At 42.5% G+C, this 72,089-nt stretch overlaps 1 protein-coding gene across 2 annotated transcripts; it reads left to right on the top strand.

Moving 5' to 3' along the window:
• Window positions 1-10,908: 10,908 nt before the first annotated feature.
• On the top strand, window positions 10,909-41,776 carry LOC129854466 (ubiquitin carboxyl-terminal hydrolase CYLD-like). 2 transcript variants are annotated; one of them, XM_055921534.1, is made up of 19 exons: window positions 10,909-11,322; window positions 13,976-14,343; window positions 24,441-24,610; window positions 25,944-26,187; window positions 27,119-27,427; window positions 28,696-28,801; window positions 31,172-31,273; window positions 31,814-31,930; window positions 33,432-33,841; window positions 34,107-34,272; window positions 34,436-34,577; window positions 34,737-34,859; window positions 35,032-35,123; window positions 35,233-35,299; window positions 35,476-35,608; window positions 38,224-38,332; window positions 38,491-38,609; window positions 39,451-39,667; window positions 39,956-41,776. In XM_055921534.1, the coding sequence occupies exons 2-19, from the start codon at window positions 14,266-14,268 to the stop codon at window positions 40,138-40,140; spliced, it is 2,889 nt and encodes a 962-aa protein (XP_055777509.1). In that variant the 5' UTR covers window positions 10,909-11,322; window positions 13,976-14,265; the 3' UTR covers window positions 40,141-41,776. The 2 variants fall into 2 exon arrangements, with proteins under 2 accessions (XP_055777509.1, XP_055777510.1); XM_055921535.1 differs by lacking the exon at window positions 31,814-31,930 and having other exon boundaries at window positions 10,910-11,322.
• Window positions 41,777-72,089: the final 30,313 nt, after the last annotated feature.

Consider the following 72,089-nt stretch of genomic DNA (forward strand, 5'->3'; position numbering starts at 1 on the left):
CTGTTTGGCTTTTCGTTTCGATGTCGTCTGTTTCCTGTATGGTAAATACATGCAACGACACAGGAGACAATCACCCACAAACAAACAGTGAGCACGCCCTACCTAAATATGACTCTTAATTAGAGGAAAACGCAAACCACCTGCCTCTAATTAAGAGCCATACCAGGCAACCCAAAACCAACATAGAAACAGATAACATAGACTGCCCACCCAAAACACATGCCCTGACCATAAACACATAAAAAACAACATAAAACAGGTCAGGACCGTTACAGTGAACATTATTCAGTGAGTCAAAAAACATATCTGTGGATTCCTGACAGTACTTAGAGCTACACAATTTCCTGTAAAAATTGCTACAGTATTTAGCGATTCATTTTTGGTAATCTGTAATAACACCATCAATGTTTAATTTATGGATAGTGTTATTTGTCGTGAAATTTCTCAAGTCTAAAGAAATAGGATGAATTCTGTTCTCCCTCCTCAATCTATTTTTTACCAGATCTAATAACGTCTCCTTCTGCTTTTAATCTATATATATTATCCATTTGATTTAATCTATATATATTATCCAGTTTATTTAATCTATATATATTATCCAGTTTATTTTGTAACTCAATCAGTTCCATCTTGTCCTCCCCCGAGAGGCCTGCTGGGGACCTCTGAGAAAGGGAAGTTATCTTAATGATCACCTTTTCCTCCTCAGCTCTTCTGGTCTTAGCAAGATTACTACTATATTTTTTAAGCTATTTGGACACCTCAAATGTAAAGAGCTCCCATTTCTTGTAATACGATTTTTCTTCACAAGCCCTTTCCCAAACATGTGAGAGCAGATATTTAACCTCAAACTTAACTATGTCATTATTTAATAACGAGCTATTTAGCTTCCAGTAGGATGCTCTACCAAAGTTAGTGTCAGGGGTAAATATTTTGATATGAATGTAAATGGCACTATGGTCTGTGAGGGGAGTAGTACAAATATTTGTAGTAACACACTCACTATCAATACATTTGGATATAAGCCAAAAATCTATTCTGGACTGTCTGGAACCTGTTTTGTTACTCCAAGTGAACGATCTGTCGGCCGGAAACCTTTCTCTCCATATATCAGTAAGGTCAAACTTTTCCATAAAAGTATTAAACCCAAATTCTGACTGGTTGTCGTACCTGTGGGCCATCTATCAGATTAATTATCTATAGTAATGTTAAAGTCCCCTTCTATCAATAATAATCTAATTGGAAATTTTGAAAACCAATGAAGTATATGTTTCTCTATAGATTCAAGCAACTCATCATTCTCATGTTTGGTGTTGTACCCATAGAAGTTTACAGTAATGAGCCTAATGTCATTGTAACTGATCACAAGACAGATAAAGTGACCAAAGGGGTCACATTCTGAGTGTAGAATATTACCACCAAAGGTATTTTTCATTGTAGTGACACCAGCGGAGTTTTCAGATCCATGGGAAAGCCAAATATCGTTGCCCCACTGTGACCTCCAGAAGTTGGCATCAGAAAGAGAGTGAGACTCTTGAAAAAAGCAAAAATCTGTTCAAAATTGTTTAGCAAATAAAAATAAGGCCTTGCGCTTCACATTGTTTTGTAACCCCCTAGCATTAAGAGAAACTATAGACAAAGACAAAACAACAAAGATTATATAGAAGTATAAACTGTAGGATGAGTAAAAAACGTAGGAGCAGTGAACGTAAGCGATAAGGAACCGAGATCTGCACCATTTAGGTCAACTTAAAGTGAAAATAGCTTATACCATGAGCTAGTTGTTATCCGGCTTTTAAAATTCAACTAAACAGAAAATGATGTTCAAGACCAAACCAGGTTCTCTTTAGTGAGAGACTAAAAACCCTCTTTAGGGTAATCAGGAACTATTCTGAGAAATAAAATACAAAATAATAATTTAAATTAAAGGGTACCTACTATTTTAAGTGCAAATGAAAATGAAAAAAAAGAATAAAAAATGTTTTACATGTACACGTTCCTAAGACCTTTTCACTTTGAAATAAGTATTAATAACCAAATACAACAATAACCGTGTAAAGTCAGAGCAGACCTGTATGCCCCTTTAAAACGGTATTTTAGTTACTGTATGCATAAAAAATAAACACAACTTTCAGTCTTCTTCTTAAATTTGTAAACAAAATAGGCCTTCTGGTCTGGTCATACAAGAACAAACTAATACATTGAGGTACCTGAGTATTCTGAACAATAGTCACCTGATGCTTGTTAGGTAACATTAATCAGTACAAGGAATTTTATTTTTTTATTTAACCTTTATTTAAGTAGGCAAGTCAGTTCTCATTCTTATTTACAATGACGGCCTAGGAACAGTGGGTTAACTGCCTTGTTCAGGGGCAGAACGACAGATTTTTACCTTGTCAGCTCAGGGATTCGATCTAGCAACCTTTCGGTCTAACCACTAGGCTACCTGCCACCCCAAAATGAGAATGAGAATACCATGGCTGAAACCATCAATCTGTTCCTTCTGTTGAGATTCTAGGGAGGAATATGGATTCCCGAACCGTTGATGATGCCTCTTCCTCCGACGAAGTAAGCAACCTTTCCCTCATTTTGTGCATTCTTGATCGTTGGCCACAACTTCTTCCTTCTTTCTATGTCCTCCGGGCTGAGATGCTGGGCGAAACGCAGACCATGGCTCTGAAGTAAGGTGTTCTTCCTAGCAGCTTTCCAGACAGCATCCCTGTAGAATCTGGCAGTGAAGAGGATGATGATACCCCTTGGTCTTAAATCGTTATACTGTTGCTTCTTGCCGAGGCGATGCACAACGTCGATGGCATCACCAACTTTGTTCTTCTCTGCAGGCATAACGTCTTGGCAGATGTGGATAGCCTCTCATCGCACATCCTCATTTTCCACCTCTGGCATGCCGTAGAGTCTCAGGTTCCATCTTCTTGTGTATTGTTCCAGATCAGATCAGACTATGGTAGACATTGTTATTCTTTCCCACACTTTTTTCAACTTTTGACACTCTCATTTTCACATCCTTAATTTCACCACATACAAACTCCACAGTCTTTTTCAAGCCTTCGATAACCATGGTGTTCGCGCCTACCATTTTCTCAATGGCGTCAGACCTGGAGTTGATGAGTAAGGAGAGGGTTGCCACAATGTCAGAGTTCATGTTGGTTTTTTTGGAGGGTAGAGGTTTGCGCGGAGTAACCGGTAAAGAGGGGAATTCGTCATCTTCAACAGCATTCGAAAGCATGATATTATCCATAGGGCAAGCGTAGTTATGGCAGTTGTCTATAAGCACGTTTCTCTCTTGTTGATTAGCAATAGAACGGCTAGCTTTTTCCTTTCTTTTTGTGTCACGACTTCGCATGGACATGCCGAAATAAATGATCCAATTATTTTTCCAGTCACAGGAAAGTTCTTATATCTTGAACAAATAAAAACAGTAATAGTAATGACTGTAAACTTGTTTTTTCACAATCTTTGTGAAGTTTGGTGCGGAGCTCGGTAAAAAAGCGTCTGTTCAAGCCGCCATCTTGGCCTCTCAGGACTAATACTCTCGACCACTGCTACTCTAACTTCCGCGATGCATACAAAGCCTTCCCTTTGGCAAATCCGACCACGACTCCATCTTGCTCGTCCCGGCTTATAGGCAGAAACTCAAACAGGATGTATCAGTGATGAGAACCATTCAACGCTGGTCGGACCAATCGGAAGGCATGCTCCAAGATTGTTTTGATCACGTGGACTAGAATATGTTCCGGTCAGCCTCAGAGAACAACATTGACCTATACGCTGACTGTGCATTAGAGATGTCGTACCCACTGTGACTATTAAAACCTACCCTAACCAGAAACTGTGGATGGATGGCGGCATTCGCGCAAAACTGAAAGCGCGTTCCACCACATTGAACCATGGAAAGAAGTCTGGAAATATGGCTGAATATAAACAGTGTAGTTATTCCCTCTACAATGCAATCAAACAAGCAAAATGCCATACAGGGTCAAGATGGAGTCGCAATTCTAAGCTCAGACACGAGACATATGTGGCAGGGTCTACAGGAAAGCACGGACTACAAAAACAAAAACAGCCACGTTGCAGATACCGACGTCACGCTTCCAGACAAACTAAACACCGCTTTGAGGATAATACAGTTCCACCGTCGCGGCTCGCTAACAAAGACTGCGCCCCCCCCTCTCCTTCTCAGTGGCTGACGTGAGTAAAACATTTAAACTTGTTAACCCTCGTAAGGCTGCTGGCCCAGACGGCATACCTAGCCGAATCCTCAGAGCATGCGCAGACCAGCTGGCTGGTGTGTTTATGGACATATTTAATCTCTCCCTATCCCAGTCTGCTGTCCCCACTTGCTTGAAGATGCCACCATTGTTCCTGTACCCAAGAAAGCAAAGGTAACTGAACTAAATGATAATCGCCCCGTAGCGCTCACTTCTGTTATCATGAAGTGCTTTGAGAGACTAGTCAAGGATCATATCACCTCTACCTTACCTGACACCCTAGACCCACTTCAGTTTGCATACCGCCCCAACAGGTCCACAGATGATGCAATCGCCATCACACTGCACACTGCCCTATCCCATCTGGACAAAAATAATACCTATGTAAGGATGCTGTTCATTGACTACAGCTCAACATTCAACACCATAGTACCCTCCAAGCTCATCATCAAGCTGGAGGCCCTGGGTCTCAACCCCTCCCTGTGCAACTGGGTCCAGGACTTTCTGACGGGCCGCTCCCAGGCGGTGAAGGTAGGAAACAACATCTCCACTTCACTGACCCTCAACACTGGGGCCCCACAAGGGTGTGTGCTCAGCCCTCTCCTGTACTCCCTGTTCACCCACGACTTGCGCGCCCATGCACGCCTCCAACTCAATCATCAAGTTTGCAGACAACACAACAGTAGTGGGCTTGATCACCAACAACGACGAGACAGCCAACAGGGAGGAGGTGAGGGCATTCGGAGTGTGGTGTCAGGAAAATAACCTCTAACTTAACATCAACAAAACAAAGGAGATGATCGTGGACTTCAGGAAACACCCCCCTATCCACATCGAAGGGACATCAGTGGAGAAGGTGGAATGTTTTAAGTTCCTGGGCATATATATCACAGACAAACTGAAATGATCCACCCACACAGACAGTGTGATGAAGAAGGCGCAACAGCGCCTCTTCAACCTCAGGAGGCTGAAGAATTTGGCTTGTCACCCAAAACCCTGACAAACTTCTATAGATGCACAATCGAGAGTATCCTGTCGGGCTGTATCACCGCCTGGTTTGGCAACTGTAACGCCCTCAACCGCAAGGCTCTCCAGAGGGTGGTGCGGTCTGCATAACGCATCACCGGGGGCAAACTGCCTGCCGTCCATGACACCTACAGCACCCAATGTCACAGGAAGGCCATAAAGATCATCAAGGACAACAACCACCCGAGCCACTGCCTGTTCACACAGCTATCATCCAGAAGGCGAGATCAGTACAGGTGCATCAAAGCTAGGACCGAGAGACTGAGAAACAGCTTCTATCTGAAAGGCCATCAGACTGCTAAACAGCCATCGCTCATCCATATACTTATATGTACAGTACATATTCTCATTCACCACTCTAGATTTGTGTGTATTAGGTCGTTGTTGGGGATTTGTTAGATTACTTGTTAGATATTACTGCACTGTTGGAACTAGAATCACAAGCATTTCGCTACACTCGTATTAACATCTGCAAACCATGTGTATGTGACCAATAAAATTTGATTTGATACGACTCTGATTGCACTGAACGCAAGAGAAGTGATACAATTTCCCTAGTTAATATTGCCTGCTAACATGAATTTCTTTTAACCTGTTAGGCGGGCTGTCCCGATATCGGTACACTTATGACAACATCCAGCTCTATTGCAGGGCGCGAAATTCAAAATCTATTTTTTTTAAATATTTAACTTTCACACATTAACAAGTCCAATACAGCATTTGAAAGATAAACATCTTGTCAATCCAGCCAACATGTCCGATTTTTTAAATGTTTTACAGAGAAAACACCACATATATTTATGTTAGCTCACCACCAAATAAAAAAGTAGACAGACATGTAGCAGCAGCACAAGTATGATTCAAGTAGCATGCACAAGCCAACCTAACTAACCTAGAACCAACCTAAACAACCTAGAAAAAACTACCTCAGATGACAGTCCTATAACATGTTACACAATAAATCTATGTTTTGTTCATAAAATGTGCATATTTTAGCTATAAATCAGTTTTACATTACTGCTCCCATCATAGCTACATCATAGCTACAGTCTGAAATCGCACGGGAGTAGCCAGAGAAAATACAGACACCAAAGTCAACTACTAATTACACCTCATAAAACATTTCAGAAAAACATATGGTGGATAGCTAATGAAAGACAAAGATCGTGTGAATAGAGCCAATATTTCCGATTTTTGAAGTGTTTTACAGCGAACACACAATATATCGTTATATTAGCTTACAACATTAGCTAGCATACGGCAGCATTGATTCTAGTCAAACGCTAGCATAGCACAGTTCGACAGATATATGAAAAGCATCCCAAATTGGGTCCTTATCTTTGTTGATATTCCATCAGAATGTTGTAAAGGGGTCCATTGTCCAGTACAGTCTTTAGTTGGGTTCCAGAACGAACTATTTCCCTCTTGGGTTAGCAAGCACAATGGCCGTGCGGCGCTAATCTCTCTTTCTTCAAAAAATTCTTCCAAAGCATCACGTCTAAAGTCCAGAATAAATTGCAATAATATAATTAAAGTATATTGAAAAAACATACTTTAGGATGATTTTGTGACATGTATCAAATAATAGCGTAGCCAGAGGTCATATTCACCTTTAACGAGCGTATTCCAGGAGCCGAGTCCAGGTTCTACCTCGCGCCCAGAAAAAAAATTAAAGTGCGCAGGTCTCACTACAAGATGTTGTGTTCAGCCCCTGGAAGAGATATTCAACTGCTTTTTTCTCTCACTTCCGCATTACACCCAGATGAAGGCGTATGACGTGTTTCTACGGTCCTAAGTGACATGACCTTTTATAGACAAGGTCTTAAAGAGAGACATCGCATTTGGAAATCTCAATTCTGGATAGGAAATGGGCTGTAAAAATAGTTCTGTTCAACTTAGAGAAATAATTCAAACGTTTTTAGAAACTATAGACTGTTTTCTATCCAATAGTAGTAAATATATGCATATTGTAAGATCAAAAATTTCTTAAGAGGCCGTTTGAAAATGTGCGCATATTTTCCAGTTTTTTCAATATTCACCCTGCAGCCAGAAGAGGTTTTAACTTAATATGCAAGTTTAAAAATATATACTTTTGTGTATTGATTTTAAGAAAGGCATTGATGTTTATGTTTAGGTACATTTGTGCAACGATTGTGCTTTTTTCGCGAATGTGCTTTTGTTAAATCATCACCCGTTTGGCAAAATTGAAGTAGGCTGTGATTCAATGAGAAATTAACAGGCACCGCATTGATTATATGTAACGCAGGACAAGCTAGGTAACCTAGTAATATCATCAACCATGTGTAGTTAACTAGTGATTATGTGAAGATTGATTGTTTTTTTATAAGATAAGTTTAATGCTAGCTAGAAACTTACCTTGGCTCCTTCTTCTTCTTCGGTGGGGTTTATCGGTGGTTGGCATCCAACGTTATGGTGCATTACCGCCACCTACTGTACTGGAGTGTTGGCCAGAGACAGGGAGAAACTAAATCCTACCTGCCAGCCCCGTTGCTCTTAAAAAAGATTACAATATATTTGAGACTATATCTAATGACTTTCTACTCAATATACTCTTTAAACTAATTTCCTGTATCCCCTTCTCCCTCATACTAGATCTCATCCTCTCTCTTTCCCTCCAATAATGTCCACACTGTATCAATACATGCTCCACGGTCTCTGTTTCCTGGCAATACTCACATTTTCCTGTTGGATGCTTTCCTATCACATGTAAAGTCTTATTCAACTGGCTGTGACCCACCCTTAATCTTGTAAATATAGCCTCCTCTCTTCTGTCCCTTCCTGCCGTCCTCCCCTCCCGACTTTCCTTTGTACTTGAAATAAATGCCTGCCCTTAGTATCTCTATTTCACTGCTCCTGCCATTTCTCCACCATCACTGTCCATATCATGCTTTCTGCCTCTGCCTTGCTCATTTAAACTACCACATCAACATCTGCACTACTTAGTGCTTGTTTAGCCAGTACATCAACTGCCTCGTTCCCCTCCACTCCCACATGAGTTGGGACCCATGTAAATATTATCTGTATACCCATTTGTTTACTCCTGCCATGGGTTTGTAGCACCTCATAAAGCAGGTCTTGTCTGCTACGTGATATAATGGACTGGAGACTCCTTAACACTGCACATGAATCAGAGCAAATAACTACTCTTTCTTGTTTAACTTCCTCCACCCACTGCAAGGCCAACAGTATGGCCATCATCTCCGCCGTATATACAGCCTGATGATCTGTAATATGTTTCCTGACTCTCACCCCACATTCCTGCACTACAAATGCTGACCCAGTATGTCCTGTCCTTGGATCTTTTGAACCATCTGTGTATATGGACACACAATTATGATACACGGTATCCAGACGTCTCTTAAACAAATCAGAAGGATCAACACCTTCCCTATCTTTCCCTAGTCTCTCCAATACTCCTAGATCTACTACTGGACGTGGGAGTAGTCATGGTGGATTCACAGGGATAGCTACCGTTGGACTAAATTCCCTTCCATACAGTCCCATCTCCTTCACCTGGGTATTACCCATCCACCCAAAGCTCGTGTTCTGTCTTTGCTCATGTTCCCAGCATGCCTGTAAAATCCTTTTCGCAGGATGAGATAGCCCATGTCCCTGTAGGCTGACCCAATAATTAATTGCCAGCTGTCGTCTCCTAATCACCTTGGCTCCTTGCAGCCACAAGGTCCTTTTGATGCTGCACTCACGTAACAGGAGGTCAGCCTGCCATGCAGTCTCCACGTGGATTGCAGTGTAATCGGCCATAATCGGCGGTTACTGATTGTTATGAAAACTTGAAATAGGTCCTAATTAATCGGCCATGTCGGTCGACCTCTACTTTGAAGCCACCAGTCAGTCATATTTTCACTCCCCAGAAGGAGCAGTCCTCCATAGGAATGTGGAATTCTACAGTATTTCAATTAAACTTTTCAAGGACAAAATTACATATATTTAAGCATTTTGTTGTTGTAGTGGTGACAGTATTATTAGTAATCTCTAAGGTGATACTTATAGGAAATGGTTTCTATATTTTTTAAATTTTTTATTTTTTGTGTTTAGCTCACAATATAATTTAAACGTATGCATGAAGGTGATTGTATTAAAATAAATGTGGCGAAAATGAATGTAGGTCACAATGGTGGGGGAGTACCAAAATCAGGCCAAGATTTCTTTTTTAAATATATATATATATTTTTTTCTTGCAGAAAAAACAGTATACATACAAGAAGTATACAAACAAACAACGATAACATAGGCTAGGGGTTACAACAAATTCCAGATTATGCAAAGACCTTAAAAGATGCACACATATTGATTGTTTTAACACCTTTCTTATTAGAAGAATGTAGAATGTTCTTAATGTACTGCTCTAATTCCTTAAACGCGAATCCGACCATCACCCCTGGTGAGACAAAACCACGACTCGTCAGTGAAGAGCACTTTTTGCCAGTCCTGTCTGGTCCAGTGACGGTGGGTTTGTGCCCATAGGCGACGTTGTTGCCGGTGATGTCTGATGAGGACATGCCTTACAACAGGCCTACAGGCCTTCAGTCCAGCCTCTCTCAGCCTATTGCGGACATTCTGAGCACTGATGGAGGGATTGTGCGTTCCTGGTATAACTCGGGCAGTTGTTGTTGCCATCCTGTACCTGTCCCGCAGGTGTCATGTTCTGATGTACCGATCCTGTGCAGGTGTTATTACACGTGGTCTGCCACTGCGAGGACGATCAGCTGTCTGTCCTGTCTCCCTGTATCGCTGTCTTAGGCATCTCACAGTACCAATATTGCAATTTATTGTCCTGGCCACATCAGCAGTCCTCATGCCTCCTTGCAGCATGCCTAGGGCACGTTCACGCAGATGAGCAGGGACCCTGGGCATCTTTCTTTTGTTGTTTATCAGAGTCAGTAGAAAGGCCTCTTTAGTGTCCTAAGTTTTCATAACTGTGACCTTAATTGCCTACCGTCTGTAAGCTGATAGTGTCTAAATGACCGTTCCACAGGTGCATGTTCATTAATTGTTTATGGTTCATTGAACAAACATGGGAAACCGTGTTTAAACCCTGTACAATGAAGATATGTGAAGTTATTTGTATTTTTACAAATTATCTTTGAAAGACAGGGTCCTGAAAAAGGGACGTTTCTTTTTTTGCTGAGTATATGTTACTTTTTCCTGACTGGAATATTGCATATAGATCAGGCCAAGATGGAGGCACGATGGCTTCAACACAGCGCCCCCTATTTGTCATTTAGTGTGCAGGGTCTACAAGGGTTATAACTAGTTACCACAGCCACAACGTCAAAATGGGCCATATCGTAAAAATTCACGGGGGGAAAATGTGCCTTTTGGTCTTATTTTAAGGTTAGGGTTAGGCATACGGTTAGCAGTGTGGTTACGGTTATGTCTAGGTTTAAATTAAAACGTTAAGAAGATACATTGTAGAAATAGGCGGGCTTTGTGGTTGGAGTAACTAGTGAAGACCGTCTGCCAGGAAGAATAGTAGCAGGTTTAGAAACTGCTACTAGAGAACCACTCATTCGCAGATTCTTCAATACCCGTCAACCAAACTCGTGGGAAAACCCCGGGGGGTGGGACTTACTGATTAACCTGAAATCCAGCCTATTGGCACTTGTGATGGATGCAGATTGGCCAATGGGTTATGATTTGGCATATTTTCAGGAGACACACATTTCGGGGTCTATTAGTTTTCTAAATTATCTTTATTCCTCTTGCTATAAGGCCTGACTTATTTTGTCTGTCACGTAATATATGTTTTGTGTGTCAGTATTTAATAGTATAGTCTAAGAGTCGTTCAGAAAAATATTTATCTACATTAAATGCCGTAGATAACATGCTCTGTTGCATGGGACAGCTAGCTTGCCATACTAGCTACTTTGGCTAGCTAATTTCGAGGCTGTCATATCGATTATCAGCTGGTTTGCGATCAACAAGCTAGCCAGTTAATTGTACAAACGTATCAAAACCTCAACTACTAAAGGACAGCATTGGAATGAGCAGGTGACACGACACTGCAGCACCAAACTGACCTTTGAATAAGGTAAGAAAACGAGCTAGCTAACGACGTTATGTCATAATGATGGCTATATTTCATGTTTGCTTCCTCGTCATACGTCAGATTTTGATATGGATGCACCTGATCAAATAGTGCATGGTTTGCTATACTGGCTAGCTAGCCCTACAACAAACACGTCCTAGTATGTGTGCTGTTTTACACTAATTGACATGTTCCATGGGTGTTTTTTCAATGAGAGTCCTTCCTCATCCCATGATTGAGCAAGGCTTGGCAGTGACACATTCTTCCTTCTTCTCTCACGCATCATCATCACCACTCGCTGCTGCTGACTGGCTTTATTCAGTGACATCACTGGAACATACAAGACCACTGCTGCAATGATGATACAATTACTCTGCTGTTAATAATATTTAATCTGTTGGGGCTTTTGAATGTTGTGATGGTGTGTTTAAATAGTCAGTGTTACATCCCAGTCATTTTATATTGAGGATGTCAGCACCATCCGTATGTGGCTATATTGTACTTCACACATTCACACTGTTAAAAGGCAAAGCAAAAGGGACAAGTGGGTTACTTTCAGAAGTAGTTGTCATGTCAGATAATGCCTATGTAAACACTGCGGTGATGCATGTTGTTGACCAAGGGTCATTCAATTATGTGTATTTTGAAAGGGCAGTAGGCCTTTTGCCCTCACTCCTTCCTTATGGTAGACTGTTAGAACAACATCACAACACAGTAATTGTCTGTCATGTTATTTTGCTCACTCCATGCTCCCTCAAGCTCAAATAGGGGCATGGTAAACAACAAGTCCTCTATGTGAAAATTTGAACTGTGAAAATTGATGTTATGCACAGATACGCAGCCTAAGAGGAGTTGCAATGCAAACCAAGGCTAACACAGCGGCACCCTGTCATAGATTTTTTATTTTGTATTTATTTAACCTTTATTTAACTAGGGAAGTTATTAGTTAAGAACAAATTCCGGCCAAACTCTAACATTGACGACACTGGGGCAATTGTGCGCTGCCGTATGGGACTCCCAATCACGGCCGGTTGTGACAGCCTGGAATCGAACCAGGGTCTGTAGTGATGCCTCTATCACTGAGATGCAGTGCCTTAGACCGCTGCGCCAATCGGGATCCCCAACTTGCTTGATTGATGCTTGATGCACAGACATGAGGTGTGAATAGCCTAGATGTGAGAGTGGCCAGAGAACCATAAAGAGGAGTCATGTCAGAGGTGCTTGGATCCCCCCTTCATATTGTGTTTGTCAAAACAGGTCGACCCTGTATTAAAGTGGCGGTGACTCTGTTTGTCAGGAAGAGGCGTTTGACTGCTTTAGTCTGTGAATTCCCCCTCACAGCTCCCTTAATACACTCTGGCCATATCTGATCATCACACAGCTAGGGGAAATCCAAAATGTCTCAAATTCTGAGTCAGGCCCGAGTGAGTTTTGAATAACGTGTTTATAACGGTGTGTTTGAATAACGACTGGCTTAGAATCTATTTGTGTTAATATTGACTGTAGTACCAAGGCCTATGCGGCATCACCCATTTATCATCTTAGAGGAGAGTATCAACAGGTTTTGAGCATATTGTCTGCCTGCTTCAAAATTGCCTTCAGGGTAAAGCCATTTGAATTCAGTCTGTTTTTGGACAGCATCCCTGTCAACTTTCTATGCATGTTTGCCCATGGAAGAAGTGTTAAGAAGGTGACTTTTTGGACCTGAATGCCAAAACATTCAGGAGGTAAAAGTGCTCAAAGTGTACCTATTTTGAATACCCCACCATACCATGAGACATCCGTGTCTTCATCACTGGAAAAGATAAGCGGTTCAGCTTGATATCATGTCAAACTATTTTATTATTTCTTGAAATGAAGCGTTTTAATATAATTGTCCGTTTCTTTTTCCAGAAACTATTAAGTAGTTTGACAACCCTGTTTCTAAGCTTTTAAATTATATCAATCCCAAACTCTTTATTTTTTCCAGTGATGAAGACATTGATGTTTCATGGTATGGTGGGGTATGCAAAATAAGTCAACTTTGAGCACCTTTATCTCCAGAATGTTTTGTCATTCAGCTACAAAGTCACTTTCTGAGCACTTCTACACTGGGCAAATATGTATGAAAGGTTCGTTCAAATCAAAAGGGAGCTGTCAAAAAGTGATTGAATTCAAATCAATTTGACCCTTATTTCAAATAGGTTTGTCAGGAATCAGAATACAGGTAGTAACTTTTTTTGGCCTATTTGATTGCAAGATACCGGTAGTACACAAGGTTAGGCCTAATCATGTTTGTGCTCAACTGGTTTTCACCGTCAGTGTTATGAGGTACAGTAGCAGCCTGTAGCTAATGGTGCAATCAGGCTTCACTCAGATAATAGCACTACATTCTAATGAGCCTACATCCTGTTTGTTTAGATACCAGTTTTAATCTTTGAATTCCATTTATTCAGAGCTTATCCCAGATTTGTGTTGTTTAAATGTTTTGTTGTTTTCCCAAAAGGCTCAATGCTTATTTGGGTTAATATAGCCTAGCCATAGGCCAGTTTTTGAAGGGAGCAATTGAGATGAGATTTATGATAAGTCAGTGATTTAATAGAATTAACCTGGAGGCATTCCATGACCTTTTAACAACATTGTCATAATAACAGCATGCCTTTCTTTTCATACACAGGTCCTTCGAAGTACATTGGGGCATGCAGGCAGACAGTTGAGACCATTATGAGGGCACCCCAGGCCAGCAGGAGCCTGTGAACGACCATAACACCCTCTCTGTCTACTCTCTAACCAGACAACCTTCCCCTCAGGTGTTAGGCCTAGTTTCTCTCTCACCCTTGTTATGCCCCTGTCACTGCTTTGGGGATAGAGGAACGTCCATAAAGGGAAGAGAGAAGGGCTTCATATTGGGTTAGTTAGACAGGCGGACCTTGTATATCCCCCTGCTATGCCCCAGCCCCTACAGCCATGAGCTCTGCCCTGTGGAGCCAGGAGAAGCCCAGTGGGGGCTTCAGGGAGGACTGGCGCTTCTACATGGTGGTCAAGGTAAATATACATATGTTTATTTTCTGTTGCCCAGATTTCAGTCTTGTACAGTGGTTGCCCCACTAAAACTTTTGTGATTATGCTGCGGTTCTTAGAAGTATTTTGTGGTTTAGTACGGTACGGGGGGGGGGTCACTCACCCCGCCACACTGGGTAGCACAGAGCAACACTTTAAGGGGCATTGCACTAATAATGGCGCTGACTAGGGAAACGTTCCCACTGTTCTTGGTGCCAGTCTGCACATTCAAACTAAAACAATGTAACTAATAATGGCATATTTATGCTTATGCTAATACAATAATGATAAAAATACTCTTTCAAAATGCCGACGTTTATTTAGTTATGGCTCCATAACGAATTACTATGGGAATAAATATCACAGAAATATTGGAACAAAGTTGTCTCATAAAGGTAAACAAATTGTTGCTTACTGGAAAATACTCTTTCAAACACACACGGTCACGTTGTACAGCGCCATTATGGCTGTTAGCAGGTAGCTGGACAATAGACTTGTCTAAAAGGAGGGTAGGGGGAGAATTCTAAGTTAGGTTGGCTGTATCACAACCGGCCGTGATCGGTTGTAATTTTCAGTTTGAGGCGGCTTTTGGTTTTAATTTAGAATCCTTCAATCCTCTATATGTATTTATTGGCTGAGAGTCACGTCATATTTTTCAATATATTCTAGGCCTACCGTAGGTGACCTGAGTCTCACTGGTGTTGAGTAATCTGCTGTTAAAAGTGGTGTAGGTCTTATTTATTTAAAGAGCATATTGAAGTTCCATCCTAATGGAAACCCAGAGGGTTTTTTGTTTTTCTTGGAATAGAAACACCATAATATTAATCAAATTAGTTTAGCAAGTACCAGTGAAAAGTTTGGACACATCTACTCATTTCAGGGTTTTTCTTTATTTGTACTATTTTCTATGTTGCAGAATAATAGTGAAGACGTCACAACTATGAAATAACACACATGGAATCAGTTAATAACAAATTCTTATTTACAGTTGAAGTCGGAAGTTTACATGCACTTAGTCATTAACTCATTTTTCAACAACTCCACAAATTTCTTGTTAACCTGTTTGGGCTGCAAGGGGCAGTATTGAGTAGCCAGATAAAATGTGCCCATTTCAAACGGCCTCGTACTCAATTCTTGCTCGTACAATATGCATATTATTATTACTATTGGATAGAAAACACTCTCTAGTTTCTAAAACCGTTTGAATTATTTCTGAGTGAAACGGAACTCATTCTGCAGCACATTTCCTGACCCGGAAGTGGAAAGTCTGAAATCGATGCTCTGCTTTTCTTCCTGCCTATACATGAAACGTAAGAGTCTACGTTCACTTCATAGACCTTCCCCTGGGTGTCAAGAGACTGTGAGAGAAGAAATTTCGTGTTTATCTTGGTCTGACGTTGAATACAGGCTCTTTGTATGACGTGTCCCTCATTTCCGGTACTCTGAGGAGCGCGCGCTGGACAGTGGGATTGCCTTCTGTTTAGCTGCCGTTATGGACGACCAATATCTCCGTCTTTGATTTTATTTGATACTTTACGATGACATGGTCACATGTATGTTTTTTCAATATAGTTTAATCAGATTATTTAAATTTTTTCGGGAGTTTTGCCGTGTTCCGTTCTCTTCCGTTTGTTGACATGGAGAGATCCGTACCACCCGGCTAGCGCGCGTGCTAAATGAAGAGGCAAAGTGTCCGTTCTGAATCCAAACAACGACTGTTCTGGACAAAGGACACCTTGTCCAACATTCTGATGAAAGATCAGCAAAAGTAAGACCCAATTTATGATGTTATTTCATATATCTGTCGTAGTCGCCGGCGCCCAAGTGTTTCTGGCTATTGTGCTAAGCTAATATAACGCTATATTGTGTTTTCGCTGTAAAACACTTGATAAATCGGAAATATTGTCTGGAATCACAAGATGCCTGTCTTTCAATTGCTGTACACTATGTATTTTTCAGAAATGTTTTATGATGATTATTTAGTTATTTGGCGTTGGTGTCTGTAATTTTTCTGTCTGCTTTCGGTGCAATTTCTGACTGTAGCTGCAATGTAAACTATGATTTATACCTGAAATATGCAAATCTTTCTAACAAAACATATGCTAAACAATAAATATGTTATCAGACTGTCATCTGATGAAGTTGTTTCTTGGTTAGTGACTATTTATATCTTTATTTGGTCGAATTTGTGATAGCTACTGATGGAGTAAAAAACTGATGGAGTAAAAATAGTGGTGTCTTTTTCTAACGTGGTTAGCTAATAGATTTATATATCTTGTCCTCCCTGTAAAACATTAAAAAAATCGGACATGTTGGATGGATTCACAAGAATTATACCTTTTCATATGCTGTATTGGACTTGTTAATGTGTGAAAGTTAAATATTTAAAAAATATATATTTTGAATTTCGCGCCCTCCACTTGAGCTGGCTGTTGTCATAAGTGTACCGACGTTGGGCTGCAGCCATAAGAAGTTAACAAACTATAGTTTTGTCAAGTCGGTTAGGAAATCTACTTTGTGCATGACACATACTTTTTCCAACAATTGTTTACAGACAGATTATTTCACTTATAATTCACTGTATCACAATTCCAGTGGGTCAGAAGATTACATACACTAAGTTGACTATGTCTTTAACTTCACTAGGGTAGGGGGCAGCATTGGGAATTTTGGATGAAATGCGTGTCAAAATTGAACTGCCTGCTACTCAGCCATAAAAGCTAGAATATGCATATAATTAGTAGATTTGGATATAAAACATTCTGAAGTTTCTAAAACTGTTTGAATGATGTCTGTGAGTATAACAGAACTCATATGGCAGGCAAAAACCTGAGAAAAAATCCAACCAGGAAGTGGGAAATCTGAGGTTTGTAATTTTTCAACTCATGGCCTATCGAATACACAGTGTCTATGGGGTCTTATTGCACTTCTTAAGGCTTGCACTAGATGTCAACAGTCTTTAGAACCTTGTTTGAGGCTTCTACTGTTAAGTGGGGGCGAATGAGAGGGGAATGAGTCAGAGGTCTGCCAGAGAGCCACGAACTGGCCATGCGCGTTCACGTGATAGTTAGCTTGCGTTCCATTGCAATTCTGCAGACAAAGGAATTCTCCGGTTGGGACATTATTGAAAATGTATGTTAAAAACATCCTAAAGATTGATTCTATACATTGTTTGACATGTTTCTACGGACTGTAACGGAACTTTTTGACTTTTCGTCTGCACCTAGTGATCGCGCCACATGAATTTTGATTACTGGGCTAAATGCGTGAACAAAAAGGAGGTATTTGGACATTATCGAATAAACAAACATTTATTGTGGAACTGGGATTCCTGGGAGTGCATTCTGATGAAGATCATCAAAGGTAAGTGAATATTTATAATGCTTTTTCTGACTTCTGTTGACTACACAACATGGCGGATATCTGTTTGGGTCGTTTTGGTCTCTGAGCGCTGTACTCAGATTATTGCATGGTGTGCTTTTTCCGTAAAGCTTTTTTGAAATCTGACACGGTGGTTGCATTAAGGAAAAGAGGATCTAAAATACCATGCATAACAGTTGTATCATTTAGCAATGTTTATTATGAGTATTACTGTAAATTGATGTGGCTCTCTGCAAAATCACAGAATGTTTTGGAACTACTGAAAATAACGCGCCAATGTAAACTCTGATTTTTGGATATAAATATTAACTTTACTGAACAAAACATACATGTATTGTGTAACATGAAGTCCTATGAGTGTCATCTGATGAAGATCATCAAAGGTTAGTGATTAATTTTATCTCTATTTCTGCTTTTTGTAACTTCTCTCTTTGGCTGGAAAAATGGCTGTGTTTTTCTGTGACTAGGCGCTGACCTAACAATCAGATGGTGTGCTTTCGTCGTAAAGCCTTTTTTAAATCGGACACTGGCGGGATTTACAACAAGTTTATCTTTAAAATGGTGTATAATACTTGTATGTTTGAGGAATTCTAATTATGGTATTTCTGTTTTGAATTTGGCGCCCTGCATTTTCACTGGCTGTTGACGAGGTGGGACGCTACCGTCCCACATACCCTAGTGAGGTTGCCTTTAACCTCTCTGGGATATGTGGGACGGTAGCGTCCCTCCTGGCCAACATCCAGTGAAAATGCAGAGCGCCAAATTCAAATAAATTACTATAAAATTAAACTTTCATGATATCACACATTCAATATACCAAATTAAAGCTACACTTGTTGTGAATCCAGCCAACGTGTCAGATTTCAAAAATGCTTTACGGCGAAAGCAAACAATGCTATTATCTGAGGATAACACCCCAGCTAACAATCACAGACCATCATATTGCAACCCTCCCGGCGCGACACAAAACGCAGAAATAAAGATATAATTCATGACTTACCTTTGACGAGCTTCTTCTGTTGGCACTCCAATATGGCACTCCAATATGTCCCATAAACATCACAAATGGTCCTTTTGTTCGATTAATTCCGTCGATATATATCCAAAATGTCAATTTATTTGGCGCGTTTGATCCAGAAAAACACCTGTTCCAACTTGCACAACGTGACTACAAAAAATCTCAAAAGTTACCTGTAAGCTTTGTCCAAACATTTAAAACTACTTTTGTAATACAACTTTAGGTATTTTTTTACGTAAATAATCGATAAAATTGAAGACGGGATGATCTGTGTTCAATACCGGAGGAAAACAATGTGTAGCATGCTTTCCGGTCACGCGCCTCTAACAAACAGTACACTTCACTGGAGCCTCATTCTGAACATGGCTACTTCTTCATTTCTCAAAGGAAAAGCCTCAACCAATTTCTAAAGACTGTTGACATCCAGTGGAAGCGATAGGAATTGCAGGAAGGTCCCTCTAAAAATCTGGATTCCCAATGAAAACCCATTGAAAAGAGTGACCTCAAATAGAAAATCTAAATGGTTTTTCCTCTGGGTTTTGCCTGCCAAATAAGTTATGTTATAGTCACAGACATGATTCAAACAGTTTTAGAATCTTCAGAGTGTTTTCTATCCAATACTAATAATAGTATGCATATATTAGCATCTGGGACTGAGTAGGAGGCAGTTTACTCTGGGCACGCTTTTCATCCAAATGTGAAAATGCTGCGCCCTATCCTAGAGAAGTTAAACAGCTTGGAAAATTCCAGAAAATTATGGCATGGCTTTAGAAGCTTCTGATAGGCTAACTGGCATAATTTGAGTCAATTGGAGGTGTACCTGTGGAATAGAGGTCGACCGATTAATTGGAATGGCCGATTTCAAGTTTTCATAACAATTGGTAATCGGCATTTTTGGACACTGATTGTGGCCGATTAAAAAAAAAAAAAAAAAAAAAAAAAAATATATATATATATATATATATATATATATATATATATATATATATATATATATATATATATAACTGCCTTGTTCAGGGGCAGAACGACAGATTTTTACCTTGTCAGCTCAGGGATTCGATCTTGCAACCTTCCGGTTACTAGTCCAACGCTCTAACCACCTGCCTTACATTGCACTCCACGAGGAGCCTGCATGGCAGGCTGACTACCTTTTACGCGAGTGCAGCAAGAAGCCAAGGTAAGTTGCTAGCGAGCATTAAAAACAATAAACCTTAACATAGTCACTAGTTAACTACACATGGTTGATTATATTACTAGTTTATCTGGCGTGTCCTGCGTTGCATATAATCGATGCGGTGCCTGTTCATTTCTCATCGAATCACAGCCTACTTCTCCAAACGGGTGATGATTTAACAAGCGCATTCGCGAAAAAGCACTGTCGTTGCACCAATGTGTACCTAACCATAAACATCAATGCCTTTCTTTAAAATCAATACACAAGTATTTATTTTTAAACCTGCATATTTAGTTAATATTGCCTGCTAACATGACTTTCTTTTAACTAGAGAAATTATGTCACTTCTCTTGCGTTCCGTGCAAGCAGTCAGGGTATATGCAGCAGTTTGGGCCGCCTGGCTCGTTTGCGAACTGTGTGAAGACCATTTATTCCTAACAAAGACCGTAATTCATTTTCCAGAATTGTACATAATTATGACATAACATTGAAGGTTGTACAATGTAACAGCAATATTTAGACTTAGGGATGCCACCCGTTAGATAAAATACGGAATGGTTCCGTATTTCACTGAAAGAATAAACGTTTTGTTTTCAAAATGATAGTTTCCGGATTTGACCATATTAATGACCTAAGGCTCGTATTTCTGTGTGTTATGTTGTAATTAAGTCTATGATATTTGATAGAGCAGTCTGACTGAGCGGTGGAAGGCAGCAGCAGGCTTGTAAGAATTCATTAAATCAGCACTTTCGTGCATTTGCCAGCAGCTTCGTTGTGCTTCAAGCATTGAGCTGTTTATGACTTCAAGCCTATCCACACCCAAGATTAGGCTGGTGTAACCGATGTGAAATGGCTAGCTAGTTAGCGGGGTGCGCGCTAATAGCGTTTCAATCGGTGACGGCACTCGCTCTGAGACATTGAAGTAGTTGTTCCCCTTGCTCTGCAAGGGCCGCGGCATTTGTGGTGCAATGGATAACTAATTCTGGCAAATTAGTTCAAACGAGCCAGGCGGCCCAAACTGTTGCATATACCCTGACTCTTGCAAGAGAAGTGACACAATTTCACCTGGTTAATATTGCCTGCTAACCTGGATTTATTTTAGCTAAATATGCAGGTTTAAAAATCTATACTTCTGTGTATTGATTTTAAGAAAGGCATTGATGTTTATGGTTAGGTACACGTTGGAGCAACGACAGTCCTTTTTTGCGAATGCGCACTCCATCGATTATATGCAACGCAGAACACGCTAGATAAACTAGTAATATCATCAACCATGTGTAGTTATAACTAGTGATTATTATTGATTGATTGTTTTTCATAAGATAAGTTTTTAATATTAGCTAGCAACTTACCTTGGTGAGGCACCTCGTGAGGCAGGTGGTTAGAGCATTGGACTAGTTAACCGTAAGGTTGCAAGATTAAATCCCTGAGCTGACAAGGTACAATTCTGTCGTTCTGCCCCTGAACAAGGCAGTTAACCCACCGTTCCTAGGCCGTCATTGAAAATAAGTGTTCTTAACTGACTTGCCTAGTTAAATAAAGGTGTAAAAAATAAATAAATAAAAAAATCGGCGTCCAAAATTACCAATTTTCGATTGTTATGAAAACTTGAAATCGGCCCTAATTAATCGGCCATTCTGATTAATCGGTCGACCTCTAATAAGAACATTCAATAGTCAAAGGTATATGAAATACAAATGGTATAGAGATAAATAGTCCTGTAATTCCTATAATAACTACAACCTAAAACTTCTTATCTGGGAATATTGAAAACTCATGTTAAAAGGAACTGAGCAAGGAACTTAAACGTACGCTTTTTTACATGGCACATATTGCATTTTTACTTTCTTCTCCAACACTTTGTTTTTGCATTATTTAAACCAAATTGAACATGTTTCATTATTTATTTGAGGCTAAATTTATTTTATTGATGTATTATATTAAGTTAAAATAAGTGTTCATTCAGTATTGTTGTAATTGTCATTATTATAAATAAAGAAATCCTCTGATTTAATCGGTATCGGCTTTTTTTGATCCTCCAATAATCGGTATCGGCATTGAAAAATCATAGTTGGTCGACCTCTACTGTGGAAGTATTTCAAGGCCAACCTTCAAACTCAGTTCCTCTTTGCTTGACATCATGGGAAAATCAAAAGAAATCCAAGACCTCAGAAGATAATTGTAGACCTCCACAAGTCTGGTTCATCCTTGGGAGCAATTTCCAAATGCCTGAATGGTACCACGTTCATCTGTACAAACAATAGTACACAAGTATAAACATCATGGGACCACGTAGCTGTCATACCACTCAGGAGGAGACGTGTTCTGTTTCCTAGAGATGAATGTACTTTGGTTCGAAAAGTGCTAATCAATCCCAAAACAACAGCAAAGGACCCTGTGAAGATGCTGGAGGAAACGGGTACAAAAGTATCTATATCCACAGTAAAATGAGTTCTATATCGACATAACCTGAAAGGCCGCTCAGCAAGGAAGAAGCCACTGTTCCAAAACCGCCATTAAGAAATCCAGACTACGGTTTGCAACTGCACATGGGTACAAAGATTGTACTTTTTAGAGAAATGTCCTCTCGTCTGATGAAACAAAAATAGAACTGTTTGGGCATAATGACCATCGATATGTTTGGAGGTAAAAGGGTAAGGTTTGCAAGCTGAAGAACACCATCCCAAACGTGAATACGGGGGTGGCAGCATCATAATGTTGGGCTGCTTTGCTGCAGGAGGGACTGGTGCACTTCACAAATAGATGGCACCATGAGGGAGGAAAATTATGTGGATATATTGAAGCAACATCTCAAGACATCAGTCAGGAAGTTAAAGCTTGGTCACAAATGGGTCTTCCAAATGGTCAATGACCCCAAGCATACTTCCAAAGTTGTGGCAAAATGGCTTAAGGACAACAAAGTTAAGGTATTGGAGTGGCCATCACAAAGCCCTGACCTCAATCCTATAGAACATTTGTGGACAGAACTGAAAAAGCATGTGTGAGCAAGGAGGCCTACAAACCTGACTGTTACACCAGCTCTGTCAGGAGGAATAGGCCAGAATTCACCCAACATATTGTGGGAAGCTTGTGGAAGGCTACCTGAAGTGTTTGACCCAAGTTTAACAATTTAAAGGCAATGCTACCAAATACTAATTGAGTGTATGTAAACTTCTGACCCACTGGGAATGTGATGATAGAAATAAAAGCAGAAAAATAATTCTCTCTACAATGTTTGACATTTCACATTCTTAAAATAAACCCAGGTCTCTCACGTGCTCGCACGACACTGCGATTCTTTAGCTAAATAGCCCAGCACTGTAGCCTACTCCCGACCATCACGTTGTACAGCGCCATATTTTCCATTCCATCCTAATGGAAACCGAGTGTTTTTTGTTTTTCTTGGAAAAGAAAGACCATAAAATTAATCAAATTAATTGAGCAACATTTCTTAAAATCTGTTCTTACAAAAAAGTTTTTAAATTCTCTAGTACAGCCACTATTGAAGGCTATCAAATGCTTCTCAAAGATTCCCTCTGGTGGTCAAACTGGTGGTCAAGCTAGTACTAACTAGCATTAATGGTACCAAATGGATGGCATTTAAATAACGTGCCATAGGATTTTGCAGCACCACGCAAGCTGTGCTGCAGTACGCTGCAACTTTTAAAGGACGAACCACTGTTGGTGTGTTTCCTGACCGATTCCGTGTTTGGTTAATGATTCTTGTCTCCCATGAGACACTGTAGACATGGAAGCCTATTTTACTTCCTCAAAATCCCCAGAATTGAACTGAGATATCTGTAATTCATTTTGAAGTTTTTGCCATGGATGTTTTTATTACATTTTTTACATCTAACTAAAGTGTTTGGTGCAGTATTTCTCAAGTAAAAAAATGTGTGGCATGTCTTATTTAAACAGTCTCACTGTCTATGCTATTGGATAGAGAGTAATCACTGCAGCTGTTCACCCCATGTTAATGTACTAATGGACATCGTCAAATCAAAACCCTATCTTCATTTATCCATTGTGATGCACAGATGTTCCAAACTCGGTTTAGACTGACTTAATGACCAAATTATCCTATTTACACTTTGTAGTCTATTGACACTAGAATAACTGTTTCTGGCTCATATTGATGCCAAATATCAATTTTCAAAGGGATTCGTTGCTTTTTTTAAAGCAGTTGCTCTTTATGAGATTCCTGAATTTCGCTAGGGTTATTCAAGATTTTATTTATTTATCAAGGCCTGTTTATCGAAAAAGGTTTATTTTGTGTTTCATATTTTGTTGTTTTGGCTATTGTGTTTTTTGAGAATAAACTCAAGAAGATAAGTCCTGATGTACTAATGGGTATCTTCGATTATGTTTGGATTGGCTGTTTATTCCCTATATAATGCACTATATCTGCTCAATGGGCCCTGGTCAAAATCAGTGTACTAAATAGGAAATAGGGTGCCATTTCTAACTAGACTGAGACCCTTAATAACTCTACTCAATTCTACTAAGGAGTGTATAGTGGAGAAGCCCCCCCAGAAGACCCTGAGGATCCCCCGGGGCAGCCTGGGACAGGCCTGCCAGGAGAGAAACAGCCTGGGGCGCACGCTACCCCTCAGCAAGGGCAAGAGGAGCCTACGCGTCCTGGACCAGACCAACGTGGTGCTGAGCCTGGATGAGCGGTTGGTCTAATTAATGGATAGTGACACTCATGCTATATTGCAATTTTATATAAAGACAATACAAAACAACAACTACTCACATTTGACATACACCACATGACTAAAAGTTTGTGGACACCTGCTCATCAAACATCTCATTCTAAAATCATGGGCATTAATATGGAGTTGTTCCCCCTTTTGCTTCTATAACAGCATCCACTCTTCTGGGAAAAATTTCCACTTGATGTTGGATCATTGCTGCAGGGACTTGCTTCCATTCAGCAACAAAAGCATTAGTGAGGTCGGGCACTGATGTTTGGCGATTATGCCTGGCTCACGGTCGGCGTTCCAAATCATCCCAAAGGTGTTTGTTGGGGTTGATGTCAGGGCTCTGTGCAGGCCACTCCTAATTGCTCCTAATTGCACTGGGGCATTGTCATGCTGAAACAGGAAAGGTTGAGACAAAGTTGGAAGCACAGAATCGTCTAGAATGTAATTGTATACTGTAGCGTTAAGATTTCCCTTCACTGGAACTAAGAGGCCTAGCCCGAACCATGAAAAACATCCCCAGACCTTTATTCCTCCTACACCAAACTTTACACTCGGCACTATGCATTGGGGCAGGTAGCGTTCTCCTAGCATCCGCCAAACTCAGGTTTGTCTGTCGGACTGCCAGATGGTGAAGTGCGAATCATCATAACGTTTCCACTGCTCCATAGTCCAATGGCAGTGAGCTTTACACCACTCCAGCCGACCCTTGGCATTGCGCATGGTTATCTTAGGCTTGTGTGCGGCTGCTCGGCCATGGAAACCCATTTCATGACACTCCCGACGAACAGTTCTTGTGCAGATGTTGCTTTCAGAGGCAGTTTGGAACTTGGTAGTGAGTGTTGCAACCGAGAACAGACGATTTTTATGCCCTTCAGTACTCGCGGTCCCGTTCTGTGAGTTTGTGTGGCCTACCACTTCGTGGCTGCGCTGTTGTTGCTCCTAGACGTTTCCACTTCACAATAACAGCACTTACAGTTGATCGGAGCAGGACAGAAATTTGACTGACTTGTTGGGAAGGTGGCATCCTATGACGGTGCCACATTGAAAGTCACTGAGCTCTTCAGTAAGGCCATTCTGCTGCCAATGTTTGTCTATGAGGAGTATATGGCTCTGTGCTCGATTTTATACACCTGTCAGCAACGGGTTTGGCTGAAATAGCCTAATCCACTAATTTGAAGGGGTGTCCACATACTTTTGTACAAATAGTGTTTGATATATTGACATTTTTTGTAACTTTTTAATATTTTCTTGTGTTTTCCTCTGGGATTCAAATGTACATCTTGTTGTTGGACGTCCAATTCAGGGACGTCCTGGAGCTGGATGAGAAGCTAGCTGAGCTGCTGTTCCCCATCACCAACTGTGAGGAGCGCTATGCCCTGCTGTACAACAAGCCCCGGCTGGAGCGGGCCAGAGACATCGATTGTGGCTCCAAGGTGCGCGTGCAGCTGCGTTCGGGGGATGAACCTTTGCCCGGGGTAGTCCGATTTAAAGGATCTCTCCTCCCAGACAGGGCTCTCTCCGGGGTCTGGTTTGGAGTGGAGCTGCTGGTGAGAAACCTCATCTTTACTGTTCTTTTAAAATGCACTTTGTAAGCAGTTGACCCTCAGTTACGTATATAGAATAACTTTATTTGTCCCAGAGGGAACTTCAGTTATGTGTGATATTTCATAACAGCTAAGCTAGTAAATGGACTCTCACTTGCCGTAGCCTACGTTCTGTAAAGATGCAGTAAAGTAGCGGGCTACAAAGGCTTGTTTATTGGAGCACAATGTTGTGTTTATTCCTCCGTGTCCAGTTGTAGGCTGGGTGAGTGGGTGAAGGAGCCGGACGAGAGGAAAGGCTGATCCTTGCTCACTATAAAGGGTTTAGCACATTCTTGGGTTTCAGATCAGCGTCTTGATTGAATGCCAGACTTGTATCACGATTCAGAATACTTACCAAACATTTACAGTCAACAATGTTTACTTCTGATCTCGATCATACAAACATAAATTGAGCAATGCCAATACTGAAAAGCCCTACATGGCACTCAAGAAGTGCAGTGTATAGGATCATGTAACTATATTTTCTAACTGTCCATTATCCCTGTGTAAGAGCAAAGATTATTCAGTTCGGTGCCTGCCGGCTACTCTCTGCAATGAAACATTTTGAGTATGCTGTTATGCCCTCCGCATCCCAGATGTATGATGTTCACTTCCCTGTTCCCTCCCCTGTAGAATGCTGAATAGGCAGGTTACTGTAGCTGAGCTCACCTCACTGTAATGACAGCTCATGCCTCTTGTATCAGCTCAGCCCAGTGCTAGGCTTTTCCTGTGATGGTAAGGGTTAGGGAAGAGGTTATGGGTCAGAGAAGTTCTTTGGCATTACTGTGTGACAGATTAGGGGAAGGGTTAGCGTGACTGAGTAAGCCACATGCGACTGTCACTCGCAGGTTATCCCACATTTAACATACTGTATGTAACCTATGCCTCTACTTAGGAGGAGGGCAGAGGCCAGGGCTTCACAGAGGGCTCCTACCAGGGCCGACAGCTGTTCCGCTGTGAGGATGAGTGCGGGGTGTTTGTTGCCCTGGACAAGCTGGAGCTGTGGGATGACGAGGAAGAGGAGCTGGGAGAGCTAGAGGTGGATCACGTCATCCTGGTGGAGGAGGAGATGGATTTCCATCCGCTGGAGATCAACTCCAGGGTCCTGGTCCAGACCAGAGAGGGGCCGGAGAGAGGAACCATCATCTTCTGTGACCTGCTGCCTGGGAACGAGAGCCTGGGGTACTATGTGGGAGTAGACATGGTAAGGCTTGAGACGCTGGTCCCATACTGGGGCCTTACTGACTGGGACCTCTACAACCTGCTCCTGTCTGCTGTAGAATGGCAGACCGGCAATGTAAATACTGTCAGATTGGAGATTACCTTCTCCTCTGCTGTTAACACTAGGTAAAGGTGAAATGTACACCCCACATATATAATAATGCTATATTTATAGAACATGGCTAACAACTTGTAAATTACATCTCAAGTTAGGCAAGAGCCTAGTTCAAGTAGCCCCTGTAAGGTTGTTTGTATGATTTGATTGTCTATCCAGAAAATAAAATATAATTCCTAATGTTTATATAGCAGTCTAACAACCAGCTGCTGGTGTTGATGTTTCCTGTTGCCAATATAATCAGATGGCATAGCAGTTAAGAAAAGGGAACATGCATAATGACAGAGGCATTTGACTGCAGGTTGTTAGTAGCAGCAGCAGTGAGCCTACTCGGTCTACTCTGGCCTGGGACACACACAAAGGGCAGTAGTCATGCGGGGAGCTGGGGAGTGAGGTAAAGTTGCAGCCTGCGTCCCCAATGGCACCCTATTCCCTATGTAGTGAACTACTTTTGACTAGAGCCCAATGGGCACAAATGTAGTGCACTAAATAGGCAATAGGGTGCCATAGGGGACGCAGCTACAGCACTGGGCTGTATGACCAGTAGCATGGCACAGGGCCAGCGGGTTGGCCAGGCAGCCAAGGAAAGGAGAGGAGAGTCCACTGCTCCGTCCACTCTGCTCCAGCCTCGCCCAGCATACAGAGAACATCAACAACACTCTGACACGCCACATACAAAACAGCTTAGTATTAGGTGATATTTGTGTAACGTTTTTGTTTATTTGGATCTATTTTTGCCCACAATGGGGCCAACCTTCCAAAAGTACATAGATTAGTGTGGTGGAGTAGAGCAACCAGTACTGGAGAACTTTGACACTGCTTCCTGGGGATTGGAATAAGCACCCCTCTGTTTTGAGATGCGGGGAGGTACATTTTGAGAAATGAGAGAGGGAAGGTTAAGAGGGAGTTAAAGTTTAAGTGCAGACAGAGAACCATTGCTGGGTGGAGGGGGTAGTTGACTGGAGAGAGAAGAGCAGACAGAGGACCATTACTGGGTGGAGGAGGTAGTTGACTGGATAGAGAAGCGCTATCGGAGTGATGACAGGACTGTTGTTGAGACTGGGACTGTAAGTACAGGTTGTAGGAGATGAGGAACGCCCGCAGCAGTAATCGGTTGCTGTCTCCGCCTCTTCCAGGACAATCCTATTGGGGACTGGGATGGTGTTATTGACGGGAAGGTGCTGTGTAATTTCGCCAGTCTGGAACACACCCGTCTAGTCCCCATCTGTGACGTAATGCCAGGTGAGTCCAGCGGTCCGGTAGTCTATTCTCTCCTTTTTTTCCTCACATCAAATGTATATTGTTATTTCAATTTATTACAATTTCATCAAGTGCAAATCTATATATTTTTGAAATATTCTCTCCCTAATTTGGATCCTATAAATGATAACTGAAGAAGCTTCAGGTATTGCCTATTAGCCATATAGGCAGGCAGTTATATGAGTGTAGTATTTGTGGTGGGGGGGGTGTGAACACAGCACCACTAAGTGGAGTGTTGTGTGTTTTACTAGCAGCCGTAGCAGCAATAGCAGTAGCAGCAGAAATAGTCGTAGCAGCAGTAGCAGCAGCGGCAGTAACAGCAGCAGCAGTAACAGAGGCGCTTTTGCTTGATGGCTCTGTTTGTTTTTGAAAGTCAAGTGAGATGCTGCATAACAGTAGCAGCAGGAACAGTAGCAGCAGGAACAGTAGCAGCAGGAACAGTAGCAGCAGGAACAGTAGCAGCAGGAACAGTAGCAGCAGGAACAGCAGCAGCAGGAACAGCAGCAGCAGTAACAGAGGCTCTTTTGTTTGATGGCTCTGCTTGTTTTTGAAAGTCAAGTGAGATTCTGCTCCTCTCAGCCTCTTTGTTCTCGCCATTGGTTTTATTGATTTGTTTGTGTGTGCTGTCTGACTCTGAACCCCAAAAATGGTTCAGATGCTTTGACGTTCATGGACTTCTTGGACATACTTGAAGCGTGCGTGTGTGTGTGTGTGTGTGCACATGGGTGGGTACATTTCGTTAATGCATTTTCTCTTTGAAAAGCTTTTTGCTCTCTGAAACCTAAGACTGATAATATTCACCTGTACTTGAAGTCTATGGTAATGAGTGAAAGTATGCTTTTCACTTTGCATCAGTCTTTTTGATTAATTGTATTTTGCACAATTATATAGCCCTTCCCACTGCTTTACCAGGCTCCACAACCACCAATCATTATTAGGCCTATTTCCTATTGTAGCAGGCCTATACTTTGTAATGGTGCTATGATGAGGGGTATACAGTTGAAGTCGGATGTTTACATACACTTAGGTTGGAGTCATTAAAACTAATTTTTCAACCACTCCACAAATTTCTTGTTAACAAACTATAGTTTTGGCAAGTCGGTAACCCTAACCCTACTTTGTGCATGACACAAAATTTTTTTCCAACAATTGTTTACAGACAGATTATTTCACTTATTATTCACTGAATCACAATTCCAGTGGGTCAGAAGTTTACATACGCTAAGTTGACTATGCCTTTAAACAGTTTGGAAAATTCCAGAAAATTGTCATGGCTCTGATAAGCTAATTTACATAATTTGAGTCAATTGGAGGTGTACCTTTGGATGTACAGTGGGGCAAAAAAGTATTTAGTCAGCCACCAATTGTGCAAGTTCTCCCACTTAAAAAGATGAGAGAGGCCTGTAATTTTCATCATAGGTACACTTCAACTATGACAGACAAAATGAGAAAAGAAAATCCAGAAAATCACATTGTAGGATTTTTAATGAATTTATTTGCAAGTTATGGTGGAAAATTTGTATTTATTTATAAAGGGGAGGCTTGCAAGCCAAAGAAAACCATCCCAACCGTGAAGCACGGGGGTGACAGCATCATGTTGTGGGTTTGCTTTGCTGCAGGAGGGACTGGTGCACTTCACAAAATAGATGGCATCATGAAGCAGGAAAATTATGTGGCTATATTGAAGCAACATCTCAAGACATCAGTCAGGAAGTTGAAGCTTGGTCGCAAATGGGTCTTCCAAATGGTCAATGACCCCAAGCATACTTCCAAAGTTGTGGCAAAATGGCTTAAGGACAAGAAAAGCCCTGACCTCTATCTTATAGAAACTTTGTGGGCAGAACTGAAAAAGCGTGTGCGAGCAAGGAGGCCTACAAACCTGACTCAGTTACACCAGCTCTGTCAGGAGGAATGGGCCAACATTCACCCAACTTATTGTGGGAAGCTTGTGGAAGGCTACCCGAAGCGTTTAACAATTTAAAAGCAATGCTACCAAATACTAATTGAGTGTATGTAAACTTCTGACCCACTGGGAATGTGATGAAAGAAATAAAAGCTGAAATTAATCATATTCTCTACAATTATTCAGACATTTTATATTCTTAAAATAAAGTGGTGATCCTAACTGACCTAAAACAGGGAATTTTTACTGGGATTAAATGTCAGGAATTGTGAAAAACTGAGTTTAAATGTATTTGCCTAAGGTGTATGTAAACTACCGACTGTATATACTGTATACCTGCCAGCAACTGCAACAAGACAGACAGCTGTGCAGTGTAGGGTTTTTGCACAAGGGGATGGGTATATCAGTGTTGTTCCACACTGTTGTTATACTGGACTGTGTGTTTGCAGAATACTCCATGCAGGACCAGAGGCTGCAGAAGCACAGTTTTACCCCCAGAGGCAACAGCAGTGACAAGTCCTCCTCTGGCCAAAGCAAACCAAAGAGCAAAGGTACTGCTGCTGGCTTAAAGTGCATGTACTAGCTAACACTATAACACTTTAACATGGTGTTAGTGTGCTGATGTGATATTGGCTGATGATTCTGTCATTGGGAAATAATATCAATAATGCATGATGACTGAATTTTGGAAAATAGAAGTTTTGCCAGATTCCATTTGTGTGAATGGCCAATTTGGATTCCAGAGCTGATGTGAATGGTGTGGAGTGGTGAGAGTTACCGAACCATTGTGTTCCTTGCATGGCTACTGACCTGCTCAGTGTGCTGACAATCTGCCTCCGTTCCCTCTCTCTATGCCTTTCTCTTTCCCTCCTCTCCCCACCTATCCCACGGTCATTAAAGAACGCCTCATAATAATGGCTGCATTGGCGTAAATGGAATGGTATGAAAAACATGGTTTTCATGGGTTTGATACCATTCCATTCACTCCATTCCAGCTATTATTATGAGCTGTTCTCCTCCCAGCAGCCTCCACTGCAGCAAACACATACCTGCTTCTTTTCTGTTTCTCTGTTGAATTGTGTTATCTCCAGGCTTAGGTCTTCAGTGTGGGAGTAGAAGCAAGTCAGAGTTGTATTATACTTTAAATGGCAGCTCTGTTGACCACCCAGTCCAGTCCAAATCCAAAAGCACATGGTACATTGATGAAGGTAAAGCCCCAGCAAGATACAGTACTGAGACTCCCATCTGTCTTGATAGCAGGGTCCTGTTAATGCATGGTTGTTCTACAGTATTCATTTACCAATCAGTGAACAAATAAAGAATGCGTTTGATCTTTAACTTAATTATTGTATTGTTTAGGTAGATAACATTTTAATTTTACTGTGATTTGATTAAAAAAAGCTTGCTATCAAGACTAGGGCTGTGACGATACAAGTATCAACATATTTTTTCCAGTGCAAAAATAAAAACATGAAGCAGATAACTCTTTTGGTCCTTTTTAAAATACCTGCTGTATGTAAAATAGTGTGTTCTATAGCTTGGAAAATAAATAAATGTGACTGGATGACAACACAATGGGGGTTGTTTCCTAAAGAAGTTAAATCCGCTTTGGGTTTTGTTTCCTTGACACTATGCTAACGAGTATCGCAATACTGGTATTGTCCCGGCCCTGATCAAGACCCTTCACTGAGAGTCCTCTATCTATTTATTCCCATTAACTGTGAGGTCCACCTGCATGGTGCAATTGCTGTGGCATGGTCTTCCTCAAATCACAAAGGCTTTTAATAATGCTTTAATAACATGTCTTGCATTTATTCGCTCTCAGAATAATTAAATTAGGTAAAGTACTGTACTTTATTCTTGATGGTTTCCTGTAAGCATTAGTGAAAGCCTTCAGTACTTGGTTTAAGTGAGGACATGTGGATATGTTTCATGGGGGATAGTGTGGGGTAGTGTAGGTAGGTAGCCTACATGGGGTCAAATATCATTTTCCTTACAGCGTGGTGGTGATGAATGGATAATTACACAAGTGAAACCAAGGGATTGAAAATCATTGAGTCATGTAAAGCCTGTGTGTAAAGTTATGGAGCTATCAGTGGACTCTAGGGTGAGGAAGACCTAGGGTGAGGAAGACCCAGTGGAGATGATGACTCTGTCACAGGAATGAGAGAAATCCTGTCACAGCTGTTTCCTCTGTTCTGTTTCATCACATCTGTTTTGTTTTTCATCACTGCCTTCTTACCCATATGTTCAGGTCCATCATATTCATATTTGATGGTGTATTGTATTTTCCATTGGTGACGTGATGATCTTGTGACTCACCCATCTCTTCTGGATTATTCTGTGGCTGTCTCCATGTGGAGGCATTTAGATTTTCTCAAAACTCTGTGACACAAATATTTACGTTTTTCAACTCCCATGGGAGGTAAATTAAAACGTCATTGTGTCACACAAGGTACATTTTATGGTTCTGTTTACAGTGAATGTAAAAAAATGTGTATACACTTTATAGTGAAAGTGTTTATAAGCCAACATTACATTTGGTTTGCTAAAGCTGATATGAAGCTGTGACACCACCTGCACACTCCCTATTCACAACTTTGGCAAAAAAGCCTAATTAATATCTGATGAGTCCACAATGCTAGAAGCTCTCTGTCAGTGTAATGTCTGCTGCAGTGAAAATTGATTGTATTTTGTTTTCCTCTGCAGTCGGGGAAGACCCTGCCAAGTCCCTCACAGACACGCCCCCTGACTTCAATGAAACCACACCTCCTACCAGGGCCCCGCCCTCTGCTTCCTTGTCCAATGACAACAAGTTCCACTCCCTGCCCTTCAGCCTGAGCCGTAAGACGGGGCCCAATGGCAGCATGAGCCATGGACCCCTCTCCCTCTCCGTGCAGTCAGTGATGGGAGAGCAGATGCAGATGCCAGAGCCCCCGTCGCCCACCCCTCCCTCCCCGCTGCCCCCCTCACCCCCCAGTTCTCGTGGGGGTGGGGGAGTGCCTGGTCTGGAAGTGGGGTCCCTAGTGGAGGTGAAGGAGAACCCGCCCCTGTGTGGGGTCATCCGCTGGGTGGGGCTGCCCCCGGGACTACCAGAGCCACTGGCTGGCCTGGAGCTGGTGAGAGATCATTACACTGAATGGAAGGATTGTCTCTTTGTAGCCTCTGAGACCTGGCTGTTTTGTCTTATGTTTTTACCAATAACATTGTCACAGAAAGTGAACTAAGAATTTCAGGAAAACTTCAGAGAAACCAACATTTGGTTAATTGAATGGTAGAATCATCCAAATCCAGTATCATTACTAGCTATATGTTTGGTGTAATAGCATACAGCTAACTGCACTCATAACATCATGATGGCCTTGTCTGGTTCTGCTCTCTCAGGAGGAGGAGTGTGTTGGCTGTACAGACGGCACCTTTCAAGGTACCCGCTACTTCAGCTGCGCGCCCAAGAAGGCCCTGTTTGTGAAGCTGAAATGCTGCCGGCCTGACTCCCGTTTCCCCTCCCTACACCACTCCTCCAACCCCATAGAGAGATGCAATTCTATCGGTGAGTCACTGGTGTCACCTGTCAGTCCTGCGCTGAATTACAAATTGACCCCTAGGTACTCCCTAGGATTGGATAGGTAAAGGCAATACAGGGACATTTCCACCCAGCTAAGCAGTCCTGCCCAGGATTGTCAACTTAAACTTCACCATTTGTGTCTGTCCAGCTTTCGGGGGTTATCTGAGTGAGGTGGTGCATGAGAACACTCCTCCACGCACTGAGAATGACGGTCTAGACATCATGGTGGGCAAGAAGAAAGGTATCCAGGGACACTACAACTCCTGCTACCTGGACTCCACACTCTTCTGGTGAGGACATAGGAGAGAGAGATCTGAGTTTTCACTTCTTCCTTGCGTGTATTATTATAGAGTTCTTAACCTCCTCATTCCTATGTCACTGTAGTGAGTTTTCTTTTAGTCTCTCAACAGGGGGTCATGGTTTTTCTTTCCCTCTTTTCCTGTCTTTAGCCTGTTTTCCTTCAGCTCCGTCCTGGACACGGTTCTGCTGAGGCCGAGGTCCAAGACTGACGTAGAGTATTACCGAGAGACACAGGAGCTGCTACGCACAGAGATTGTCAACCCCCTGCGCATGTAAGTAGGAAACTGCTCCTCGTGTTTTGTTCAGACACATTCATTCAGTATAATGTCATGTGGCAAACCAATGCTTAACATGTCATTTATAAGCACTTTCATTAGTTTTCTAGACACAGCCAAGTATCATAACTGTGAGATCCTCTGATTCTATTTTTATTTGTCTTGGTAGACATGGCTATGTGTGTGCCACTAAAGTGATGAAGCTCAGAAGGATACTGGAGAAGGTAGAAGCTGCCTCAGGGTTCACATCTGAAGAAAAAGGTGTCTAATGCCTTTATCAAAATATTAAAGATTTGGGGTTTTGTTATTAATGTCATAAACTTATTCTAAATGTTTTAAGCGTGTTATAAACGTAATGGTCACCTCACAGATCCTGAGGAGTTCCTCAATATTCTGTTCCATCACATATTGAGGGTGGACCCCTTACTCAAGCTGAGGTCAGTCTACATTAAATGTACTCCTAAACATATCCTCTTGTTATTGCTTATCTAAACTATTTCTACTAATAGTATACACATTTAATAATATTTAGACATGCATCTAAGCTGAGCTCAAATTAGTACGATTTCCAATGAATTACACATGATATCCTGTTTGTGTCTGTCGTGTCTAGGTCGGCAGGTCAGAAGGTTCAGGACTGCTACTTCTACCAGATCTTCATGGATAAGAAGGACAAAGTGGGTGTGCCAACCAGCCAGCAGCTCATAGAGTGGTCCTTCATCAACAGTGACCTCAAGTTTGCTGAGGTGACCTGTCTGTATGTCTGTCAGTGGTTGGGTTGCTCAGAGGTGAATGATTTTCTGATTGCAATCAAGAAGCAATTCATTCTAGGAGCATGAAGGGAGAGTCAACTTGACTATCAATTCTAATGTTTAGCTGAATTAATCAATGACAGGCTGAGTTACTATGGGAAATTGGCAGGATCAGTAGCTTGTAGAATACACATACAGTTCTCTTTTGTGGAATTTAAGTGGGATGTTGTTTGCTCTGCTGTCACCAATCAAGTGCTTTATTTTGTTTGTTATGTAATGGCTGTTCCTCAGTAAGGTAAGATGGTGCCGACAGATATGGCAGCTCTGCTTCTAGGTCCAAAGCAACTTTGCAGTGTTTTGTTTTTTTGTGTGTTATTTCTTACATTATTAGCCCATCATTTTGGGGGTGTTATTACATACAGCTGTAAGAACTTTTGGATATCAGAGCGGTGGTAACTCGCCAGAATTGCGACCAGGAATACGACTTTCTCAAATTGGATCCTTTGTTCGTACCCTCCAGGGCAATTTAACTTATTCCAGAGCCTGCTCCAAAACACCGCTGGCGGAGAAGAGGTATTTAGAGTGGAATTCTAGTCCGACTCAGCAGGCTTGCACACCAGCATTCACGCAAAAATGAAAGCGCGAACCACCGCATTTAACCATGGCAAAGTGACTGGGAATATGGCCGAATACAAACAGTGTAGTTCCCTCCCGTAAGGCAATCAAACAGGAAAAACGTCAGTACAGAGACAAAGTGGAGTCGCAATTCAACGGATCAGACACGAGACGTATGTGTAGTCCGTGATTGTCTGTAGACCCTGCCAAAGGGAACGCCGTCTTGCTTGAAGATGTCCACCATTGTTCCTGTACCCAAGAAAGCAAAGGTAACTGAACTAAATGACTAACGCCCCGTAGCGCTCACTTCTGTCATCATGAAGTGCATTGAGAGACTAGTCAAGGATCATATCACCCTCTACCTTACCTGACACCCTAGACCCACTTCAATTTGCTTACCGCCCCAATAGATCCACAGACAATGCAATCGCCATCGCACTGCACACTGACCTATCCCATCTGGAAAAGAGGAATGCCTATGTAAGAATGCTGTTCATTGACTATAGCTCAGCATTCAACACCATAGTGCCCTCCAAGCTCATCATTAAGCTCGGGGCCCTGGGTCTCAACCCTGGCCTGTGCAACTGGGTCCAGGACTTCCTGATGGGCTGCCCCCAGGTGGTGAAGGTAGGAAACAACACCTCCACTTTGCTGATCCTTAACACTGGGGCCCCACAAGGGTGCGTGCTCAGCCCCTTCCTGTACTCCCTGTTCATCAATGACTGCGTGGCCACGCACGCTTCCAACTCAATCATCAAGTTTGCAGACGACACAACAGTAGTGGGCCTGATTACCATCAATGACAGCCTACAGGGAGGAGGTGAGGGTCCTGGAAGAGTGGTGCCAGGAAAATAAATTCTCATTCAACGTCAACAAAACAAAAGTGCTGATCGTGGACTTCAGGAAACAGCAGAGGCAGCACGCCCCTATCCACATTGTCGGTACCGCAGTGGAGAAGGTGGAAAACTTCCCTTTGGCTTACACATCACTGAAGATCTGAAATGGTCCAACCACAGACAGTGTGGTGAAGAAAGCGCAACAGCGCCTCTTCAACCTTAGGAGGCTGAAGAAATTTGGCTTGGTCCCTAAAACCCAAACAAACTTTCGGATGCACGATTGAGAGCATCCTGTTGGCTGCATCACCGCCTGGTACGGCAACTCCCAACGCATCACCGAGGGCAAACTACCTGCCCTCCAGGACACCTACAGCCCCCGATGTCACAGGAAGGCCAAAAAGATCCTCAAGGACATCAACCACCACTTCACCCCGCTATCACCCGGAAGGCGAGGTCAGTACAGGTGCATTAACGCTGGGATCGAGAGACTGAAAAACAGCCTATATCTCAAGACCATCAGACTTATAGACATCACTAGCAGTCTTCCAGCCGGTTACGCAACCCTGCACCTTAGACCGCTGCGCCACTCAGGAGCCTCTAAGGCACTGCATCTCAGTGCTAGAGGCGTCACTACAGACCCTGGTTCGATTCCAGGCTGTATCACAACCGGCCAGGATTGGGAGTCCCATAGTGCGGCGAACAGTTGGCCCAGCGTCGTCCTGGTTAGGGTTTGGCAGGGGTAGGCCATCATTGTAAATAAGAATTTCTTCTTAACTGGCTTGCCTAGTTAAATAATACAAATAAGAGGCTGCTGCCCTATAGACATACTGTAGACTTGGAATCACTGGCCACTTTAATAATGGAACACTAGTCAATTTAATAATGTTTACATACTACTTTACTCATCTCATATGTATATACTGTATTCTATTCTACATTATTTTAGTCAATCCCACTCCGTCATTGCTCGATCTAATATTTATATATTTCTTAATTCCATTATTTTACTTTTGGATTTGTGTGAGTTGTTAGATACTACTGCACTGTTGGAGCTAGGAACACAAGCATTTCGCTACACCCGAAATAACATCTGCTAAATATGTATATGTGACCAATAAAATTTGATGTGGTGACTTCATGTGTCTTCTCTCTGTTCAGGCTCCTTCCTGCCTTATCATCCAGATGCCTCGCTTTGGGAAGGACTTCAAGATGTTCAACAAGATCTTCCCCTCACTAGAGTTAGACATCACAGACTTACTTGAAGACAGTGCGTAAAAAGTTATTTTATTTGAATGTGGTTGTAGTTGGATTATCATTATTGAATGTGATAACTGTTTTCCATATCAGAAATCTACTGTTCTCCATCGACATGTGGTTGTGTGTGGGTGTGTATAGTCAACCCTCAACCCTGTGCTTCTCGCTCAGCTCCCAGGGAGTGTCGAATCTGCGGGGGTCTGGCTCTGTATGAATGCAGGGAGTGCTACGAGGACGGTGACATCACTGCCGGGAAGATAAAACAGTTCTGTGAAAAGTGCAATACACAGGTAACAGACAGAGGGTGCCATTCCACCAACATATAAACTAAGGGGATCTCATCAGGGACTTGCAGTAGTTGTAAACAGTTCTGTGAAAAGTGCAATACACAGGTAACAGACAGAGGGTGCCATTCCACCAACATATAAACTAAGGGGATCTCATCAGGGACTTGCAGTAGTTGTAAAGCAGTGTAGTTCTAGTACAATCCACTTGGGGGTGACAAGTCCTAAGGAATGACAGTTTCATGTAACTTTCTAAGTTGTATTTTGTACTGGGTGGTTTGAGCCCTGAATGCTGATTGGCTGATACCCGTGGTATAAGGTCTGATATACCACGGCTATGACAAAACATGTATTTTTACTTCTCTAATTACGTTGGTAATCAGTTTATAATAGCAATAAGGCACCTCGGGGGTTTGTGGTATATGACCAATATACCACGGCTAAGGGCTGTATCCAGGCACTCCTCGTTGCGTCGTGCTTAAGAACAGCCATTAGCCATGGTATATTGGCCATATGCCATACCCCCTCGTGCCTTATTGCTTAAATAACTTATAGCTGAAGAAAAAATATTTACCTTGAACTTTGAGGCACATATGTGAATATTTTTGCCAAACTCTGTGAATATATGTGTAGTTGATTTAAAAAATATATTATTATTATTATTATTTTTTTTTTAATTGTGAAACTTGTCATTCTTCAGTTTATTCTTTACGCTGTAGTTGCCATCGATCCGTGAGAACTGTTATTAGACCGATTTTATAACTAGTGCATAGAAATACTTACAAATCCCCCAGAAATAGGTAAATACTTATTTCCAACCATTATGTCTGTGTATGTGTTCCCTCAGGTTCACCTCCACCCGAGGAGGAAGGCCCATCGCCACGGCAAGTTGTCCGTCCCCAAGGAACTGCAGGAGGGTGTGTGGCGGCAGGGTAGCTTCCCTCGCCAGCGGATGGAGCTGTTCGCCGTGCTCTGCATCGAGACCAGTCACTACGTGGCCTTCGTCAAGTACGGCCACCAAGACTCTGCATGGCTCTTCTTCGACAGTATGGCCGACCGCGACGGTAAGGGGGGAGAAATCTTCAGGAGTTATTGGATAACTTTTCGTTTTTTGATGTTGTGGGGGAAGCAGTATTTTGAATCATTTACAAAGTTATTATGAACTGTCAAACCAGCTATTTTTATGATATTGTCTCATTGTTCATAATTATGAGTAGATATTCAGCTCAATAGTAACTATTTTGTATTAATTCACACACAGAAATTATGTTACATAGAAATATAACTAGAACACTTGCCATTGCTTTAATACCACAGATCTGAATGCTCTGTCTGTGTTTGTTGTTCCACAGGAGGGCAGAATGGCTTCAACATCCCCCAGGTGTCTCCATGTCCGGAGGTGGGGGCCTATCTGAAGATGACCCCTGAGGAGCTGCACGCCCTGGACCCCAAGAGCATCCAGGGCCAGGCCCGCCGTCTTCTCTGTGATGCCTACATGTGCATGTACCAGAGCCCCACCATGAGCCTGTACAAGTAGAGCCCCCAGGGCAGGAGAATCCCAGACAGATAGACAGACACAGACAGACAGACGGCAGAGCTGCAGTCCAGAGCTCTCTCCCTGTGTCCCCACCTCCTCCTCAATGCCTGCCCCTGTCTCCTCAGTCTACTCTGCCCAAAGGGAAGAGACCTTAAAAGAGAAAAGCTTATTTGCACTGTGCATTTGTTGAAGTGTTGTTCTTCTTGTTTTCCCTCTGTGGTGAACAACAAAACAAGCTGATCTTGACGTCAGTAGCTTCCCTGTGCCTCGTAGCTGAGTGGTGGGGGACGGCGGTCGATGGAGACTCGAGAAGCCCGCTGAATATTATTCTCTTCCTGTGGAGAGGAAGAGGAGAGAGAGAGGGGGACGGCATGCTCGCCTCGGCTGACCAAACATGCGAAACAAAAACAAGCCATGTTAATGGAAGGACAGAGGCCACCTCATTTACCTAAAGCAGGGGGAGTCCTGCTTTTCTTAATCAGTGTAAGAGATGGGAGCACTCCATAATTCAACTCATAGTGGAAATAATGCCATGTTCAAAACCCTCAACCAACTATGTATACTGTTTAAACAGCGTGTCCTAAGACATCCTTAGTTAGTACCGTGATCCATTGTGTCAGATGTGTACCACCACCAACAGTATATTTGTGTCAACCAAATATAGCATTAGGATCAACCAGAATACTTTGGTTGGCATATTTCCCTATTATACCTTGTAGATTTCATGAAAGTGTGTGTGTTCCAAATGGATATATGGTAAAGGCGGCTGGCTGTATGACAGTTCTCCGTGCAGTCAGAGGACAGGTCAGGTACTCTAAAGCCTGGCAGGTGTTTTTGAATTAACAGTTTGTGGAAATATTCAACTGAAATTTTACATTTAGATTTTTCTTTTTTGTAAGTCTCAAGGCATTGTGTGTCAGCAAACTAAATTATTTTATATCTAAATGTTTAACTGCACTCAAGACATAGTAAACTCCTGCTTGGCATTTGTCATACTCAATACTTATCTATCTGATGAGACAAACAGTATATGCCTTTTGTGTCTTTTTCATACATTTGTGACAGTCAACTCCCCAACCGTGGATCAAAATCAAGTAACTTAAAATACAGTATATACCTAATTATATTTTAATCTGAATATATTTACATTATCGTATGTTCTTTTTTGAAGGAAAAAAAAAAAAAATATATATATATATATATATAACCTCCCATCTCTCACCAGATATTGAAGTGAGTTCTTGTGATTCATGCTGTCCCATTAATACTACTGAATGTTACCACCAGTGGCATGCTGGGTAGTGTAGTTTAATGTCATGATGAAGGCCTGATTGGGAGGTTCAATGCTGGTTTCCAGATGACTACAACCTCCACAAAGCCCCATTGTGATTGTTTTCCCAGGGACCCTCAAAGGGGACATTATTACTGTGTGTGCTTGTTTCTGCACTGCTGAAGTTTAATGCTCGTCACAGACAGACAGGAGGACTTTCTTTACTCCACTGGAGCCTGTGAGTCTCTGATATGGATATCTATGAACATTGACTTTAGCATCTATCTGTAAAGTATATAACAGATGGAAATAAATGTCTGTGCTGTTCTCGTAAATGTTAACTAAATTAAAACCCCTGTTTTGAAAGGTATGAAAGGTGTTTATTTGTGTGTTGGAGATGTTTGCCATGTGCCTGGCAGTTTGCTTTGTTTGGCGCGTCTGAGTATGAGTGCATTGGGGTACGCTTGTCGTGTAGCTTGATGACAACTCTGGTGTCTGTGTCCTCACCTGTCACAGGTGCAGGTCTCATTAGCATGGTGTCTCTGCAGGGGCTCAGCACAGCGGGGATTCTGCTCTGGTCGATGCGTTTGTCAGAGAGATGGGGTGCAGATGAGACTAACCTCCCCGTGGGCTGAGACACAGCAGCTGGACACTGGTCCGACAGGGAGCTCGAGGCCCAGACAGCACATTAACACAAGGTTCTATTTTCTTCTCTTTATCACCTCAAACTACAGTCTACTGGAAAAGGCAGAAGTACTTTACATGTTTTAAACATGTCTCTGATCAATCATTGTTAAAATAGTGAAAAGGGTATGCTTTTTGAGTTAGTCATAACTCACTGGGCACAGACATCAATTTAATGTTTATTCCACGTGGTTCAATGGTATTTCATTGAAATGACGTGGAAACAACGTTGATTCAACCAGTGTGTGCCCAGCGGGTGCATGGCAACATTTCCAGCTTAGTGAGTGACTTGCAGTGCCTGTCTGAGGGCTGCAGCATTTCAAGCTCTTGAGAAAAGTCTCATCTGTGTTTGAGCAGTTGACAATGTGTGAGCAAGTGGGTTTATGCCTTTAGTCATAGGATTATTACAATATGGGCCCCAGTTTAGGCCTCTTTAAAACAACAGTCAATCATCTGCTGTCCAGGAAATAAATACAAATTGGGTGCAATATTCTTAACAATAAAGTATGACAGATCAGTTTTAAGATGGCAGTTTGTTTGACCACTTGTGTGACTGGCTTTTCATTGTTATTATCCCCGTGGCCTATATGTTGGGATTGAGTTCCATATACCCTATGACCCAATTCCTCAGACACTTAGCAACAAATAGATAAATCAACCTATATTATATATACATTTCCCCCACAGGAACCCTCTTACACACCTTACACCCATTTAGTTTTTAGTCAAACTTGAAACCAGCTTAGCAAGCTGACTTCAGAAGTGCCAGATAAGTATTTGTCAACACAACAGCTGGCGCCACAATACCCTCTTGTATCTTAATGCCACAGCATATGCCAGCCGCTCGTAGCTTGTGATAATTTAGCCGGGACTGGTACTTCAGGAGCAGATGGGCTCAAGTATTGTTATTCTCACTCCAGCTCAGAGGCCCTGGGGGAGAATGCTAAATAAAATCAAAGCAGATGGACCTTTCTGGGCTGTGTTTATGATAAACAGCCAATGGCCCTCCAACACCGCTGGTTTGGGGCTGCTGGGAAAGGGGCAGGGTCTACAACCTATAGTCTCCACTGGACAGGAGCAAGTATTACACTGGTGGATTGGGCCTCTGGAAAGACCTAGAACTTACTTAGCCTGGAAATCACACAGAATATTGCTTTTACTACTGTGCTGTTTTAGTGAAGTGAAACAAAGCAATTTTCATTGCGGATCCAAGACTGTATTCTTCTCCAACCACTGTCTACTTATGGTACAGTCACACACAACAGAAGCCCAGACAGACACTCTCAGGATCACTTTCTCACTTTTATTTTGGTGTTGTGTTTGAAGTATTTTTTTTATGTCTGAATTTCCTGTTCTTTCTCACTCATAATAGTCAGTCCCGAGTTAAAATATGGGACTATTTTGTTCTTTTATTTTTTATTTTTTTTATACTTTCCCAAGATTGGCTGATGTTGTTCTTGGTATTCTCCCATCTAATCCATGCACGGGACCTTGAAAAAGACATGGGCGGTATGGTTTTTATTGTAAACAGCCTCCCATCACATCAGGTAGTGATTCTGCTGCCTGTCTACTATACATAGGAATGCAGAATGGTTGGTTCACACTCAGCATTGCACTTGAAATCCAGTCTCATTCCCATGGGAAAGACAGCCAGTAAACAAAGAAATCCTATCAGAGCCTGGAGAGAGAAGGTAAATGTAAAAGCCCATTCAGACAACAGGAAAACAGTGATTTCCGACACTAAAGATGAAAAGGGAGCTGAGAGAGAACAATTTCAAGCCAATCAGTCCTAACTCAATATACCACTTAGGTGCTGTTTTAACTCTATTGTGATAAGGGGTTTTATTTAGTGGCTTTAAAGGTCACAGTCTGATGAAGTCAAAGCAGTGCAATCAAACTAATGTTTAGAACTGAAAGTATTAACTCTGCAGTTCTTCAATCACTTTGAGACCTTTTAAATATCTGTGTTGTAAGATAGTTTCCATTCATTTGCAATCCTGTTCAAATGGCCAGCTGCAGAAGCAGTTATTTTTCATACTTAAATTTAATAACATGTTTTTGACACAGAGAAACTACTCAAATCAAATGTATTTACATAGCCTTTCTTAGATCAGCTGATATCTCAAAGTGCTGTACAGAAACCCAGCTTAAAACCCCAAACGGTAAGCAATGCAGGTGTAGAAGCACGGTGGCTAGGAAGAACTCCCTAGAAAGGCCAAAACCTAGGAAGAAACTTAGAGGAACCAGGCTATGAGGGGTGGCCAGTCCTCTTCTGGCTGGGCCGGGTGGAGATTATAACAGAACATGGCCAAGATGTTAAAATGTTCATAAATGACCAGCATGGTCAAATAATAATAATAATCACAGTAGTTGTCGAGGGTGCAACAGGTCAGCACCTCTACCGCTCCTGCTGTCTCTAGAGTTGAAAACAGCAGGTCTGGGACAGGTAGCACGTCCGGTGAACAGGTCAGGGTTCCATAGCTGCAGGCAGAACAGTTGAAACTGGAGCAGCAGCACGGCCAGGTGGACTGGGGACAGCAAGGAGTCATCATGCCAGGTAGTCCTGAGGCATGGTCCTAGGGCTCAGGTCCTCCAAGAGAGAGAAAGAAAGAGAGAATTAGAGAGCATAGTTAAATTCACACATGACATCGGATAAGACAGGAGAAATACTCCAGATATAACAGACTGACCCTAGCCTCCCGACACATAAACTACTGCAGCATAAATACTGGAGGCTGAGGCAGGAGGAGTCAGGAGATACTGTGGCCCCATCCGATGATACCCCCAGACAGGGCCAAACAGGCAGGATATAACCCCACCCACTTTGCCAAAGCACAGCCCCCACACCACTAGAGGGATATCTTCAACCACCAACTTACCATCCTGAGACAAGGCCGAGTATAGCCCACAAAGATCTCCGCCATTGCACAACCGAGGGGGGGCGCCAACCCAGACAGGAAGACCACATCAGTGACTCAACCCACTCAAGTGACGCACCCCTCCTAGGGATGGCATGGAAGAGCACCAGTAGGCCAGTGATTCAGCTCCTGCAATAGGGTTAGAGGCAGAGAATCCCAGTGGAGAGAGAGGAACCGGCCAGGCAGAGACTGCAATGGCGGATTGTTGCTCCTGTGCCTTTCCATTCACCTTCACACTCCTGGGCCAGACTACACTCAATCATAGGACCTACTGAATAGATGAGTCTTCAATAAAGACTTAAAGGTTGAGACCGAGTCTGCGTCTCTCACATGGGTAGGCAGACCATTCCATAAAAATTGAGCTCTATAGGAGAAAATCCTGCCTCCAGCTGTTTGCTTAGAAATTCTAGGGACAATTAGGAGGCCTGCGTCTTGTGACCGTAGCGTACATGTAGGTATGTACGGCAGGACCAAATCGGATAGATAGGTAGGAGCAAGCCCATGTAATGCTTTGTAGGTTAGCAGTAAAACCTTGAAATCAGTCCTTGCCTTAACAGGAATCCAGTGTAGGGAGGCTAGCACTGGAGTAATATGATCAAATTTTGGGGTTCTTGTCAGGATTCTAGCAGCCGTATTTAGCACTAACTGAAGTTTATTTAGTGCCTTTTCCGGGTAGCTGGAAAGTAGAGCATTGCAGTAGTCTAACCTAGAAGTAACAAAAGCATGGATACATTTTTCTGCATCATTTTTGGACAGAACATTTCTGATTTTTGCAATGTTACGTAGATGGAAAAAAGCTGTCCTTGAAACGGTCTTGATATGTTCGTCAAAAGAGAGATCAGGGTCCAGAGTAACGCCGAGGTCCTTCACAGTTTTATCTGTGACGACTGTACAACCATCAAGATTAATTGTCAGATTCAACAGAAGATCTCTTTGTTTCTTGGGACCTAGAACAAGCATCTCTGTTTTGAGTTTAAAAGTAGAACATTTGCAGCCATCCACTTCCTTATGTCTGAAACACAGGCTTCCAGCGAGGGCAATTTTGAGGCTCCAACTCTAAACTATATTCTGATTCAAATACTATTTCCTGACAAAATGAGTTTGTAATCATACCTCAACATTTTGATGTAGGAATGACGCATGCGTCTTGTAACGGAAAACATTGCTCTATTTGATGCATGAGGGTCAAGTACTACACCTCCCTTCTGCTCTCCACAGATGAACCGGTTCACTCACTTATGTATGTATCTCTTCACACCTGTGTTGCTTACACAACATCTCCCCCCTCTGAAATGATGTTCAGTAGGAGGATGCTAGTGACGGATGAAGAATGAATTGCCTCTAAAGCAACCGTTGCCAGATGTTGTTCCTTCTAACAGCCAGGTGTAGGCAAATTGCATATGCAGGATGTGTGTAAAATATTTTAAGTCGTGTCTTTCACTTAAGGTGTGAAGTGTTTTTATTGCCCATCACTGCTCTGTAGTGTGTGTGTGTGTGTGTGTACGGAGAGGGGGGGCAGGCTGGGCCGGTGGCCCCCTCTGGGGGTCTGTATGGCGCTGGGCCGGTGGCCCCAGCTGGGGATCTGTATGGCGCCTGTAAGGTTAATAGGGCTGGGAGTGACAGCAATGGCAGTGGGATGGGACTGGTGGTGTCTGTGTGTGTGCGTGGAGGCCCACACACCTGTGTACTGCCTATTCCCCTCCTGCTGCTACCTTTAACACTGCATTGTTTACAGGTGCTGACTGGATTGGCATGCAAGCTGCTTTCCAGATTAAATATGAGTGAGTGTTTCAAGTTTTAATGTCACATGCACAAGTACAGTGAAAGGCCTTTCTTCCAAGCTCTAACTCCAACAATGCAGTAACCAATAACAATGTAATAGTAAAAATAACAAGGTAGAACAAAGACACACGAGATATGAAATAAGAAGAACACGATAAAGTAAGTAAGCATACTATATACAGGGTCAGTTCCAGAAGCATTTTTATAATGTGCAGAGAAACTGGATCATTAGGGGTAGATATGTATAGGGGTAAGGTGCCCAGGCATCAGGATGTAGAGTCAGTGTAAAAGTATGCATATTGTATGTGTGTGTGAGCAAATGATGGGAGTGAGTGTTGGTATGTGTGTTGTAGTATCAGTGAGTGTTTCTATGTGTGTTGGAGTATCAGTGAGTGTTTCTATGCGTGTTGGAGTATCAGTGAGTGTTTATATGTGTGTTGGAGTATCAGTGAGTGTTTGTGTGTGTTGGAGTATCAGTGAGTTTGTATGTGTGTTGGAGTATCAGTGAGTGTTTGTGTGTGTTGGAGTATCAGTGAGTTTGTATGTGTGTTGTAGTATCAGTGAGTGTTTATATGTGTTGGAGTATCAGTGAGTGTTTGTGTGTGTTGGAGTATCAGTGAGTGTTTGTGTGTGTGTTGTAGCATCAGTGAGTGTTTGTATGTGTGTTGGAGTATCAGTGTGTGTTAATGTGTGTTGGAGTATCAGTGAGTGTTTGTGTGTGTGTTGGAGTATCAGTGAGTGTTTGTGTGTGTTGGAGTATCAGTGTGTGTTAATGTGTGTTAGAGTATCAGTGAGTGTTTGTATGTGTGTTGGAGTATCAGTGAGTGTTTGTATGTGTGTTGGCGTATCAGTGAGTGTTTGTGTGTGTGTTGGAGTATCAGTGAGTGTTTGTATGTGTGTTGTAGCATCAGTGAGTGTTTGTATGTGTGTTGGAGTATCAGTGAGTGTTTGTATGTGTGTTGGAGTATCAGTGAGTGTTTGTATGTGTGTTGGAGTATCAGTGAGTGTTTGTGTGTGTTGGAGTATCAGTGAGTGTTTGTGTGTGTGTTGGAGTATCAGTGAGTGTTTGTATGTGTGTTGTAGTATCAGTGAGTGTTTGTGTGTGTGTTGGAGTATCAGTGAGTTTGTATGTGTGTTGGAGTATCAGTGAGTGTTTGTGTGTGTTGGAGTATCAGTGAGTTTGTATGTGTGTTGTAGTATCAGTGAGTGTTTATATGTGTTGGAGTATCAGTGAGTGTTTATGTGTTGGAGTATCAGTGAGTGTTTGTGTGTGTGTTGGAGTATCAGTGAGTGTTTGTATGTGTGTTGGAGTATCAGTGTGTGTTAATGTGTGTTGGAGTATCAGTGAGTGTTTGTATGTGTGTTGTAGCATCAGTGAGTGTTTGTATGTGTGTTGGAGTATCAGTGTGTGTTAATGTGTGTTGGAGTATCAGTGAGTGTTTATGTGTGTTGGAGTATCAGTGAGTTTTTATGTGTGTTGTAGTATCAGTGTGTGTTAATGTGTGTTGGAGTATCAGTGAGTGTTTGTATGTGTGTTGGGGTATCAGTGAGTGTTTGTATGTGTGTTGGAGTATCAGTGAGTGTTTGTATGTGTGTTGGAGTATCAGTGAGTGTTTGTATGTGTGTTGGAGTATCAGTGAGTGTTTGTATGTGTTTTGGAGATTCAGTGAGTGTTTGTGTGTGTGTTGGAGTATCAGTGAGTGTTTGTATGTGTGTTGGAGTATCAGTGAGTGTTTGTGTGTGTGTTGGAGTATCAGTGAGTGTTTGTATGTGTGTTGTAGCATCAGTGAGTGTTTGTATGTGTGTTGGAGTATCAGTGAGTGTTTGTATGTGTGTTGGAGTATCAGTGAGTGTTTGTGTGTGTGTTGGAGATTCAGTGAGTGTTTGTGTGTGTGTTGGAGGATCAGTGAGTGTTTGTGTGTGTGTTGTAGTATCAGTGAGTGTTTGTATGTGTGTTGGAGTATCAGTGAGTGTTTGTATGTGTGTTGGAGTATCAGTGAGTGTTTGTTTGTGTTGGAGTATCAGTGAGTGTTTGTATGTGTGTTGGAGTATCAGTGAGTGTTTGTATGTGTGTTGGGGTATCAGTGAGTGTTTGTATGTGTGTTGGAGTATCAGTGAGTGTTTGTATGTGTGTTGGAGTATCAGTGAGTGTTTGTATGTGTGTTGGAGATTCAGTGAGTGTTTGTGTGTGTGTTGGAGTATCAGTGAGTGTTTGTATGTGTGTTGGAGTATCAGTGAGTGTTTGTGTGTGTGTTGGAGCATCAGTGAGTGTTTGTATGTTTTTTGTAGCATCAGTGAGTGTTTGTATGTGTGTTGGAGTATCAGTGAGTGTTTGTATGTGTGTTGGAGTATCAGTGAGTGTTTGTGTGTGTGTTGGAGATTCAGTGAGTGTTTGTGTGTGTGTTGGAGTATCAGTGAGTGTTTGTATGTGTGTTGTAGTATCAGTGAGTGTTTGTATGTGTGTTGGAGTATCAGTGAGTGTTTGTGTGTGTTGGAGTATCAGTGAGTGTTTGTATGTGTGTTGGAGGATCAGTGAGTGTTTGTGTGTGTGTTGTAGTATCAGTGAGTGTTTGTATGTGTGTTGGAGTATCAGTGAGTGTTTGTATGTGTGTTGGAGTATCAGTGAGTGTTTGTATGTGTGTTGGAGTATCAGTGAGTGTTTGTTTGTGTTGGAGTATCAGTGAGTGTTTGTATGTGTGTTGGAGTATCAGTGAGTGTTTGTTTGTGTTGGAGTATCAGTGAGTGTTTGTTTGTGTTGGAGTATCAGTGAGTGTTTGTGTGTGTTGGAGTATCAGTGAGTGTTTGTGTGTGTGTTGGAGTATCAGTGAGTGTTTGTGTGTGTGTTGGAGAATCAGTGAGTGTTTATGTGTGTTGGAGTATCAGTGAGTGTTTCTATGTGTGTTGGAGTATCAGTGAGTGTTTGTGTGTGTGTTGGAGTATCAGTGAGTGTTTATGTGTGTTGTAGCATCAGTGAGTGTTTATGTGTGTTGGAGTATCAGTGAGTGTTTGTATGTGTGTTGGAGTATCAGTGAGTGTTTGTATGTGTGTTGGAGTATCAGTGAGTGTTTGTATGTGTGTTGGAGTATCAGTGAGTGTTTGTGTGTGTTGGAGTATCAGTGAGTGTTTGTATGTGTGTTGGAGTATCAGTGAGTGTTTGTGTGTGTGTTGGAGTATCAGTGAGTGTTTATGTGTGTTGGAGTATCAGTGAGTGTTTGTATGTGTGTTGGAGTATCAGTGAGTGTTTGTATGTGTGTTGGAGTATCAGTGAGTGTTTGTATGTGTGTTGGAGTATCAGTGAGTGTTTGTATGTGTGTTGGAGTATCAGTGAGTGTTTGTATGTGTGTTGGAGTATCAGTGAGTGTTTGTATGTGTGTTGGAGTATCAGTGAGTGTTTGTATGTGTTGTAGTATCAGTGAGTGTTTGTGTGTGTTGTAGTATCAGTGAGTGTTTGTATGTGTGTTGGAGTATCAGTGAGTGTTGGTATGTGTGTTGGAGTATCAGTGAGTGTTTGTATGTGTGTTGGAGATTCAGTGAGTGTTTGTATGTGTGTTGGAGATTCAGTGAGTGTTTGTATGTGTGTTGGAGATTCAGTGAGTGTTTGTATGTGTGTTGGAGTATCAGTGAGTGTTTGTATGTGTGTTGGAGTATCAGTGAGTGTTTGTGTGTGTGTTGTAGTATCAGTGAGTGTTTGTATGTGTTGTAGTATCAGTGAGTGTTTGTATGTGTTGTAGTATCAGTGAGTGTTTGTGTGTGTTGGAGTATCAGTGAGTGTTTGTATGTGTGTTGGAGTATCAGTGAGTGTTTGTATGTGTGTTGGAGTATCAGTGAGTGTTTGTATGTGTGTTGGAGTATCAGTGAGTGTTTGTATGTGTGTTGGAGTATCAGTGAGTGTTTGTATGTGTGTTGGAGTATCAGTGAGTGTTTGTATGTGTGTTGGAGTATCAGTGAGTGTTTGTATGTGTGTTGGAGTATCAGTGAGTGTTTGTGTGTGTGTTGGAGTATCAGTGAGTGTTTGTATGTGTGTTGGAGGATCAGTGAGTGTTTGTATGTGTGTTGGAGGATCAGTGAGTGTTTGTATGTGTGTTGGAGTATCAGTGAGTGTTTTTTTGTGTGTTGGAGTATCAATGAGTAATTATGTGTGTTGTAGTATCAGTGAGTGTTTGTATGTGTGTTGTAGCATCAGTGAGTGTTTATGTGTGTTGGAGTATCAGTGAGTGTTTGTATGTGTGTTGGAGTATCAGTGAGTGTTTGTATGTGTGTTGGAGTATCAGTGAGTGTTTGTATGTGTGTTTGAGTATCAGTGAGTGTTTGTGTGTGTGTTGGAGTATCAGTGAGTGTTTGTATGTGTGTTGGAGTATCAGTGAGTGTTTGTGTGTGTGTTGGAGTATCAGTGAGTGTTTGTATGTGTGTTGTAGTATCAGTGAGTGTTTGTATGTGTGTTGGAGTATCAGTGAGTGTTTGTGTGTGTTGGAGTATCAGTGAGTGTTTGTATGTGTGTTGGAGTATCAGTGAGTGTTTGTGTGTGTTGGAGTATCAGTGTGTGTAGAGAGAGTGCAAAAATAAGAATAAAATACAAAGGGCAACTCAGATAGTCCTTATACCCACACCATTAACTGTGTGTGTGTGTTAGCCCTCAGCCACCCACTTTCTCAGTCTTGTCTTCCTGTTCCTGGAACAATATTGCACCAATACCATCTGTTTGCTATATGGTGTATATTGCATGTTGGATAGGAGAAACTCAGTTTCTCTATACCATTTCTAATATAGCACAGTTGCCCTGATTTTAGTGCTTCCTCCTGTCAAATTCACTTTCCATTCCAAATAACATTGGTCATGATCAATCATTATAAACTGGGTGGTTCGAGCCTTGAATGCTGATTGGCTGAAAGCCGTGGTAAAATTAGACTGTATACCATAGTTATGAAAAACATGTATTTTTACTGCTCTAATTATGTTGGTAACCAGTTTATAATAGCAATAAGCCACCTCAGGGGTTTGTGATATATGGCCAATATACCACGGCTAAGGGCTGTGTCCTAGCACTCCCCATTGTGTTGTGCGTAAGAACAGCCCTTAGCCGCGGTATATTGGCCATATACCACACCTGCTCGGGCCTTATTGCTTAAATATGCTGAGGGTCATGCAAAGGTTAATAATTAAAAACCAAACAATGTTCAGACTGTTTGGTATTCATTCCAGAACCATTTTCAATGGTATCAATATCGTAAGTCGCTCTGGATAAGAGCGTCTGCTAAATGACTTAAATGTAAATGTAATGAGAGCTCTGATTGAAACCCATGACTGGAGTTTATTTTTAATTTTTAAATGTGCTATTTACAGTTGATCCTCTGCAAATACCAAGAGCCAAGACATCAGACATCATAACATCAGCAAAGCACATGCTGAGTGATTGGCCTTTGGTCTTAACTGAAGCAATATGGACACAAAATACCTGTTGTTTGGGTTGTATGGTGGCCTCTGACTATACACATTCCAGGATGATACTTCTAAGAAGTACATGTCATGTGGGGGGTGCGGAGGAGGGCAGGTTAGAACTACTCTGTTTACATCTGATCTCTGAGAGAGCATCTGCCTTTCAGAGCCCATAGTGAGCATGGAGAGACAGAACTGTCTGAGGTTGATGTTTACCAATAACAGTCTCTGAGAACTCAGCCCTGCTCTCAGAGATGTGTGAGAAGAGAAATGAGTGTGATCATTTCAGAAAAGAGAAGCCCTTTTTTCTGTATTAAGATCGGTGTCCACTCCGTGGGACGGTGGAGCTAACGTGCGCTAATGTGATTAGCATGACGTTGTAAGTAGCAAGAACATTTCCCAGGACATAGACATGTCTTGTATGGGCAGAAAGCTTAAATTCTTGTTAATCTAACTCCACTGTCCAATTTACAGTAGATATTACAGTGAAAGAATACCATGCTATTGTTTGAGGAGATTGCACAGTTATGTACTTGAACATGTATAAATAAACCAATTAGGCACATTTGGGCAGACTTGATACAACATTTTGAACAGTAATGCAATAGTTCATTGGATCAGTCTAAAACCGTGCACATACACTGCCATCTAGTGGCCAAAATCATAATTGCACCTAGACTCCTAAGTCATATAATGGCCTTTTCTCTTGCATTTCAAAGATGATGGAACAAAAAATAAATAGAAACCGCATATTGTTTCTTTGTATTATCTTTTACCCGATCTGTGTTATATTCTCCTACATTCATTTCACATTTCCACAAACTTCAAAGTGTTTCCTATGCATATCCTTGCTTCAGGTCCTGAGCTACAGGCAGTTAGATTTGGGTATGTCATTTTAGGCGAAAATTGAAAAAGAGGGTTCGATCCTTAATTAAAAAAGGGGGATGGGGACAGACAAAGTATGCAATGTGGTCTCAGGGCAATTCGTATTATTCTGTACGTAAATCTGTGTTGCCCTTTAATATGATATGTTACGTTACGAATGGAATAGCGGTCATACAAAATATCATATGAATTAGAGGACGTATAGTATCATACGTCTTATCCGGTTGTAGCATATGAATTGGATGCCGTAACTTATCATACATCATGGAGGGTATTTAGTATTGCACGTCTTTATCTGAAACCAGGTTGCTTGTTAAGTGGTAACAAGAAAGGAGAATTATGGGGAGAATTTACATTACAGGTTAGGGGAACTAACTACAAAGGTTAGGAGAACTAAAGGTGAATTGGCTTAAGGGCTGTGGCAACATTAGTCCTGGGGTTCCGGGCTTCAACACTGGATGTTTTTGGTCCAGCCCCAAACTTTTTGATGGTAAAAAATATTGATATTTTATTGTTGTTTTTGTTATTTTTTTACGTTTCAGTCTGATGTCAGAGTTATTTAACAGTGTATTCAGTGAATGTGCAAGCTAAGGAAAGTTGATATCAGGAAAAAAAGTGAGGAAAAGTGTTTATTTCCAGCAAGTGTATTCGATTGGCTTCGTTTCTGTAGCTAGATTCTACAACTTGATTGGAGTCCACCTGTGGTAAAATCAATTGATTGGACATGATTTGGAAAGACAGACAGGTGTGTGCAAGGTCCCACAGTTGACAGTGCATGTCAGTGCAAAAACCAAGCCCTGAGGTCGAAGAAATTGTCCATAGAGCTCCGAGACAGGATTGCTTCGAGGCACAGATCTGGGGAATGGTGCCAAAAAATGTATGCAGCATTGACGGTCCCCAAGAACCTAATGGCCTCCATCATTATTCAATGGAAGAAGTTTGGAACCACCAAGACTCTTCCTTAAGCTGTTCGCCCGGCCAAACTGAGCAATCAGGGGAGAAGGGCCTTGGTCAGGGAGGTGACCAAGAACCCGATGGTCACTGGCAGAGCTCTAGAGTTCCTCTGTGGAGATGGGAGAAACTTCCAGAAGTACAACCATCTCTGCAGCACTCCACCAATCAGGCCTTCATGGTAGAGTGGCCAGATGGAAGCCACTCCTCAGTAAAAGGCACATGACAGCCCACTTGGAGTTGGCCAAAAGGCACCTAAAGGACAGACCATGAGAAACAAGATCTTAAACTCTTTGGCCTGAATGCCAAGTGTCACGTCTGGAGGAAACCTGGCATCATCCCTATGGTGAAGCATGGTAGTGGCAGCATCATGCTGTGGGGATGTTTTTGGACTGTTCAAGGACTGTCAGGGACTGGGATCTGGCAGGGACTGAGATCCTTGATGAAAACCTGCTCCAGAGCACTCAGGACCTCAGACTGGGGCGGTTCACCTTTCAACAGGACAACGACCCTAAGCACACAGCCAAGACAACGCAGGAGTGGCTTCGGGGCTCTGAATTTCCTTAAGTGGGCCAGCCCCCCCAAATGTTTTTCTTCTTATTTCCATATAGGCTGTGTAACTATTTGTAAGAAATAATAAAATTGGTGAAATTATTTGAGCTTTTATTTTTATTACTCTTTCTATTCACTTAGCTACTTACTTGTTCTATTGTTGCATTATTGAGAGGTTAACCTGCAAGTAAGCATTTCATTGCATGGCTCAGTTGGTAGAGCATGGCGCTTGCAACACCAGAATTGTGGGTTCGATCCCGGCGTGAAATGGATGCACTTATGACTGTAAATCGCTTTGGATAAAAGCATCTGCAAAATAGCATAAATTATATACTGAAAAAAAAATGAACGCAAGAATTTCAACGATTTTACTGAGTTATAGTTCATACAAGGAAATCGGTCAATTTAATTAAATTCATCAGGCCCTAATCTATGGATTTCACATGATTGGGGAGGGGCGCAGCCATGGGTGTGGGCCTGGGAGGGCATCGACCCACCCAACTGGGGAGCCATGCCCAGCCAATCATAATGAGTGTTTCCCCACACAGACTTTATTAGGTGGCTGGTCTCGGACAATCCTGCAGGTGAAGAAGCCAGATGAGGAGGTCCTGGGCTGGCGTGGTTACACGTGGTCTGCGGTTGTTAGGCCGGTTGGACGTACTGCCAAATCATCTAAAATTAGGTTAGAGGGGGCTTATGGTAGAGAAATTAACATTCAATTATCTGGCAAAAGTCCTGGTCAGCATGCCAATTGTACGCGGTGGCATTGTGTTGTGTGACAAAACTGCACATTTTAGAGTGGCCTTTTGTTGTCCCCAGCACAAGGTGCACCTGTGTAATGATCATGCTGTTTAATCAGCTTCTTTATATGCCACACCTATCAGGTGGATGGATTATCTTGGTAAAGGATAAATTCTCACTAACAGGGAAGTTAACACATTTGTGCACAACATTTCTTTCACCTCATGAAACATGGGACAAACACTTTATATGTTGAGTTTATATTTTTGTTCAGTATATATTATCATGTGTATATGACAAATGAACTAACTTTAACTTGAACTTAGAAGGGAAGGGGGGTGGCAACCAGAAAGGGAGGGGAAAAGATGGACAGCTTTGTGGTTAGATTGGAAACTCAGAAAAAAAGAAACATCCCTTTTTCAGGACCCTGTTTTTCATAGATAATTCGTAAAAATCCAAATAACTTCACAGATCTTCATTGTAAAGGGTTTAATCACTGTTTCCCATGTTTGTTCAATGAACCATACACAATTAATGGTCATTAATTGTCATTAAGACACTAATAACTTAGACGGTAGGCAATAGGACACTAAAGAGGCCTTTCTACTGACTCTGAAAACACGAAAAGAAAGATGCCCAGGGTCCCTGCTCATCTGCTTGAACGTGCCTTAGGCATGCTGCAAGGAGGCATGAGGACTGCAGATGTGGCCAGGGCAATAAATTGGAATGTCCGTACTATGAGATGCCTAAGACAGCCCTACAGGGAGACAGGACTGACGCTGATCGTCCTCGCAGTGGCAGACCACGTGTAACAACACCCACACAGGATCGGTACATCCGAACATCACACGTGCGGGACATGTACAGGATGGCTACAACAACTGCCGGAGTTACACCAGGAATGCACAATCCCTCCATGTAACGTACGTCTAATTCCTCCTCCTCGAATGAGGAGGAGCATGGATCGGAACAACACGCAGCGAGGTATGAAGACATGAATGAATTTATTAAACAAGACGAACACTGACACGAAATACACTTGAATAACTACAAAACAACAAAACGACGTAGACAGACCTGAACATGAGAACTTACAATAACACGAAGAACGCACGAACAGGAACAGACTAACCAAACGAATGAACAAACGAAACAGTCCCGTGTGGTGCAACGGACACAGACACAGGAACAATCACCCACAAACAAACAGTGAGAACAGCCTACCTTAATATGGTTCTCAATCAGAGGAAACGTCAAACACCTGCCTCTAATATCAGGCAACACATTTAACCCAACATAGAAACACATAACATAGAATGCCCACCCCAACCAACTAAACACATACAAAAACAAGGAAAACAGGTCAGAAACGTGACACTCCATCAGTGCTCAGACTGTCCGCAATAGGCTGAGAGTGTCACGATCGTGTGGCGGATTGACGGACCAAAATGCAGCAGTTGGAAAATAAGCCATCTTCTTTTATTTAACAACACGAAGATGAACACGACACAAAACTCTATACAAACTAACAAAACAACAAAACGACCGTGAAGCTACAAACGTTGTGCACATACATACAGGCTACAAACGTTCTACATAGACAATTACTCACAACCAATGAGAGCCTATGGCTACCCTAAATAAGGCTCCCAATCAGAGACAACCGAAATCAGCTGTCTCTAATTGGGAACTCATTCAGGTAACCATAGACTCTCCTAGACAACTAAACATACATAGACAACGCTAAACATCTACACTCAACACAAACCCATATACTACACCCCATAACCCCTTTACCATATAAAACACCCAAAACTAACAAAACATAAACATTCCCCATGTCACACCCTGACCTAACTAAAATAATCAAGAAAACAAAGAATACTAAGGCCAGGGCGTGACATAACCCCCCCCTTGAGGCGCGAACTCCGGGCGCACCATACACAGTCTAGGGGAGGGTCTGGGTGGGCTTCCCTCCACGGTGGCGGCTCCGGCTCTGGTCGTGGTCCCCTCTTCACCACAGTCCCTAACCACCTCCTTAGCTTCTTCAAAATGACCCCTCTCCACATTAACCCCATTGCATTAAGGGGCAGTTCTGGACTAAGGGGCAGCTCCGGACTAAGGGGCAGTACCAGGGTAAGGGGCAGTACCAGGGTAAGGGGCAGTACCAGGGTAAGGGGCAGTACCAGGGTAAGGGGCAGTACCAGGGTAAGGGGCAGCACCAGGGTAAGGGGCAGCACCAGGATAAGGGGCAGCACCAGGATAAGGGGCAGCACCAGGATAAGGGGCAGCTCCGGACTGAAGAATGGCAGCTCCTGTCTGGCTGGCGGCTCTAGCGGCTCCTGTCTGGCGGACGGCTCAGTAGGCTCATGGCAGACGGGCGGCTTTGCAGGCTCATGGCAGACGGGCGGCTTTGCAGGCTCATGGCAGACGGGCGGCTCAGATGGCGCTGGGGAGACGGATGGCTCAGATGGCGCTGGGGAGACGGATGGCTCAGATGGCGCTGGGGAGACGGATGGCTCAGATGGCGCTGGGGAGACGGGCAGTTCAGTCATCGCTGTGCAGACGGCAGACAACTGCCGGCTGAGGCGCACTGTAGGCCTGGTGCGTGGTGCCGGGACTGGTGGCACCGGGCTGGGGACACGCATCTCAGGGCTAGTGCGGGGAGAAGGAACAGGGCATACTGGACCCTGGGAGCGCACATTAGGCCTAGTGCGTGGTGCCGGAACTGGTGGTACCGGACTGGGGACACGCATCTCAGGGCTAATGCGGGGAGCAGCAACAGGACGCACAGGACTCTGGGTACACACAGGAGGCTTGGTGCGTAATTTAGGCACTGGTGGTAAAGGGCTGGAGACACGCACCATAAGGCTAGTGCGTGGAGGAGGCACTGGTTGTACTGGGCTGGGGACCGTCACAGGAGAGTTAGTACATAGGGCTAATATAGGAGGTGCAGGACTAGGGAGGCGTACAGGAGGCCTGGTTCGTGGGACTGTCCTTTCCAGACGGTTAGCACGCACATCAGGACGAGCATGTAGAGCTGACTCAGGTAACCTCACATCCCGCACACGCTCTGTCGGGTGGATCTTGTGCCTCACGCACCAACACAGCAGCTCCCTCATTTCACTCTCTTCCAACCTCCCCAATAAATCCTTAACCGTCTCTGCATCATTCCCATTGCTCCCCTCCAATCTCAGCCCGACTGGCTCAGGTTCCCTCTTAGAGGAAGCACGGGAAGCACGGGAAGTTGACGCAGTTCTCCCATCAGTACTCGCCACATTCCTCATGAGCCCCTCCAAGAAATTTTTGGGTATTACTCACGGGTCTCCAGCCTTGCTTCCTTGCTGCCTCCTCATATCGCCTCCTCTCGGCTTTCGCTGCCTCCAGCTCTTCACGAGGGAGGCGATATTCTCCAGGTTGATCCCAAGGTCCATCTCCTTCCAATTCGTCCTCCCAACTCCAGAAATCCTGTGTAGCTAGGTCCTGTTGCCGCCTTCCATGCCGCTTGGTCCTATGGTGAGTAATTCTGTCACGATCGTGTGGCGGATTGACGGACCAAAATGCAGCAGTTGGAAAATAAGCCATGTTCTTTTATTTAACAACACGAAGATGAACACGACACAAAACTCTATACAAACTAACAAAACAACAAAACGACCGTGAAGCTACAAACGTTGTGCACATACATACAGGCTACAAACGTTCTACATAGACAATTACTCACAACCAATGAGAGCCTATGGCTACCCTAAATAAGGCTCCCAATCAGAGACAACCTAAATCAGCTGTCTCTAATTGGGAACTCATTCAGGTAACCATAGACTCTCCTAGACAACTAAACATACATAGACAACGCTAGACATCTACACTCAACACAAACCCATATACTACACCCCATAACCCCTTTACCATATAAACACCCAAAACTAACAAAACATAAACATTCCCCATGTCACACCCTGACCTAACTAAAATAATCAAGAAAACAAAGAATACTAAGGCCAGGGCGTGACAGAGAGAGGCTGTGGAACTTGTTCAATTTATGTCTGTTGTTGAATCTTATGTTCATAAAAATATTTACACATGTTAAGTTTGCTGAAAATAAATGCAGTTGACAGTAAGAGGATGTTTCTTTTTTTGCTGAGTTTACGTGAACAAAACATTTAAAACTTAAGCCCTTAAGTTATGTGTACTCAAATGTCATAGAGGTCTTATAACTTATTCCCTTCTACAGGTAAACATTTTTTGTCTCATGTCTCGCTTTACTTGTTCACCCTAGGCCCTAGGGGCTATGTAGCTTCTGTCTTGTTTGAAGTTGTGTTGCTTTGTTATGCGGACAATTTTTCTTTACAGTTAAGTTACACTGGTCGTGTCAGTATACAGTAACTTTGAAGAGCAACTGCCCCTAAAAAACTATTTCTCATTTAGAAAACAGACCATGTCGTATCGATATGAGTCAAACATTTATTCTACTGTCAAAAAGTGTAAATAGGACAATTTTGGTCATAAAGTCTGTCCAAAACTGAGTTTTGTAAGAGTTGTGGTCGTGCCTGCATCACAACTTAAATTAAGGTTGGTTTTGTTTCAGTCCTGTCCACAGCTGGCAGCACACAAGTAATCATCAATTAGGAGTGCAGCTGCACGTGACACGATCACAATGCCTGTAATATATATGGGGTGATTTTGGATATCCCTATGGTGCTAATTAGGGACCATAGGTAAATTGCGCAATGTACATGGGATAATATGTTAAAATTCCAATAGCTCCAAATTTCAAAACCTAAAACTAACTATAAATTGTAGAAAATCATATACAAATATTAAAAGCTTTTACTGATTCAACTAAAAGGTGTGCAACATGAAAATATTGTCTCATTTACATTGTGGACTTCCTGACGGGCCGCCCCCAGGTGGTGAGGGTAGGTAACATCTCCACCCCGCTGTTCCGCAACACTGGGGCCCCACAAGGGTGCGTTCTGAGCCCTCTCCTGTACTCCCTGTTCACCCACGACTGCGTGGCCATGCACGCCTCCAACTCAATCATCAAGTTTGCAGACGACACTACAGTGGTAGGCTTGATTTACCAACAACGACGAGACGGCCTACAGGGAGGAGATGAGGGCCCTCAGAGTGTGGTGTCAGGCAAATAACCTCACACTCAACGTCAACAAAACAAAGGAGATGATCGTGGACTTCAGGAAACAGCAGAGGGAGCACCCCCCTATCCACATCGACGGGACAGTAGTGGAGAGGGTATTAAGTTTTAAGTTCCTCGGCGTACACATCACGGACAAACTGAATTGGTCCACCCACACAGACAGCGTGGTGAAGGCGCAGCAGCGCCTCTTCAACCTCAGGAGGCTAAAGAAATTTGCCTTGTCACCAAAAGCACTCACAAACTTTTACAGATGCACAATGTATCACCGCCTGGTACTGCAACTGCTCCGGCCATAACCGTAAGGCTCTCCAGAGGGTAGTGCGGTCTGCACAATGCATCACCGGGGCAAACTACCTGCCCTCCAGGACAACTACACCACCCGATGTCACAGGAAGGCCATAAAGATCATCAAGGACAACAACCACCTGAGCCACTCCCTGTTCACCCCGCTATCATCCAGAAGTCGAGGTCAGTACAGGTGCATCAAAGCGGGGACCGAGAGACTGAAAAACAGCTTCTATCTTAAGGCCATCAGACTGTTAAACAGCCACCACTAACATTGAGTGGCTGCTGCCAACATACTGACTCAACTCCAGCCACTTTAATAATGGAAAGATTTATGTAAAAATGTATCACTAGCCACTTTAAACAATGCCACTTAATATAATGTTCACATACCCTACATTACTCATCTCATATGTACAGTGGGGCAAAAAAGTATTTAGTCAGCCACCAATTGTGCAAGTTCTCCCACTTAAACAGATGAGAGAGGCCTGTCATTTTCATTATAGGTACACTTCAACTATGACAGACAAAATTAGGAGAAAAAAATCCAGAAAATCACATTGTAGGATTTTTAATGAATTTATTTGCAAATTATGGTGGAAAATAAGTATTTGGTCACCGACAAACAAGCAAGAATTCTGGCTCTCACAGACCTGTAACTTCTTCTTTAAGAGGCTCCTCTGTCCTCTACTCGTTACCTGTATTAATTGCACCTGTTTGAACTTGTTATCAGTATAAAAGACACCTGTCCACAACCTCAAACAGTCACACTCCAAACTCCACTATGGCCAAGACCAAAGAGCTGTCAAAGGACACCAGAAACAAAATTGTAGACCTGCACCAGGCTGGGAAGACTGAATCTGCAATAGGTAAGCCACTTGGTTTGAAGAAATCAACTGTGGGAGCAATTATTAGGAAATGGAAGACATACAAGACCACTGATAATCTCCCTCGATCTGGGGCACCACGCAAGATCTCACCCCATGGGGTCAAAATGATCACAAGAACAGTGAGCAAAAATCCCAGGACCACACGGGGGGACCTAGTGAATGACCTGCAGAGAGCTGGGACCAAAGTAACAAAGCCTACCATCAGTAACACACTACGCCGCCAGGGACTCAAATCCTGCAGTGCCAGACGTGTCCCCCTGCTTAAGCCAGTACATGTCCAGGCCCGTCGGAAGTTTGCTAGAGAGCATTTGGATGATCCAGAAGAAGATTGGGAGAATGTCATATGGTCAGATGAAACCAAAATATAACTTTTTGGTAAAAACTCAACTCGTCGTGTTTGGAGGACAAAGAATGCTGAGTTGCATCCAAAGAACACCATACCTACTGTGAAGCATGGGGGTGGAAACATCATGTTTTGGGGCTGTTTTTCTGCAAAGGGACCAGGACGACTGATCCGTGTAAAGGAAAGAATGAATGGGGCCATGTATCGTGAGATTTTATGTATCGTGAGATTTTGAGTGAAAACCTCCTTCCATCAGTAAGGGCATTGAAGATGAAACGTGGCTGGGTCTTTCAGCACGACAATGATCCCAAACACACTGCCCGGGCAACGAAGGAGTGGCTTCGTAAGAAGCATTTCAAGGTCCTGGAGTGGCCTAGCCAGTCTCCAGATCTCAACCCCATAGAAAATCTTTGGAGGGAGTTGAAAGTCCGTGTTGCCCAGCAACAGCCCCAAAACATCACTGCTCTAGAGGAGATCTGCATGGAGGAATGGGACAAAATACCAGCAACAGTGTGTGTGAACCTTGTGAAGACTTACAGAAAACGTTTGACCTCTGTCATTGCCAACAAAGGGTATATAACAAAGTTTTGAAATAAACTTTTGTTATTGACCAAATACTTATTTTCCACCATAATTTGCAAATAAATTCATAAAAAATCCTACAATATGATTTTCTGTATTTTTTTGTCTCATTTTGTCTGTCATAGTTGAAGTGTACCTATGATGAAAATTACAGGCCTCTCTCATCTTTTTAAGTGGGAGAACTTGCACAATTGGTGGCTGACTAAATACTTTTTTGCCCCACTGTATATACTGTACTCTATACCATCTACTGCAACTTGCCTATGTCGTTCTGTACCATCACTCATTCATATATTTTTATGTACATATTCTTCATCCCTTTATACTTGTGTGTATAAGGTAGTTATTGTGAAATTGTTATGTTAGATTACTCGTTGGATATTACTGCATTGTCGGAACTAGAAGAACAAGCATTTCGCTACACTCGCATTAACATCTGCTAACCATGTGTATGTGACAAATACAATTTAATTTGAATTGGATTTTATTGACAGTCCCTAACTAGCCCTGGAGATAGGCTATCCAAAGTCAAGAGACACACCAGACAAGACACAGACTCAGCAACAGAAGAGTAAGATATGATGGAGAGAGACACCAGACAAGACGCAGACAGCAACAGAAGAGCAGGTGATGATGGAGAGAGGCACACCAGACAAGACAGAGAGACCGCAACAGAAGAGTAGGATATGATGGAGAGAGACACCAGAAGAAGAGAACAGGCCATAACAGAAGAAGATAGACAAAGGAGATGGTAACAAACAAGAACCTGAGACAGAAACAGACAAGACACAGACAAAGTGACAGAAGAGGGCAGGTGGAGAGAGAACAGGTGGGTTGAGCACACAGTAGACTGTGTCACTTCAAGCTGCTCTATAGATTCTAATTTATCGTATTTGCACAAATTATAACAGGTGAAATACAGACAGTGAAGAAGTAAAACATGGTTTACAAAGAATTGCCGTTGAGGTGAAAAATAATACTATTACTATTAAAAAAAATGTTTACTTTTAAACTTTTTACAACCAGGACTAGTGAGGGTACACGAGACGGCAACAGAAGAGGGCAGACGAGAGATAGCAACAGACAACACAGAGAAAGTGATGGAGAGAGAGGGGTGAGCAGAACTATGAAATAACACATATGGAATCATGTAGTAACTAAAAAAAGTGTTAAACAAATCAAAAGAAATGTTATATTTGAGATTCTTCAAAGTAGCCACCCTTTGCCTTGATGACAGCGTTGCACACTCTTGGCATTCTCTCTACCAGCTTTACCTAGAATGCTTTTCCAACAGTCTTGAAGGAGTTCCCACATATGCTGAGCACTTGTTGGCTGTTTTTCCTTCACTCTGCGGTCCATCTCATCCCAAACCATCTCAATTGGGTTGAGGTTGGGTGATTGTGGAGGACAGGTCATCTGCTGCAGCACTCCATTACTTTCCTTCTTGGTCAAATAGCCCTTACACAGCCTGGAGGTGTGTTGAGTCATTGCCCTCTTGAAAAACAAATGATAGTCCCACTAAGCGCAAACCATACACACCCCTCCTTGTCACAACACAACTGATTGGTTCAAACACATTAAGAAGGAAAGAAATTCCTCAAATTAACTTTAAACAAGGCACACGTGTTAATTGAAATGCATTCCAGGTGACTACCTCATGAAACTGTTTGAGAGAATGCCACAAGTGTGCAACGTTGTCATCAAGGCAAAGGGTGGCAACTTTGAAGAATCTCAAATATAAAATATATTTTGATTTGTTTAACAATTGTTTTGTTTACTACATGATTCCATATGTGTCATTTAATAGTTTTTTTGTCTTCACTATTATTCTACAATGTAGAAAATAGTAAAAATAAAGAAAAACCCTGGAATGAGTAGGTGTTTCCAAACGTTTGACTGGTACTGTATGTGTTCCAGAGTAGAGAGTACTCACAGTAGCAACTGTAATTGAGTACTGGATTCTCTGCTGTGATAAGGTGAAAAATATCTAATCTCTCAATGTTAATCTCAAAGTGCACTAAATTCATGCATTTAGCTGTTTAAATTATTATTATAATTTTTGCGTAAAGCTGAAGTATTACAGATTGTGCAATAAAAATGGAAAGGTCATTTCCGATTGAGCTGACATATGCAGCGTTTACCTTGAATGCGGTCTCCTTTAAAGTGGGAACATTGCCTTTAAATTTCAGTCATGCTGTAAAGTTTAATTCTGCAATGAGGATTGAATAGAGAGAAATAGTAATGAAGTATTTTGTAGGCACTAACTCCACCATGGTTCGTTGAACAAAGCCTATGAGGAAAATATCTAACGTCTCTTTTTGTGAATTTTTATGTAATAATAAAAAACAAATCACACAAAGGCTTCATAATTCATAAAGGTCATGTTAACTGACTGCTATTATCTCATAGAACAAAATGTGTAAGATCCCCTAAGCCTCAGAACTTATTTCAGTGTTTATTTCAAAACCCTAATCTTCCCCCATTTATTCCCATAGGGATGGCTGAACGAACAAGAGGTAACTTATTTCAGGGTTCTAGGCTACAAGCTGTCAAGCTCTATAGAGCCTTAACTTTGGAATAAGAGTTAGGGGAAGGGTTAGCTTTGACACATTTGGATTGCTAGACTGTCACGAATTACACCAACCCTTCCTGCCTGACTAACCAACCTACTTTTGTTTCTGTCTGAAGTAACTAGATCATTAGTAGGTATCATATGTCTTGGAGGTGCTCAGAAATACGTGAAGTATATTTCGTATGGCTCTGAGGCCAGGCTGAAGTACTACACCACCCAAACGCACAGCCAACGCATAAGCGCTGCTTGTACCCACACAAAAGCATCAAGCAGGCATTTCATCAGGCCTTTGTGTGATATGGCAGGCCGGCTACTGTGAATGTATTTATTAGTTTGCGATACATCCCTTTTCCTGTTGTTCCCGGGTCAGTGGATAATGCTGGTTTTGTTCGACGCCCAGTATGTGCAGCGCTCCGCCTGCCAGCTGTCAGAGCTGATACTGTCTCATTTGGATTCCCAGCGCTGCCTGTCTGAATGGTTAATTACGTTGCCATTTCCAATCTGCTGATTTCCATACATAATAGGACAAAGGAGCTGACAGCGTGTAGCGTTCAACTATAACTGTAACAATTAAAAATGGTATTAATTAACATGCGTCTTTGGCACCATTGATTATGACATTACCTGCCTAACGGATGACCTGCCCATGCCATTTCATTAAGGAGCACAGATATAGATTGATATTAATAAACTGCTTTGTCCCGGTCGAAACAGGGTTATTAATTACACAAATTAGCGGGTACAAAGGGGTAATCAAGTTAAACCTGTTCAGTTTGCAATAATTGATCTAATTTTTACTGACCATTCCTGTTGGGTCTTGTCTGACACAATTCCAGGAAGAGAAATCACCTCATTAGCTGAAAGTTTAATCCTAATCATAGTTCTTAGATCGCCTCGCTTTAAGGTCATATCTGAATGTCAGAACCATTTCAAATTAATTGGTGTTAAATTGAATCAATGTAATGTTTAGGGAAAATAATAACATTAATGGATGAGGTTGAGCCAGACCCAAAACAAACATGTTTATTGAGGGGTGTGAGGGGGAAGGATGAGTGGGGGACGACGACGACTGCTCAGTCACTTTCATAATTCATTATGTCTATAATAAGAGACATGTTAGTGTCTGGTCTGGGCAATTAGCTGCAGCAAGGACCTGTTGGCTCAAGGGCCCAGGGGGAGAGCTGGGTGCCAGATAGACAGAGAGGCAGGGCAAAAGCGGGGAGCAGAGCAGAGAGAGAGGCGGGGCAGGGAGAGAGCTGTATGACAGAGAGACCAGGAGAGGCAGGGCAGCAGCCAGCAACATACCACCCTGCATCCCACTGCTGGCTTGCTTCTGAAGCTGAGCAGGGTCGGTCCTAGTCGGTCCCTAGATGGGAGACCAGATGCTGCTGTAAGTGGTGTTGGAGGTCCAATAGGAGGCACACTTTCCTCTAGTTAAAAAAATATATATCCTAATGCCACAGGGCAGTGATTGGGGACATTGCCCTGTTTCGGGTGCCGTCTTTCAGATGGGACGTTAAACGGGTTCCTGACTCTCTGTGGTCATTAAAGATCCCATGGCACTTATCGTAAGAGTAGGGGAGTTAATCTGGTCCTCATACCATCACAGTCACTTAATCATCCCCATCTTACAATTGGCTCATTCATCCCCCCTCCTCTCCCCTGTAACTATTCCCCAGGTCATTGCTGTAAACGCGAACTTACGTGGTAAAATAAGGGTTAAATAAAAAGCCGAACAGAGACAAACGGACAGAAAGAAAGACAGAGGCAGGGCGAGAGCTGTGTGCCAGAGAGACAGAGAACAAAAGAGACAGAGATAGGCAGGGTGGGGACAGCACAGGGCTAGGGTTAGGGTTGTCATTGAGGCTAGGGTTAGGGTTGAACCAGGATGTAGACATGAAGTTAGGGTTAGTTTTACACTTTCACACCTTCAAATGACTACAAGGAACTGTGTCTTAGTGGGATTTATTTTGGTTAGGGGACAGTTTAAGAGCATTTCTGAAACCCAAATGTCCCTTTCCCTCCCATTTTCTTCTTTGTCTCAGGTGACTGGAAGGTTGCCAACGGAAACAAATCCTCTTGATCCTTACAAATCTGTGAAACACAGAGAAAAAGGCTAGTCTCTATCATTCTGATGACCCACCGTCGAGCCTACACAATGAATGAGCATCTGGAGGGGCTCCTCTCTCTCTCTCTCTCTCTCTCTCTCTCTCTCTCTCTCTCTCTCTCTCTCTCTCTCTCTCTGTCTCTGTCTCTGTCTCTGTCTCTGTCTCTGTCTCTGTCTCTGTCTCTGTCTCTGTCTCTGTCTCTGTCTCTGTCTCTGTCTCTGTCTCTGTCTCTGTCTCTCTCTCTCTCTCTCTCTCTCTTCCCCCCCCCCCTATAGAGTAGACTATAGAACACACTGCATTTCTTCTCTCTAAACCTGTGTATATGTGTCAGATTTCCACCGCTCCATCTGAGCCCACCTGGAAAAACAGCAGCCTTTTTCATTCGATCTAGGGGGGGTGTGAAATTTCACACTTGTTTTTCACCACAAATTTTGTAATATGCACTGTGCCTTTTTTTCCTCCCTTTTTTTCCCTCCCCCCTTCATTCCTGTCTACCAACAACCAAACACACTGCCAATCATCCCAGAGTGACGGCAGTTACAATTTTCCTTAGAACAATTTGCTCCCTTAAGAGGAAAATTGCTTTCGATATAACCTCTCTTCTGACAGACAACAACAATAAAAAAAAGAGCTACAACTGTAGTCATACCATTCCCTCTGTCAGCACTTAGCCAGGACAGGCGTATATACTAGGACAAATGTATGACTGTGAGATTAAGTGTTTTTTTTAACAAAGTCGCTCCTCTGTAATATCCACACCTGTGAGAGAATGAGACAGGTCTGGCAAATGAACCCCACTCTGAACATAACAGGCTGGCATTGTGTTGAAAATGACTGCTATGAGCAGTAGGTGTCAGATTTGCTCTGGCCATTGTGATGGTGAATTGTCATTTATTATATGTTGTGCCTTCATCTGTCAAGGTGTTGTTGACTGCGTGTATTGATTTGCAAAGCGTGGAGAACAGGGACAAAGGTCACTTTGATCAACACTCTGCGACATGAGGGAACCGGCAGAGAGTTGACATTTCATTACCAGAGAAAACAGGCCTCAAAATAAAGGGGAATATGTTAAGGGACAGCAGACTTCAGTAGGGCGATATGACTATAATTAACAGAAGAGATGGCTGGCTGCTGATGTTGATCGGAATGGATTCTTTCTGCACCAGGGGACTATTGTTCCCCTGATATTATTCTTTCTGCCATTCTGCTCCAAGGCACTATTGTTCCCCTGATATTATTCTTTCTGCCATTCTGCTCCAAGGGACTATTGTTCCCCTGATATTATTCTTTCTGCCATTCTGCTCCAAGGGACTATTGTTCCCCTGATATTATTCTTTCTGCCATTCTGCTCCAAGGGACTATTTTTCCCCTGATATTATTCTTTCTGCCATTCTGCTCCAAGGGACTATTGTTCCCCTGATATTATTCTTTCTGCCATTCTGCTCCAAGGGACTATTTTTCCCCTGATATTATTCTTTCTGCCATTCTGCTCCAAGGGACTATTGTTCCCCTGATATTATTCTTTCTGCCATTCTGCTCCAAGGGACTATTGTTCCCCTGATATTATTCTTTCTGCCATTCTGCTCCAAGGGACTATTGTTCCCCTGATATTATTCTTTCTGCCATTCTGCTCCAAGGGACTATTGTTCCCCTGATATTATTCTTTCTGCCATTCTGCTCCAAGGGACTATTTTTCCCCTGATATTATTCTTTCTGCCATTCTGCTCCAAGGGACTATTGTTCCCCTGATATTATTCTTTCTGCCATTCTGCTCCAAGGGACTATTGTTCCCCTGATATTATTCTTTCTGCCATTCTGCTCCAAGGGACTATTGTTCCCCTGATATTATTCTTTCTGCCATTCTGCTCCAAGGGACTATTGTTCCCCTGATATTATTCTTTCTGCCATTCTGCTCCAAGGGACTATTTTTCCCCTGATATTATTCTTTCTGCCATTCTGCTCCAAGGGACTATTGTTCCCCTGATATTATTCTTTCTGCCATTCTGCTCCAAGGGACTATTGTTCCCCTGATATTATTCTTTCTGCCATTCTGCTCCAAGGGACTATTGTTCCCCTGATATTATTCTTTCTGCCATTCTGCTCCAAGGGACTATTGTTCCCCTGATATTATTCTTTCTGCCATTCTGCTCCAAGGGACTATTGTTCCCCTGATATTATTCTTTCTGCCATTCTGCTCCAAGGGACTATTTTTCCCCTGATATTATTCTTTCTGCCATTCTGCTCCAAGGGACTATTGTTCCCCTGATATTATTCTTTCTGCCATTCTGCTCCAAGGGACTATTGTTCCCCTGATATTATTCTTTCTGCCATTCTGCTCCAAGGGACTATTGTTCCCCTGATATTATTCTTTCTGCCATTCTGCTCCAAGGGACTATTGTTCCCCTGATATTATTCTTTCTGCCATTCTGCTCCAAGGGACTATTTTTCCCCTGATATTATTCTTTCTGCCATTCTGCTCCAAGGGACTATTGTTCCCCTGATATTATTCTTTCTGCCATTCTGCTCCAAGGGACTATTGTTCCCCTGATATTATTCTTTCTGCCATTCTGCTCCAAGGGACTATTGTTCCCCTGATATTATTCTTTCTGCCATTCTGCTCCAAGGGACTATTGTTCCCCTGATATTATTCTTTCTGCCATTCTGCTCCAAGGGACTATTTTTCCCCTGATATTATTCTTTCTGCCATTCTGCTCCAAGGGACTATTTTTCCCCTGATATTATTCTTTCTGCCATTCTGCTCCAAGGGACTATTGTTCCCCTGATATTATTCTTTCTGCCATTCTGCTCCAAGTGACTATTGTTCCCCTGATATTATTCTTTCTGCCATTCTGCTCCAAGGGACTATTGTTCCCCTGATATTATTCTTTCTGCCATTCTGCTCCAAGGGACTATTGTTCCCCTGATATTATTCTTTCTGCCATTCTGCTCCAAGGGACTATTGTTCCCCTGATATTATTCTTTCTGCCATTCTGCTCCAAGGGACTATTGTTCCCCTGATATTATTCTTTCTGCCATTCTGCTCCAAGGGACTATTGTTCCCCTGATATTATTCTTTCTGCCATTCTGCTCCAAGGGGCTATTGTTCCCCTGATATTATTCTTTCTGCTCCAGGGGACTATTTTTACCTTTATTTAACTAGGCAAGTCAGTTAAGAACAAATTCTTATTTACAATGATGGCCTACCCCGGACGATGCTGGACCAATTGTGCACCACCCTATGGGACTCCCAATCACAGCTGGATGTGATACAGCCTGGATTCAAACCAGGGACTGGAGTGACGCCTCTTGCACTGAGATGTAGTGCCTTAGACCGCTGTGCCACTCGGGAGCCTGAAATTGTTCCCCTGATATTATTATTTCTGCCTTTCTGCTCCAGGGGACTCTTGTTCCCCTGATATTACATGCTTGACCTTTTTACTTTCCCACTCTCCTTGCAGGCTTGTCACATTTTCACCACTTCTTGAAAAATCTAATACTGTCCTTTCCAGTGCTTAAAAGTCACCAGCAGTCTGAGGCTGTGATTGGATGCATAGGTCCAAATACACCTGTAATTAATTTCTAAGAAATAGCTCATCCAAAATGATTTATACAGTATGTACCTCATCGTGAGGATGCCTAGAAAGTTATCTATGAACCCAGAGAAACAGTAACAATGTTTCAAAATGTAAGGCTAAATCATCTCAAAACAAGTTCAAGTTGCATAGCAAAATAATCCACGTTTTGTAAGGTAAACATGTGCATAGATGATACATTTTACCATTCATGTATGTTATAGATGTAGAGCATTTTAAAGTATGTTGAAATTTTGTTTTGTGATTTCTGAAAAGAGTGTCACTACTCTTTTGTGAAACATGAGCTTATTGATAAAAAACAAGGGTCTGCTGGTAGTTGCGAGCATTATCAGAGGTGGTGTCTGCTTTGATCATGTGGTCACAGTGAAAACCACAGTGTGTGTTTGAATCGTGTGGGATGGCAAGAGAGAAGCTGCCTGGCTGGCGTTATAGCGTGGGCCGGCTCGGCGCTGTCTGTCATGCCTGTCAAAGTCATGAGAGGATCACTTTATCATCGTTTGTCTTTGGGCCGGTCAGATGACACTTTGTAGTGTGGGGGTGAGTGTTTTCATTAGGATTCAGCCTTCATGCAGTCTGCCAATTGTTCTGTGAGCAAAACATGTTGGTTTGTCACACACTCCTCAGAAACGTGTGCCTGGCCTGATGTGGTATGACATAGTAAGACGCTCTGCAATGTATTCAGTGTAACTAATACAAGGGGGCTCTGTGTGGATGAGTGTCATGCCTGAGAGAGTGTGATATCCCAGGAGGCTGAGGCACAGATGGACACACACGGATGGAATCCATCTCACCACTTATAACAAACCTTAATGAGGCCAAGGCCTGTCTGAGTCATTCTGCGTACCATTGCCTGGTGTGTGTGTTGTGTGTGTGTTTGCAGTAACTCTGCTAACAAACAAGGGCACAATGTTTAAGCTCATTAGTGTTCTCTTATAATGCCGTGTTGGACAGTAAACAGCATTAAGGCATAAGCACGATTCAGATTAAGGAGATCTCATTAAACATAGTAGTATTTTACTCAGCTATGAAATTTATAAATTGGCAATTTCCTGTAACATAATAATGATGTTGCAGTCCAGTGGACAAGTTGTGACTGGTGTTAGCGAACTCTAACAGAATAACGAAATCTGTTGAAACAGTCTGCCAACTGGGCAGAAACTGGTTGAATCAACGTTGTTTCCACGTCATTTCAACAAAAATAT

Source organism: Salvelinus fontinalis, chromosome 4 (genome assembly GCF_029448725.1).
Source record: "Salvelinus fontinalis isolate EN_2023a chromosome 4, ASM2944872v1, whole genome shotgun sequence".
Lineage (NCBI taxonomy): Eukaryota > Metazoa > Chordata > Actinopteri > Salmoniformes > Salmonidae > Salvelinus > Salvelinus fontinalis.

Coding starts and splice junctions, on each gene's coding strand:
- LOC129854466 (XM_055921534.1), top strand. CDS start 14,266: ATGAGCTCTGCCCTGTGGAGCCAGGAGAAGCCCAGTGGGGGCTTCAGG. Junction 31,931..33,431: donor CACATGGTACATTGATGAAG/GTAAAGCCCCAG, acceptor TTTCCTCTGCAG/TCGGGGAAGACCCTGCCAAG. Junction 39,668..39,955: donor CAGTATGGCCGACCGCGACG/GTAAGGGGGGAG, acceptor GTTGTTCCACAG/GAGGGCAGAATGGCTTCAAC.